Source organism: Lygodium microphyllum, chromosome 15 (assembly GCF_053477565.2).
Source record: "Lygodium microphyllum isolate KBCC chromosome 15, Lygodium_microphyllum_v1.1.10, whole genome shotgun sequence".
NCBI classification, from domain to species: domain Eukaryota; kingdom Viridiplantae; phylum Streptophyta; class Polypodiopsida; order Schizaeales; family Lygodiaceae; genus Lygodium; species Lygodium microphyllum.
The window spans coordinates 37,381,626-37,453,714 of record NC_141149.1 but is presented as its reverse complement, the minus strand read 5'-3'; the positions used below and the strand labels follow the sequence as shown (position 1 = coordinate 37,453,714).

The 72,089-nt window shown below is 41.3% G+C and overlaps 3 protein-coding genes and 1 pseudogene across 3 annotated transcripts; 2 read left to right on the top strand and 2 right to left on the bottom strand.

The window, feature by feature from the left end:
- Positions 1 to 20,843: 20,843 nt before the first annotated feature.
- On the bottom strand, positions 20,844 to 65,954 carry LOC148024438 (alpha-soluble NSF attachment protein 2-like). The gene is made up of 9 exons (XM_087694075.1): positions 65,642 to 65,954; positions 24,658 to 24,707; positions 24,449 to 24,521; positions 24,280 to 24,359; positions 22,821 to 22,972; positions 22,571 to 22,730; positions 22,292 to 22,339; positions 22,002 to 22,082; positions 20,844 to 21,232 (listed from the first exon to the last, which is right to left on the bottom strand). The coding sequence occupies exons 1-9, from the start codon at positions 65,784 to 65,786 to the stop codon at positions 21,152 to 21,154; spliced, it is 870 nt and encodes a 289-aa protein (XP_087550201.1). The 5' UTR covers positions 65,787 to 65,954; the 3' UTR covers positions 20,844 to 21,151.
- Positions 25,821 to 37,179, bottom strand: LOC148024441 (uncharacterized; annotated as a pseudogene).
- LOC148024439 (uncharacterized) lies at positions 49,013 to 55,896 on the top strand. The gene is made up of 3 exons (XM_087695043.1): positions 49,013 to 50,622; positions 54,327 to 55,561; positions 55,721 to 55,896. Exons 1-3 carry the CDS (start codon positions 49,013 to 49,015, stop codon positions 55,894 to 55,896), a joined length of 3,021 nt encoding a protein of 1,006 aa, XP_087551169.1.
- On the top strand, positions 51,028 to 53,585 carry LOC148024440 (uncharacterized). Its single transcript, XM_087695044.1, has one exon. It carries the CDS (start codon positions 51,645 to 51,647, stop codon positions 53,583 to 53,585), a length of 1,941 nt encoding a protein of 646 aa, XP_087551170.1. The 5' UTR covers positions 51,028 to 51,644.
- Positions 65,955 to 72,089: the final 6,135 nt, after the last annotated feature.

The following is a 72,089-nucleotide window of genomic DNA, read 5'->3' as shown; positions in this document are numbered from 1 at the left end:
TTCAGGGTAGGCATCTACTACTACACGTCTAGCACTTCTACCAAAGATCAATTGACTAGTGGGTATATCAACCTAATAGTCTGCTTGTAAGATCCATGGACTACCTAACAATACTTGATAGCTAGGCCACCTTGCAAATCTGATTACTCTAAATTTCAAAATGCATTCCATATTAGTGACGGTCACATGGACTTTAGTAATGCACCCTTTAGGTTTTGTTCACAAAGGACATCTCATGACATTTTTCAATATGACTCTGAAAGGTGAGCTGCAATGTGGTATCATGGATTGGAAGCCAAGACCATAACCACGATTGACTTATTTTTTGCAACCTTCTTACGAGAGTTTTCCCCTGAGAGAGGTGGTCAGTATTGGTTGTGTGACATATCAAGAGCCCCATGAGAATGCTTGAGCGTATGCCAAGAAATTGAAAGAGGTGTTTTTGAAATTGCAAATCCCTATTCCTATTCCACCTGTTGCCCAACTACAGTACTTTTTACATGGATTAGACTTCAATATCCAAGTGCAATCGAGTAGTGTTCCTCTTGCTATTACATGAGTAGAGGAGGTAGAGTTGTGCTTATAAGAGGCCTATGCATCTAGGGCTAACCTAAATTCAAGTCTAGGTCCTGGAAATAATGTGCATTAATTAGTGGAAGTCAAGGTGTGACTAGTATACCTATGACCAATTCAAATGGAAGAGGAAGCATAATGTAGAATGTGCCCATGCTATCGGATCCTCCTAATGTTGCTATGCCAATGACTAGCCAAATGGTTTCATTAATAATGGAAGCCAAATGTTGAACCCTAATGTCATACGAACTAATCAATGGGCCAATCAAGTGGTTAGGCTAATCGTAAGTGGATGATCATGACTATGAGTCTAATACATTAAATGTCCTTGGAGAAGTCAAGCACATGATGCAACATTATACTAACATGATAATGGAATACTATAGACAAATAGCTGTAGATGTTAATTTTCTAAAGAAGCATCAAAACTTGATAGAAAGTCAATGTCCTAAAGAGGGTGGCCCATCAAGATTTAGCTGTAAGGGGTGTGATGGCTAACACTTTTTGAAAAACTACCCTAATATCAAATGCGACATATGTGGGAAGTCCCATCATCTAGCTAGTACTTGTTGGAGTAAGATCAGCTCTCTTTAGCAAGGAAGTAAGCAGCAAGGTCTGATTAATCATTGAGCACAAGGGAATAATCTTCAACAAGATGAGGGACCAAAGAAAATATTATAGAGAGGAAAAGCTATCATAGAAGAGCTACCTAACAATAGTGGTGTCATCCTTATCAAAGCTATGCATGTCAATACCATAGAGGCTTCCAATTTACGAGCCATTACAAGAGGACAGAAGGTTAAATAATATGATAGGGATAATGTAAACCTATTGAGGCAAACCCTAAGTAGGATGATAAGGGGATGCGAGTCCTTAAACCTGATGTGGAAGTTGGTTCTCTAAAAGTTGCTGATGGCAAAGCTGAGTCCAATAAGGAGCTGCCAAAGAAGAAGGTAAAAGCCAAAAAAGAGGCAACTAAGCCTGTTCAATGACCAAGAGAAAGAATGGTCTAGCAGGAGAAGAGAACCATTGCTAATTATTATGAATTTGACTTAGCCAATTCTCTTTGTGAGGTAAACCCTATTGATGTGTGCCTCCTATAGCCGATCAAGTTATCTCCAAGAGTGCATAAAGATTCTAAGAAGACCCTTTGCATTGGGTATATTATCAAACCCTTTGGAATATCCCTTGTGGGAGATGACTGGTTTGAACATGCTAAAAAGCATTGCCCAAGGGTGGTAGCATATGTTGATGACATATTAGTGGATCATGCCATTGTGTGGATATGGAACCCTCTGTCTATATTATGAGTTCAAAATTGATGAAAATGCTGGAATTAGAAATCCAGAAGGATGCCTCCATAATTCTTCAAATGGCTAATGGCAGTTGGTAAAGGCAACTGAAAGGTTGCATTAGCAAAGTCCATGTGACTGTTGCTAATGTGAAATGCATTTTGGACTTTAGAGTTATTAGATTTGCAGGGAAACCAAGAAATCAAGTATTATTAGAAAGGCCATGGATCTTGCAATCTGATTGTCAAGTTGATATACCTACTGGTAATCTAATTTTTGATAGAGGCGCTAGATACGTAATAGTGGATGCATATCCTAAATCTCCTCAAAGTGAGAGAGTACCCTTATCTTTGACAAAATTAGATGCATTAGAGATTACTATCTGCTACCATTTCTCGATTAGATTCTAAATCAACAGGGGTAGGGATATCTATTCATTTATGGAATTCTTCGTTGGTTATAACCAAATGGCTATCATAGAGGAAGATAAGTTAAAAATGGCATTTATCACCATATTTGGTACCTTTGTGTATCATGTTATGGCTTTTGGATTATTCAATGCGCCAGGTTCTTGGCAAAACATACAACTTATAAGACTTTTGGTGATATTTTCCCAGAGGAGCTGAAAGTCTTTATTGATGACTTGGGGGCAGCCACCACATGGGAGAGATAGCTGATTATTTTGAGAAAGTGTTTCGAGCAGTGCATGTAGTTCTGCATTGCTCTCAATCCAAGAAAGTGCATCTTTGGAGTGCCCTATGGATTGTTCCTGGGTCATGTGGTTAGCTCAGTTGGGTATTGCGACCAATCCTAGAAAGATAAAGGTTATCATTGCTATGAGTCTGCCACGTACTCCTAAAGAAGTGCATAGCTTTATGTCGATAGTCAGATATCATCAATGATTTCTTAATGCACTAGCTGAGAGGACATTGCGATTGATGAATCTATTGTCCTTTAACTGTTTGTTTGTTTGGAGTGATCCGTGTCAAGTATCCTTTGAGGATGTGAAGCAAGAATTGGAAAAAGTGCCAGTCCTAAAATCAACTAAAAAGGGGTGAGATATTTTATATATTTTTAGTGGCTATGATGTATAGTATTAGCTCCTGTTTAGCCGAGATTGGGGAGGAGAAGTGGTACCATCGGATTGCATTTTCTAGTCGCAAATTGGAGGTGTCTAAGATTAATTTTACCTACATGGAGAAACTATGGCTTGGGATGGTCTTTGCAACAAAGAAATTCAAGCACTACATCTTGTATGAAAAGATAGGTTTTTATACAAAGATAGAGGAGATGAGACTATTGATGAATAAGTTGTAGCTACCTGTCTGGCTAGCGAAGTGGCTGATCACTTTGTAGGATTTTGACTATGAAATTAGAAGTAACCCACCAAAGTTGAAGGGCATCATTGAATGTCTTGTGGATTTCGAGGAGCAGAAGGAAGTCTTGCCTGAAGGTAGTGACTTGGAGGGTCTATTCAAAATCAATACAGCCTCCATTCCATCTTGATATGATGCCATAATGCACGATCTATCCATAGGAGAGGCTGGAGCCGCAATGTCAAAGGCTAAAAAGAGACAAATTATATAGCAAGCCTTGAAATTTGCCTTGATTGCAAGAGCACTATATCAGCAAAGGGATCGATGATATTTATTACCAATGTATCATGCCTGATGAGGTATAGTTTATCTTGGAAGAGTTTCATGACTCTGCTTGTGGAGAGCACTTTGGTGGATGGTTGACTACACACAAAAATTTGAGTGATGGATATTGGTGGCCATTCATTATCTAAGATGCATTTGCATATGTTAAGAGATGCAATACATATCAGAGAAATGACAATATGGAGAATACAAATTGCCCATTGATTGCTATCATGGCTATACTACCATTTGAGAAGTGGAGCATTGGTTTTGTTGGACCTATACATCTTTCATCAACTACAAGAAATCATTATATCATTGTGGCGATAGAGTATTTCAGGAAGTATTCTGAAGCCCCCACTACAATAAAGGATAATGCCAAGGAAATGGCTAGTTTTATTTTGGAATAGCTTGTTTGCCATTTTGGTCCACCTAAGGAGCTTGTGTTTGATTGTGGGACACATTTTTTTAATAAAGTGATTGAGGATTTGATGGAAGCTTTGAAGATTAAACATAATAAGAGCACGCCTTACAACTCCCAAGCTAATGGATAAGTAGAGAGTACTAATAAGTAGCTTGTGAGGATTTTATCCAAGATTTTGTACAAAGGTAAGAGTGATTGGGACAAGAAGTTGTATGTGTCAATTTGGGCTTATAATAGGCCATTCAAAAGAGTTACATGCCAAATTAGTACATGGGAAAAAGTGTGTTTTACCTTTGGAGATTGAGCTGTCTACAGTAAGGTTTTCTCTAAACCATTATTTGGGTGAAGAGGAAGCATTGCAAGAAAGGCTCGCTTCCCTTGCACATATTGATGAGATTTGTTGCAAGCCTTGTTACATCAAGAAGCAGGGAAGAAGTGAATGAAAGAGCTTCATGAGCTTTGGGCTAAGAAGTGTAAATTTCCTAAGGATCAATTGGTCCTACATTATGATGCCCATTGTGAGCTCTTCCTAGGCAAGTTTGAACATGAATGGGATGGTCCTTATAAGATTGTTCATATAGAAAAGAATGGCTCTATAGTCCTTTTAGTAGATTTGTAAGGGGTAGAGTTCAAAACTAAAGTAAAGTTTAATAAATTGAAGCCCTATTATGTGTAGGGACTAATGATAGACTTGGTGTCTTTGTAAGTCCTTCAGAATCTAGCTTAAACTTGTAGAGGGTGCCAAGATTATTGGATGGGGTTGGTGGAGTAAGAGTTTCATATTACTGAGTGGCAAGACATCTCTTTCACATGGGATATTCGGGTCTATTACCACCACTGTCATCAGATTCTTAGTAGCATCCCTATCGTGTTTAGTAAGAAAGAAGGAATTGTATCTGCCTTACACTTGCACAGCTATGTGAGAGCTAGCCATTGCCACTCGTTTGAAATACTTGACTTGATAAGCGGTTCGTAGGGTCTCGGCGGTTGCTAGTGATAGCGATGACAACTGACTGTTGATGTGTTTGGATCAATAGTATCATATTGTATATGGCCTCATAGCCTTTTTGATTAATCCCAGTTGTATTACATGCTATTTGAACTTCTTCCATAAATAAACTATTAAGATCATGTGTAAGAACCTTATTTAAAGCAATAAGTTGGAGGGCTCGATGTCGAGGGTCTCTTAAAATTCCAATTAAATGCTTGTGTTTTAAGAATGCATTTAGAAGCTCCATTTGCTGACCTCACTTTGGCCTCCAATATCATAAAAAAAGTTATTGAAAAAAAAAGATATTTTTAGAGAATAAAGTAGATTCAAATTGTCTTTCAATAGAAAATGATGAATCTTAATGCTTATACACATCATTTTTGCTCTCCACCATTCAAGAATAGTGATAGCATTGGAAGAAATCAATATTTTCTTTCCTTACAACTTGTGAGAGTTTGCTTGTTGTCATGAGGACATGTATTTTTGAAACTTCACTTAACATGTAGATTGATTTTTAATCACATGGTTAAGTAAATGTTGCACATATGAGGTGTAATTGGACAAGCTCAAGACCCGAGAAAATCATAGGATGTCAAAGGCAAAAGTTATTGTAAGTTATGGTGCACACGTACTTGGTGACATCTAGTGCTAGTTGTTGGCCTAGGTCATTGATTTGGCCATAAGTTTCAATTGGTTATACTAATGAAGTGGCATTTAATGGTACCTAACACCAATTTGATAGTCAAAGATAGCGTAGAGATACTCGAGAATGAAAGTTGCTTAGCCAATTTAATTATCGACAGTTACATTATTTTTTAGGACATTGAATAATTATTAGATTAATTTTTAGTATTTAAAGGATAAAAATTAATATTTAATTAAGAATAATTCTAAAAAAACCATTTGGAAAGGCTGACACTTGTCAAAAGTGCCCATGCAAGATTAAAAAACGTCTTTAGAGGCTGGAGAGAGGCAATTTAGTGTATTCAACCCCCTTATAGTAGCAACAAGAGAGATGGAGGAGATGTTGCTAGTCTAATTTGAAGCCATTGGAGGATCTTCTGAGGAAGCTAGAGGCATGAGAGCATAATTTTGGTACCGAGAAGTGCTTAAAAATGGCTAAAAATTATGAATATCAAGGGAAAAATATTCAACGTCGAAGGCGGCGGCTCAATCTAGGACGATTTTAAGCACCAAAGTGCTTTAAAGGCACCCGAGCGACACTTGTTGATTTTTCATAATTTTTCAGACAGTCGTGCGGGCTGACACAAGTTATCGACCAATGCGGGATGCCAAGCCGGACGCCTAGGATTTTTCAGAGCTCAATTCCGAGTCCGGACGGGGAAATGGCCAAGAAACCGGTCAAGATGCGAAGAGGTGGACAAAAGTTTGGCCAAATGAGTGGTGATCTTTGGGCATTGGACAACTTATGCCACATGAAATGTAGCATGCAAATCGTGGAGAGAGAGTGAATGAAGAAAACGTGATCAGAGGATATAAAGTGATTGAGCAAGAAGATGGAACCTTTGTGTGGGAGATTAAAGTCTCCTTCCATCACTATTTACGATTGTTGACGAGTATCCCTGTTGAGTTCAATGAAGAAGGTGGGATGGAGCCATCAGTTCATCCTCTCAACATGCTAAACTTTGATAGTTCGTGATGGCCGGCTGTGTAAACCCATTATGGACGTATACACTATATTTTGATGGAGCGTCCAGGGGCCCTAATAGAAAAGGAAGTGTGGGAGTAGTAATTCGAGATCCCTGACATAGAGTTACGATGAAGTTAGCTGCTTATCTCGGGGTAGGATTCACTAACAATATGGCGGAGTATAAAGCCTTGCTTATGGGACTGTATATTGCCAAGCAAGGTGGTATTCATCGATTGTTAGTAAAAGGGGATTCCCAGTTGATCCTGAATCAACTAGATGGGACATACACAATGCGGAATCCCATTCTTTGTATGTATCATCATACTGCTTTGACCCTACTAGAGGAGTTTGAGAGAGTGTCTTTTCAGCTGATTCCACGTTACTGGAATCAGTTTGTGGATTCATTAGCAAATCTTGCTTATGAGGAAGACCTCTTCTTTAATTGTGATCCTAGTTTGGATATTGTGATCAATGATGAAATAGGACCCAGTAGCTTGTGGGGTATGTTATCAGAACATGCAATATATGGCAGACGATGGTTGATATGGGTGATGCAGAGAGTAGCCAAGACCAATCTACCGTTATTATCTGGGACCCATAGGTTGATTAGACATCATATTATGCATATGCCTCTTGCTATCTATGCAGGAGGGATGGGTCATAACCTTATGCACTTAGTTTAGGGCTACGAGCCTGTTTTTCCTCCTTGGGAGGGAGCCTCTTATTGTATATCTGGATTTTTCTAGGGAAGGATGTGTAGGTGTTACTTTGTTTTATTTTGTTAGGCCAAGAGATCCAGTGTTGAGAGGTTTTGAATGCTTTATTTTACTACGAAACGTGATACAAATGCAAGATGTTTAGGAAGATGATGTATGTGTCATCCACGCTCCTGGCCGCGAGGCCGTGGGGTTATTGAGCGCATGATAGAGGTTCGGCTAGTGATGACCCAATGCCAGCCCGTTTTAGGTCCCATCAAGGCAATAGAAGACCAATCAATAGCAGAGGTGATAGCATCTATAGGCTGTTGAGACAAGGCAACAACAGTAAATGACTGATTTTCTTCAGTTCTTTGCATCTACAAGCTATTGAGATAGGGTAACAGCAATAAATGAGAGATTTTTATAAGTTCTTCGTGAGGAAAGTTGGGATTTTCTCTCTTCTCAAAATTCTCTCTCATCTCCCAATTTTTCTATAGCCTTGCTCTGAAGATTACAACATTAAGATCACAAGAGGCTGAGAAATTTCAGATTTCTCTATTGTTTATAAACCCTAATCTGCCAGCATAAATTAGGGTTTAGCAGTAACCTTGAGAAGTGTGCCAAAAATTGGAATCTCCAAGACTTGGATTCGATAGAGCTGAAGCATTTTCCATCTCCATCAAAGTGGATGAAGGTCAATTGACTGTTCGAATCAAGGAGCAAATCAGATTGAAGACTTGCTAGTCATTTTGATAGCAAGGGGAGTTGGAATATCGAAAGGGATTGGGAGAATCCCATCGTACATCAACTTCTTCTTCATTTAAGTTAAATAAATACCAAAAGGGGTGCCAATTTTGGGGCCAATAGGATGTCCATTGTCCAAGATTATAAGTTAATTTGCATTTCTCAACTTTGTAATAAATGTTAGTGCCATAACTAAGTTGTACTAAGAAAATTACCACCTGTCCACGAAAGGAGGGTTAGTTACATGGTTCCATCACTAGGATTACCACTCAATCCCTTGATTTACTGGGCTTGAGGCACCTGATTGCAAGCCAACACTTTGTGCTAGTGCTGAAAAAAGTCAATTTTTACTCTCAACTAAGAAATTAGAGCAATATGTCCTCATACAGTTAGATGGACTCAAGCAGTGATGATGCCTCTCAATATGAACATTCACATGGGAATGAAGAAAATGAAATGCAAGGCTTAGACCATGGATAGCAAGCTAAAAATGTTGTTGTTGGGCATAAGGAGGCTGATGAGTAGCAAATGAAGAGGAATTTGATGACTAGTTCAAGAATCGGATGAGGACAACAACAAATCTATTTGCTGAATTGGCAAAGGATCCTCAATATACCCACTTTGGATAGTAAAGGCAAGAAGAAGAATATGTCTTTTACACATTCAGGACAGCATGATGCACCAAAAATAATGCCAAATCCTTCATTTGAAACTCCCAAAGATGCTAATGAAATAAAATAGTTGATACCTACAGGGCAAGGAATGCAAATGCAAGGCCATCATGGAAGTGCCAATCCAAGGGATTTTGGATAGTTGGGCATGCATGCTATGATGGGGTAGTGACAAATGACTTTTTACACCAAGAAGTGCTTAAAAATAGCCGAAAATTTTGAATTTCGGGGAAAAATAGACTTCGTCGAAGGGGGCAGTTGCAATCAGTACGATTTTAAGTGGCAAGCCCTAAAAGTGCTTTAAAGACCCACTGAGCGGCAGTTGGGGAATTTTTATAATTTTTCTAACTGCCGTATGAGACTCTGGGAGATGTCTGGCAGTGGGAGACTTCGAGATGGATGCGTAGGATTTTTCAGACCTCGAATTGGAGGACAGACGCGAGATTGGGAGTGCCCAGAAGGCCAAGACCAAAGGAAGGCAAGTGTGAAGTGCCTTTTTGGGTGAAAGGGGGTGCCTTTTGGTAGCACCCCCACCAATTTTTTTTGTGGAGGAAAAGGAGGGCCATTTTTCATGACGAAAAACAAAGGGGATGAAGATGCCATGGCAAAGTGACGATTTCAAGAGGAAGAGGGAGAGGGGGTCATGGCACCTCAATGTAAGCATATAAACTGATCATGCCAGGCAGATGCTTGCTTCCTACACTTCCAATAGCCGGTCTTCGCTCCTCCAATGGCTGCCCGAATCAACAGATCAGAAACTAGTCTTTCTCTCTCCTCCCTCTCTCTCTTCCAAGTAGTGGTTCATATGGGAAGAATCAAGAAGAAGAGGGCCTGAAGGATGCTTGCCTGACATGAATCGGATTGCTCCAAGTTCAAGAGAAGGCTAAGAGGAAACATTCAGCATTGACGATTTGCTGCTAGTCGGTCCATTGGCAACCCGTAAAAATTAATTACAAAACCCGCAACACACAAATAAGTGGTATGCCTCATTTTTACAAAGGAAATTTGCTTCTTGTTGATGTTTGATGGTTGAAATGGAATTCATATGGAACAAAAAATTGTTTGGATATTGTTTTGATTATGATTGAGGATTTTGCATTAAAAAAATTCAGATCTGTAATAATAAATAGTCACAATATTTAAATTATGGCCCGAAAAGAGCCTTTTTATTGTAAAAATGAAGGTTTTATTGGTTTCGGGTGGGGAGAAGAGATGTGCATGGGATAAAATTCTGATACAAAACATCTTTCAATTCTCATAATCAGTCACTAATCATAAATCATAAAATAATCTATTTTTATGCACAAATAAATAGAGAAAAATAGCTAGAATGGAGAAAAATAGGATTTTCGCATTATAAAAATCTAGAAAAGTATGATTCATAGTTGTGGCTATATAACAAAGCTGAGGCATGAATTTTAGATTTATTTTGGATTTTTTTATGTGTCATAGTTTATGTTTTTTTCGTTTTATGCGAAAAATACATACAAAATAATACCCTACACCTATGCAACGCAGCATAACCTAAACGTTAGAGGGAAAGGGTGAGATTAAGAGATTAAGAGAGCTGAGAGGGTTTGAATTTTTGAAACATTTGATTGTGCATTCCATTTAGAATTGCGATAATTCAATTTAGGGGACTAGTAGCATGAGAAATCGGTGCTACTCTCCATACATCGAAGCATACGTTTAGTGAAAATCATGAAAGGACTATTTTTCCAAAATCACAAAATACTGATTGGATAAATATTATTTGTGCACTAGGAAAATATGCACTATGCATGACGCATGACATGGTATCAATCTTGGATTGCATAGCAATTGTCTTCCTAGCACATGACTCACACGCTGAGTCGAAAGGAGCCTTTGTTGTAGGTCAATTGTACGCTTTCCTTGGGACTGTTTGGTGAGGATTTATATATTCCTGGATCGTGCAAAACAAGAAAAGAGTGGAGTTTGTGCGTAATGTCTTATATGTTGGAGCGATGCATCTTGAGGCCAATCCGCGAGGTGTAGGAGAGTCACTGAGGAGCCACGGCAATCAGTCGAGGGGGGAGCTTCCTAATGTTTGTGTGACGATGCACTATGCCCACATGTTATGGGATCTCCCTATGAGGAGAAGGGAAGGTAAACATTGGACTACATATCAGCTACAAACACATAATTAAGTCTATTTAGTATACATCAATGTATTACAGACGCTCCTGGCCTGCGAGGCTGTGTAGTAGGGTTGTCTGTTTTGTGCATGAGGTCCAACTAGTGCCATAGCCAATGCCGGCCCATTTTAGGTCCCATCAGTGGTGTGTTCGCTAGGATCCGCCAACAAGTGGTGGTTCCAAATCTAGGGTTTCTAGGGACCAAATAGTTGGTTTATGTTCTCTGACAAGAACCATCAAGTTGAAATACAAAAAGCAGAACGTGCTGAGAGGGCTAGACGGTGGTTGGAGATTGTAAGGCCTTATTCCCCTCAAAGAAACAGCCCACTACGCATAAGCGGCAGTGGTTCTAATAACTTAAGTGTCATAAGTAGCCCTTTGAGTGCAAGTGGAAGTCTTAGCACTTTTCCTCTTCCAGACAATCAACCCATTTCAAGTGGAGGTGTAGTTTTACCTACGCAAACTCCTGTTGTCAATCCGATTGTAGCCATGGCGCAACCCATCGCAATTCTAGTAGGTATACCGGATTTACCAGCAAACTCATGTTGTCAATCCGATTGTAGCCATGGCACAACCCATCACAATTCTAGTAGGTATACCGGATTTACCGACATTAGGAGCACATTTGCCCATCTTACATGGGTTAGCAGAAAAAGATGGAGAACTCCATATTAAGGAGTTTCAAAGGCTCATGTTCAACTGTTGAATCCAAGACAAAGGACACCTAATGATGTTCTTCAATATGATGTTAAAAGGAAGGGCAGCAATATGGTATCACGGTCTAGAGGCCAGAACCATAACTAGCACCAACCAATTCTTCATGGCCTTCCGTAGAGAGTTTGCTCCTGAGAGAGGTAGACAGTATTGGTTTCGTGTCTTGAATGTAACACACCAAGAGCCAAATGAGAATATCCAGGCCTATGCTAAGAAGCTAAAGAAAGTTCTTCGCAAATTAAATACTTATATCCCCATTCCACCAACTGCACAGTTGCAATATTTCCTACATGGATTGGATTTCAATATCCAGGTGTAGCTCAGTAGTGTCTCTTTGGCCGACATTGACACTGCTATCACCCAAGCAGGAGTAGAGTCGCACTTGCAAGTGGCTTATGCAGCAAAAGGATAAATTGGAATGGTAATAATTTGGCATTGACCAATGGGAGTCAAGGGGACCCCATGTCAAATGTGAATGGCAGAGGGAGTATCATGCCGAATATGCCTATGTTACCAGCTCCTCCCAATAGTATGACTATGCCTATGGCTAGTCATACGGGCCCACTAAGTGGTGGAGACCAAACAATAAATCTGAATATTGTCCCAGTAGGTCAGTGACCGATTCCTAATCAAGTGGCTAGGCCGATGGGATGACAGACAGACGATCGTGGCTACGAGTGCCTCTAATGTCCTTGGCGAAGTTAAGGACATGATGAAGCACTACACCGATATGATTTCTGAACAATATAGACAAATAGCTATGGATGTCAATTTTCTTAAGAAGTAGTAGAATTTGATAGGGAGTCGACGCCCTGAAGAGGGTGCCCCCTCAAGATTCAGCTATAAGCGGTGTGGTGGCCAACATTTCCCTAGGAATTTTCCGAATGTCGAATGTGATATTTGTGGAAAGTCTGGCCACTTAGCTGCTACCTGTTGGAGTAAGATTAGTTCTCTCCAACAAGGGAGTAAACTACCAGGTCTAGTTAACCATCGTGCACAAGGAAATAATCTCCAACAAGATGAGGGACCAAGACAAATACTGCAATGAGGAAAGGCTATTGTAGAGGAGTTGCCTCATGGTAGTGGAGTCAGCCTTATTGAGGCTGTATGTGTCAATGACGCTAAAATTTCTAATCTACAAGCTGTAACAAGAGGTCAAAAGATTAAAGAGGGTGACAAAGGAACTGTAAAACTTGTCAAGGGAAACCCTAAGCAAGAGGCTAGGGGAAAGCAAGTTCTAAATCTTGATATGGAAGGTGAACCTTTAAGGCCTGTTGATAGTAAAGTTGATCCCGAGAAGGATAAGGGATTGCCAAGAAAGAAGGCAAAAGTTAAAAAAGAGACACTAAAGCCGATCCAAATACCAAAGGAGAGAATGGTTTGGCGCGAGAAGAGAACTTTGGGTAACTACCACAACTTTGATCTAGCAAGTTCTCTTTGCGAAGTTGAACCAGACATGAACCTCTTGCAATTGATTAAACTTTCTCTAGGAGTACGCAAGGAATTCAAGAAAATCCTGCGTATTGGGTATATTGTAGAACCTTTGGGCATCGCACGAGTGGGAGAAGATTGGTTTGATCATGCTGAAAAGCATTGCCCTAGGGTTCCAGCATACATGGATGGAATATTAGTAGGGCATACGATCGTGGACACTGGATCCTCTATCAATATCATGAGTTCAGACTTGATGGAGAGGCTAGGTCTCGAAATTCAAAAAGACAGCTCCACACTTCTTAGAATGGTGGATGACAAGTCTAAGACAACTAGAAGGTTGCATCACTAAAGTCCACATTACAATTGCGAGCATGGAATGCTATATGGACTTTAGGGTGATAAGGTTTGCAGGATGTCCTAGCTATCAAGTTTTGCTAGGTAGGCCATGGATCTTACGAACAGACTGCCAAGTTGATATACCCGTTGGTCGAGTGATTCTAGGTAGAGGTGCCAATCGTGTAATAGTGGATGCTTACGCTGAGTCTCCTCAGAGTGAGAGAGCTCCTTTATCCTCTACCGAACTAGAAATAGTAGAAGATCCATCTGGTAGTGAGACATCATCGAGTGATGGATCTAAAGAAGGGTCCAATACAGAGGACATTTATTAGATAACATTGAATGAGCTGATAGAGCCTCAAGATCGAATGAGAGATGCGGACATAATTGAGTTGGACCTTGGTATACCTAATGATTTGTGGCCAATCAAATTAGGTTCCATGCTCAGTTCAGAAGATAGAGAGGAGTATGTGTCCCTGATTCAAGAGTTTCGTGACATCTTTAGGGGCCTTCTCCCCAATCTGGCTATGCATACTATTCATGTAAAGGAAGGAACCCGCCCTGTACATCAAAAAGTAAGGCATATGCCTTTTTAACTAAGGGACAAGTTGTTTGAAGAGCTACAGAAGTTGCGAAAAGCGGGTTTGATCTTCCGTGCTCAACATACTGAATGGTGTTCACCAGTTGTGTTTAGAAAGAAGAAGAACAATCAAATTCGGCTTTGTGTAGATTTTAGAGAGCTAAATAAGCAAATAGTCAAGGACTACTACCCGTTGCTCTTTATTGACCAAAGTTTGGATCAATTAGTAGGTAGGGAAGTATATTCATTCATGGATTGCTGTGCGAGGTATAATCAAATGGCAATAGCTGAGCAAGACAAGCTTAAAACGACATTTATTATTGTCTTTGGTACCTTTGCGTACCATGTGATAGCATTTGGTTTATGTAATGCACCTGGTTTTGTGGCAAAGAACAGCCGACAAGACCTTTGGTGGCATCTCCCCAAAGGAGTTGAAAGTATTCACTGATGACTTGGGGGCAGCCACCACAAGAGAAAGGTAGTTGATCATTTTGCAGAAGTGTTTTGAGCGTTGCAGACAATTCTGCATACTCTTAACCCACGAAAGTGCGTCTTTGGAGTCCCTTATAGGTTATTGTTAGGCCATGTGGTCAATTCAGTAGGGATTGCGATTGACCCTGAAAAGATCAAGGTCATAGTTGCCATGAGTCCACCACGTACTCCAAAGGAAGTACATAGCTTTCTATCATCGGTAGGGTATTATCGGAGGTTTATCAATGCCTTGGCAGAAAGAGCGTTGCCACCGACGAACCTATTGTTCTTCAATTGTCAGTTTACATGGAGTGATGCTTGCAAAGTATCTTTTGATGATGTGAAGTAGGAGTTTGCCAAAGCACCTGTTTTAAAATCACCTAAAAGGAGTGAAATGTTGTATATATTTTCAGCAGCCACTACTGCTTATCCCAAATTTGGGAGGAAAAGTGGTATCATCCGATAGCCTTTGCTAGTCGGAAGTTGGGCATATCAGAAATTAACTATACCTATATGGAGAAGTTATGCCTTGCGATGGTATTTGCAACCAAAAAGTTTAGGCATTACATTCTTTATGAGAAGGTGGTTTTTTATACGAAGGTGGAAGGGCTTCGATTGTTGCTGAACAAGTTACAACCGTCAGATCATTTAGCAAAGTGGTTAATCACTTTGCATGAGTTTGATTACGAGATCAAGAGTAAGCCACCGAGGTACAGGTCATTGTAGAATGTCTTGTCGATTTTGAAGAGCCCAAAGAGGTCGTGGATGAAGGAAGTGACATGGAAACTTTGTTCATAATTGATACAGCGTCTATTTCCTCCTGGTATGCTGTTATAACACACTATTTATCTACGGGAGAGACTGGAGCTACTTTATCCAAATCCGAGAAGAGAAAAATTAAATAACAAGAATTAAAAATTTCCTAAATCACAGAAACACTATATCGACAGGTGTCAATGATATCTATTATCGCCAATGTGTGATGCCTGACGAGGTTACATTTATCTTGGAGGAGTGCCATGACTCCGCTTGTGGAGGGCACTTTGTTGGGTAGTTGACGGCACAAAAGGCTTTAAGAGCTGGATATTGGTGGCCGTCCATCTTCCAAGATTCATTTGAGTATGCTAAGAGATGCGATACATGTCAAAGACATGACAATTGAGAGAATAGGAAGTGACCACTTACGCCTATTATGGCTATCCTTCCCTTTGAGAAGTGAGGCATTGACTTTATGGGTCCTATTACCCCGTCGTATACTACTCAGAAGAGATACATTATAGTAGCCACTAATTACTTCACAAAGTGATCAGAAGCATGGGTGACGAGGTAAGACAATGCAAAAGAGATTACCAGTTTCCTACTTGAGCAAATCATTTGCCGTTTTGGTCTAATAAAGGAAATAGTATCGGACCGTGGAACTCACTTTTTGAATAAGGTGATTAAAAGCTTGATTGAAACTTGGAAAATTAAGCACAATAAGACAACTCCCTATAATCCGCAAGCCAATGGACAAGTTGAAAGTACCAACAAGCAGCTTGTGGGTATCCTATCCAAGATAGTCTCTGAAAAGAAACGTGATTGGGATACAAAATTATATGGGGCAGTTTGGGCGTATAACACAACGTTTAAACGAGCCATTGGCTACACCCCATTTAAATTAGTTTATGGGGAGGAGTGTGTCTTGCCCTTGGAAATTGAGTTGCCGACCATAAGATTCACAATCAATCATTCTTTGGGTGATGAAGATGCCTTATTCGAGCGGTGTACAACTATAGCCCACTTGGATGAGCTTAATTACAGAGTCTATTGCACCAAGAGGTAGCTAAGTGTCAGACGAAGCAGTTGCATGATCTAAAAGCGAAGCAATATACCTTTAAGAAAGGACAGTTAATTCTATATTACAATGCGCGTAGGGAGCTATTTCCAGGGAAGCTAGAACCTAGATGGGATGGCCCTTACAAAATAGTTAGGATAGGTAAAAATAAGTCCATGGCTTTATTAGCTGATCTACATGGAGTACAATTTAAAAATAAGGTTAATTATTATTTTTGAATATGCTAATATGCTAAATGCATTGCATGTCCATGCTAGGGTTGATTTGAGACCTACAAGACAGCTTAAATTGATTGATGGGGCGGTTATCCCTTATTTGGAGCATCCATATCTAGAACAAAGATATCATCAGGGGAAGCTTATTCTGGTGGAGAAAATTATATAAAGTGATTGAGCAAGAAGACGGTACCTTTGTATGGGAGATCAAAGTTTTTTGCCATCACTGTTTACAAATTTTGACAAGCATCCTTGTTGGTTTTAATGAAGAAGGTGGGATGGAGCCGTCAGTTCATCCTCTAAATATGTTGAATTTTGATTATCATGATTATGAATAGGAGAGTTCTTGATGGTTGGCTGTGTAAACCCATTATGGATGTACACGTTATACTTTGATGGAGTGTCCCGGGGCCCTCATAAAAAAGAGAGTGTTGGAGTAGTTATGTGAGATCCCCGATGTAGAGTTACAATGAAATTAGCTCCTTACCTTGGGGTAGGATTCACTAACAACATGGCAGAGTATAAGGCTTTGATTGTGGGACTAAATATTGCCAAGAAAGGTGATATTCGGTGGTTGTTAGTAAAAGGGGATTCCTAGTTGATCTTAAATCAACTAAATGAGACATATACAGTCCGGAATCCCATCCTTCGAATGTATCATCGAACTGTTATAACCCTACTTGATGAATTTGAGAGTGTCTCACTTCAGTTGATTCCACGTTATTGGAATCAGTTTGCGAATTCATTAGCCAATTTTTCTTATGAGGAGAACCTCTTCTTCAACTGTCGTCCTAGTCCGAATGTTGTCATTGATAATGAAATAGGACTTAGTCGCTTGTGTGGAGTTTTATTAGACCACACGTTATATGGCAGGCGATGGTTGATATGGGTAATGCGAAGAGTAGCCGAGACCCGTCTACTGCTACTATCTTGGACCCATAGGTTGGTCAGACGACATGTTATGCATACGCCTCTTGCTATATATAGCATAGATTAGGAATAGATCTTTAGCCTAGGTGGCTAGGATGGCAACTCTTAGATATATGATTGCTTTGGCAATACCCAAATGTTGGCCTTTACAATAGATGAATGTAAAGAATATCTTCTTGCATGGTGATTTTCAAGAAGAGGTATGTATGGAGTAGCCAGTAGGTTATGAGGATTTGGAGTATCCCACATATATGTGCAAGTTAAAGAAGGCACTCTACAAGCCAAAGCAAGCACCTAAAGTATAGTCTAACAAGATCGAAGAGTATCCTATCACTTTATTGGAGAAAGGATTATGCAAGTTTACTCATTATAGTCATCTATGTGGATGACCTAATTTTTACATTTGATAGTAACAATGAGATTGCTGATGTCAAGGGCTTTTTGAAATAGAAATTTAAGATGAAGGATCTTGGTGAATTGAGGTATTTTCTTAGCATTGAAGTGGTCAAGTATGCTTATGGTATTTAGCTATCCCAAAGACAATATGGCTTGGATATATTGTCCAAGTATGGTATAATTGTGCCATTGAAACATAATGTAAAGTTAAGTGCTGTTGCAGATGAGATAGAAGACCCCACTATATTAATTGCAAATAGCATGAAGTTTAATTTACATAACTATCATGAGATTAGTAGACTTGAGTTATGTCATTGGGCTTGTGAGTCAATTACTGCATGTACCTAGAAAGCCTCATTTGGATATAGTCAAACACATATTGAGATATGTGAGGTCCACTTTGCATTATGAACTTATTTATGAGGTAAGGATACATGAGTATTTGGATACATAGATGCAAATTAAGCCGGTAGTATATCTGATAGAAGATCTACCAACAGATTCATGTTTTCACATAGTAAGGCAGTAATAACTTGGACTAGTAGAAACCAAGGATATACATGTTTTTGGATACATAGATGCAAACTTGGCTAGCCATTTATTTGATTAAAAAATACAATAAATTTATGCTTTCACTTGATACTATAACAATCACTTGGAGTAGCAATAAGCAATCTACAATTGTTTTGATGCTGCTATGGTGATATGTGAGATGGAATAATGATATACCTTATAAGTTATTAGTTGATTTGGATGTGCATGTAGGTGATCCAATTGTCATTTATTATGGAAACATGAGCAACATGCCAGCATACTGTTGGCAAGGCACCTCGTGTTCCATGTCAGAACAAAACATATCAAGGTACACTACCATTTTGTAATAAAGAAGATACTTGGAGGTGAGATTGACTTGACGCATGTTAGCATACAAGACCAAGTAACTAACATTTTTACAAAGGTCTTGGCTACGAAGAAGCTTCAAAGATTTTGAGGCTTACTTGGAGTTACAAATATCCAATTGAGCTTGAAGGGGAGCATTAACATGGCAAGCTTAACACATGTAGACATTGATGATTGATTGCTTGGTTAGATGGTTTTGCACGTTTACACTTACTACATCGATGGTCGTCATGACCTTCACATGGCCGCTAACTCAAATATTTATTGTTACATCTACTCATAATTATAATTGGCATTGTTATAGCACTAGCCAATTAGTATAGTCAATCATACATTGTTTAACTTAGTAAGCCACTTTCCTTTATAATCTCTCTTGTCTATACTTAGTGTACATTGTATTGTGTGGACAAGAGTAAAAGAAATTGGCAAGAAAACATTCTACCTTCTATCTCACTTCTCATGTGAGCTTCTCCTTACATATGTATGGTGTATGTTTTCATGGAGAAGTATTTTAAAGCTTTTAAGGGCCATATTGAAAAGTACATAACTTTTTAGAAAATATTGGCTAAATTGGAGGTATATCTTGGAAATTTTGATTAGATGCATGGGATTTGGTAAATTTTGAAATTGGATGTATATTTTGAGAATTTTCCAAAAAATGAGGTGTTTTAGCAATGTTTCCTCCCATTATAGCCTACTCAAGCCCTTGAACCCCATCCAATAATTCATTATTTTATTGAAAATTAATGCATTTGCTATTAGAACCCATTATGCACACGCTCACGTTCATGCATTCACAAAATCAAATTTACTGTATCTAGATGTTACCTAAGAATCATGTGGCTCTCTGTTGGGTATTTCATAAATGAACACGACTCCCATGCCAAGGCAAGAAAACAATGAAAACGCTAAAGACTTCCATATTCGAATGAACACCCAAAGGCAAGTAATCACTAAACACCCAAAGGCATACACTATCTCAATAAGTAACAAGGCCAACATTAATATATTTTTCTATATGCAACCTACCAATTTAATGGGCCTTTCTGAGCAAGACCCTACCTTTCACTCTCCATTGGATATCTCACTATATGCAACTCATTGTAGAGTGGATAAATTTGTCCTATTCCACATTGGATTTGTTTGGAAGATTAAGTCCAATGCCAAACACGAGGCACTTGAAACTCGTTAAAAAGGTTCTAGGTCAACTTGCATGGAGGGAATGCATACATCCATACATGGAAAGAAGTCAAAGAGTGGATAAATAATAACATTGACTTGGAGAGACTTACACCACTTTTTTAAAAGGTCATTATGATATTCGCAATGTGAAAACTACCATGGCAATTTGAAAGTCAATTGAAAATTTTTGCATTGTTATGAAAAGGAGAGAAACTCACACAATTTGATACATACAAAATCTACAATGTACAGATTTTATTCCTCCAAGATGGGAGGCATCGATAGGCCTTCAAATAAAATATTATAATTTTTGCAACATCTAATTGGACTGCATGAAGATAGTGTTCTCTCTTTTAGCAATTATCATGAGATGTTTGCAAGATGTATGTACAATCATATACACAGATTTGCCACATGTATAAAAGTCTAGATGTATTTTCTGCACCAGATGCTGTGAAGCATCATTTCCAAGCAAGGGTTTCTTAATTGTGAGATATGTGACATGTTGAAAGCGAAGATGCAGCTATCATTTTAAAGCAAGCATGCCAATAGTTTAGTAGGGATCCTACAATGTCCAAGGATTTGAGACCAAGTATAAAATCTTGAACCAATGACAGCATTCACATGCGCAAAAGAAGAATAGCATTCAAACACTATAACAGCATTCTGTGTACAGGACACAAGCATTCTGCATTTATCAAAGATGGTGAAATCCCTACACAATAGACTCTAATATGGGGTAGTACTAATTTTGGATCCCAATATGACAAGAAAGTCTTATCTTCTTGGATACCTCTTGGGCAACACATCCTCTAAATTAACCTACTTGATTTATTTGTTCCCCCTAAATACCATTCCGAATATAGGAGCTTAATACTGCAAAGAGGTTTCGATACAAATTGAAAACTTGCCAAGCTCAACAGTACACGAGTTTTACAAGTCGTTAAACTACTGCCAATTTATCCCATCCAGAAAATACAACTCCAATTTAAATTATTGAAAGCCGAGGCAAATATACAAGGGCAAGATTAGTTAACTAAACTTGACAAACTAGCATGTAAGAATTCATGACCTAAGCACAAATTACAAGCATCGGCTAGCCCTCAGTTTCTTCTGTGCTTGTGCCAATATAAAGAGCAGCAAAAGCCACAGAATTTGAAATGATACAAAGGCCAAAAACCATCACAAGAAAGTTTTTTAAGTTCACAGAAGAGTAGAAATGGCTTTTAAAGCAATGTCAATGAGCAGCCCCATAAGAGCATGATAAAGCTAGAACTATCACACAGGTTACATCACAAAGTTTGTTTATATAAACCAAATTAGGTCAGGTCTTCCTCTTCAATTTCTCTATCTTTAAGAGCTTTCTTTGCCCGAAGTAAGAGAGTGGTCTTCCACTGGTCCTGCACAACAAAAACAAGTGTACATTAGCCATGCCTTCAGCATTACTCTATACATGAAGCCACAGTAAAGCACAATCAAGGTGTGAAGATGACAACAATGACCTAAGGATTAGTTACTCTAGACTTAGTTGAATTATGTTCGCAACTAAATGTCTCAATCTTTGGTAGTATTAGATCGAAAAAAAAGATCAAAAGGCAAAACTTAAAACACAATACCAATCTACTGAGGATAGTAAACAAGCATTCTTAGTGGTGGTGATCAACATGGAGCCAGTAACCTCCCTAGCACAATCAAACGTTCAGTGGTATCATTACATGACACACACAACAATATTCCCCCCCCCCCCCCCCTTCCCCCAAAAAAAAAAGGGAAAAAGAACTTTACGAAGTTTATTCCTGGAAGAAACATAATCATGGTACCTAAAAACATTGGATAAAGAATTGTGTGGGTGCAAATGCCATTATTCTACAGCATAAATGAGTATAGGTAGTGCACCTTTCACTTGCATACTCAAATGTAATAGCAAAATCATTACAAAAACAAGACTAACTGATATGCAACAGTTTCTTTGATCTGACCCTAGAATTAGAGCAGAAACGATTATAGAAGAGGTTTAAATAGCTACATTAAAAGAACAAAGGCATAAGACTCTGGGAATGGATAAGTAAAAATCTGCATATAAAGCCCACCATGCGATGAGAACATCGTACCGAAATAGCAACTTAAAACCAGCTGATTCTTATTTAATACCCAATTCACAATGCTTACCAGGCGTGTAATGCTATCAAACTCCTTTACTGCATCAGTGAACTGTTCAACATTTTCTTCCTCTATTGAAGCTGCCAAGTCCTGATCATTTTCAATTCAATCTTTGTTATGATAGATTGAAGCTTTTTCAATCAAACCCCATACATACAAACACTGCTACAGGAAGAGCATACTGTTGAAAAAGTAAACCTTAAATTAAAATCTGAACTATCATAACAACATAATTTTCCTGTCATACCCATCTAACAACTAGCTATTGAAATGACGTCATGACACGTCTCAGAACTTACTGTTAAAAGCTTGCATTCACGGCTGTTGGAGAAAGAAGGATCTAAATCCTGTTCATCCCAACAACACAGTCAAAACTTATAATGATTGCAATCTATCGATATTTGTTTCAGAATTATAATACAGCACAAACTTGTCTGATAACTATCAGTTTGTAATTAATTGTCAATTGTCTGACAACTAACAGGACAGAGAATACAAAAAAACGATCAGGTCAGATTAAATCTTTCTTTTAAGTGACATCACTTTAATTGGAGCCTTAGGTCCGCAAAGTTTATTACCTGGTACTTCTCAAGGGCGTTGTTGATCGCCACAACATCCCCCCCACAAATATGACATAACCCAGAATTCAATAAGTAGCCCTTCACACTGTATCTTAAGAGATTGTTATTCATAGAATGAGAAGCCACAGATTCAAAAATGTCTATGGCTTTTGAATATCTGCATACAAAATAGGAATACATCCTGTTTAGAATGTAAACTACAACCATAGCCAGGAAGACTAAATGATAACATAACAATTCCACCTACTGTTCAAGTACAGCTGCAAACTGAGCAACCTTCAGCCTACATTGATTGCCCTGGCTCGTGGCCTCCTCACCCTCATAGAGATCGGCAGCTTTCTCATAGTATCCCATGGCCCCTTCTAGTTCTTCCTCCTTTTCAAGCAGCTCTGCTATTTCCTGGATTCAAGAATCAATTCAAACGTGACCAAACAAACATCAACATGATTGTCATACAAGGTCCAATGCATCAAGAACTCAAAAAGTGTTGCAATTCACTTGGAATGTGCTCAGTTTACAAATCGCTTTATGTAGTGAAGCTGAGGACCATTACCAAGGGAAAAGTGAACAAGCCTACTATAACTTTTATGGTTTATCTGGACAATGAACTTTTAAAATTCAACCAATTCCATTGGAATAGTTGAAGAATGCTATCCTTAAACCGTTCTTGGTTGATATTTGGATGATTATCTTCGAAAATAGTCCAATCTCATTGATTCAAAGAAGTCGCTAATAAAGATAGCTTTTTCTAGAATGCCAGCATCTCTTATGAAGAAGAAAAGCACAAAAAGCTGACCAAGTTCAATGCTGTTGCTTTTGGGTTTGATATGTTTATTTTTACTGGGGCTAATCACTCACAGTCTACTAGTAAGTCTGATATGTTTATTTTTACTGGGTAATCACTCACATAGTCCACTGTAAGTCTGATTGCAAAAGTACAACACACTTATAAGCCAAAACTTAGATTTTATATGTTATGTTATGTGCTTCACAACAATGCCACCAAGTTTTGCCTCAATCCCCTTAATCTAATAGCCTAGATGCAAAAGAAAGTATATCAATACATCCTCAGGAAAAATGATCTAAGATACATATTAGAACTCAAAAGCAGCATCAGATTTTATATGCTACGTTACCTGCTTCACAACAATGTCAACCAGTTTTGCCTCAATCCCCTTAATCTAATAGCCTAGATGCAAAAGAAATAAAGGAATCGTAGTACATCGATGCATCCTCAGAAAAAATGATCTAAGATGCATATTAGAACTCGAAAGCAGTATCAGAATTAACTAAATGTTGGATCTAATCAATTTCGTCATTTCTTGAACACTGCAAACAACTTAGAAGTCACAAACTTGCAATGTTAAATTTTGGATCACAAAACAAGAGGTACTAAGCACTTAAAATCAACAAATTGTCATTCTTGCTATTTACAACATGTAGTTGAAAGCAACTTATAACTTGCCTTTTTTTCAAGCACTGCAATTCAAAGTATGAGCAAACTCAACCTAAACATACTTTAGCATAAATTCCAGAAAGATGATTCCCTACTATGAGCAAGCTCAACCTAAACATAACTGCCCGTGCAATAAGCCAACTCGCCCATAAAGAAGGTGACAATTTGAGAAACCATCATTATTCACTTATGCCGGGCTATTAACATGAAACTAACAACGCTGAACTGGAGCCAAGTATCTCAAACAGACCTTATAGTATTTTGCAGCCATAGATAATCTTCCTATCTCCATAAAAATTTGAACTGCCAGATTCAAATATCGCATAGCTTCTGTAAAGAAACAACAAGCTTTGCATTAGAGCCATAAATGCAGTTACATTCAGCCTTCTAAAGAGAGCCCAATGTATCAGATTGTTTACCTTTGATATTAACCTTCTTGTAACAATTTGCAGCATCAACATAAGCAGATGCAGCTTCATGCTTGCTTTCTAGCTGAATTACACATGCATGATATTAATTTACATGTTTGGCTAAAATACTAGAAACCAATAAATTTGCTTCCCAGCAGGAAAGATTCAGTTCTGAACATGCAGCACATATTCAATAACTACTGACAGCCTTGACTAACCTTTAAGTGGCAATCGGCAAGCTTGATATACACTCCTGCTGCCTTATCCCCTGCAAATAGCAGCGATTTTTTTTTGTTTCAGAGATGCACAGCCATGAATTTTTCAAGCATATATTTTTATCCTACTTCCCAAAACAAATTCCTTTCAACTAATCAAGTGGATTCTCAATCTTCACTAGCTAAATTACAATTAAATGCCACACAATCAAACAAGAACAATATGCAGCCATTCTAAGACATACAAACAGTTATTCTATAGCCTATACTTTATCAGGTTTAGTTGTGAGTTCAGTGCCAAATCGAACATATACTTTGAAAGAAGGTATACCTGTGAGACTCGATAACAGGCATCAAACATGATTTTCTAGCTTAAGTTCTATTAGGTATGGTTGTGATCTAATTGCCAAATTGAGCATATACCTTGAAAGAAATTATACTCTTCCAATATAACTCAATCCTAAGGTGCAAACTTTCAAGTTCATGAAATTTTCACATTGCACCTTGTTCCTTTTGCCCTCTTATACCACATAGCTTGTACACTTGTCCACTACATGCCCAATGTCAAATCCTTCACTGCTAGTGCCATAGTCACAATGCCAAGAGCTAGGTACCAACATTAGAGTTCATGGTTCATCATAACACCTCCAATTAATCATGATGCCTTACCAACAAGTGACTTCATTCTAGAGGTCTTCGTCACATCGCCATTAACTCTAGACACTCCAAATTGCTGCATTTTTAACTCCACACAGCTTGGCAAGTTGTTCTTCATCATTTCCATTGCTGCATTTGCTGACTTCACTCCTCCCTGGACTGGTACAACAGCTCATCTTCATCATAATTGTATGTTTCCAGCTCCTCTTGCCAACACAACACCCAAGCAACAGTTCTCGGCCATCAACCACTTTATGGAGGCTGTGTTTGCAACAAATTTATGCCATTTACAGCAAGTTACACGTTACACCCTCTTTATCAACCCTACATCAAACACCTGCGTTTTTATGTTTTCTTCACTTTTGAAGGGCTACCCAACAGATGCCTGTTGTCTGCAGCCACTTACATGCAAAGAACTTCACCAACATTCTTCTCCAGTTGGCTGCCCAGCAGACATCTTGATGTTAGAGATTTGGTCATCTCTCAAGCACAAGCATGTACAGGCCAGTTTAGGCAGTTTCACGATGTACAACAGGTAAAACAACAGTTTTGCAACCACCAGCAGTATAGGCAGGTTTCCAAGTTGGGCATGCTGGACAGGTCAGGAAGATGTGCCTCATGGCAGGCTGCGTTTTTTGCAGCAGATTTATGATTATTTTGTTGTTTATTGTTGTTGGCCAGTCATACAGCAGTCGGCCAGTTCTATTGGCCGATTTGGTCATTATTTATTATTTTAGTCATCCTATTTAAGCCCCATCACACACACACTTCAGTTTTCCAGCAGGTTGAGAGAGATCTCTGGCTGGTTATACTCACACAGCCCTTTGTACATATCTGCCTTTAGTATTCAGCATTCATTCTCTACAATCTTCAACATTCTCCCTCTCTCTCTCTCTCTCTCTCTCTCTCTCTCTCTCTCTCTCCATGTTCACTTCTTTTTTTCAATCCGATCATACGCTTCCACATTCACTGCACTCTGACATGGTATCTGAACCATGTTGAAGGGCAGATCTAACGAGCAGGTTTCAGCACAACACCATGGCTGCATTTTCAACATTTGAGGGCAAGCCGAGAGAGCTGCGCATGGACACAAAGCTGAAGCGATTGGAGACCCATGGAAAGGGAAGCGATTTTACTATTATAGATGCAAGTTTAGAATGCAAGCAAGGCAATCACATCTAAGGACATGGTGATTACTTTGTTGTAGCAATTGCCCCCTAGATTCAATGCATTATATTTTGCCTTGATTGCTTAAAGGCAAGGAGACCCTTAAGTAGGAGCTAGTTCCTATAGTCTTGGAACAAGAGGAACCAGGTGCAAATTCTCAAAAACCAAAGGCTCTTACAGGTCAAGCTTCTTTCTTTCTTACAATCCAATCATATGTTTTCAGCATTCGAGGGCAAGCAAGGAGGATTGCACGTCGACACAAAGCTGAAGCGACTAGAGACGTGTGGGAAAGGAAGTGATTTTACTGTTACATATGCAAGTCCAAAATGTAGGCAAGGCGATCACCTCTGAGGACATGGCGATTACTTTGTTGTAGCAATTGCCCCCTAGATTCAGTGCATTATAGTTTGCCTTAATTGCTTCAAGAAGGGGAGACCCTTAAGTAGGAGGAGCTAGTTCCTATGGTCTTGGACCAAGGGGAACAAGGTGCAAATTCTCAAAAATCTAAGGCTCTTAGATGTCAAACTTCCCAAAAGAAGGGGAAGTAAAAGCACAAGGAAGACGAGAACAAGAAGGATAAGAAGTCCACTTGCCACATCTATGGTACGGCACGTTGCTAGAAGAATGATTGCCCCAAAAAGGATAAGGACACCAAGAAAGCGGAGAAGAAGACTACGAAGGACTTTGGAAACCCTGCAAAAAATACTAGAATCTGTAAAAAACAAGAGCTTCATAGTGAGATGCTTCAAAGTAAAATGAAATAAAAAGTAAAGCTAAAATGAATAAAAGATATGTGAATGAATGAATGAATGAATGTAGCGCAAGAGAAATTAATGAAATTCTAAAGCCTAAGTAGCCTAAGGGTACCCACCATCATGCACAGCCATCAACAAGAAATGGTCCTACGTGAGGAAATGATCTTAGGTAGGGGTGCAAAAAGAGACCTTGGAATGGATGTATAAAGTGCGAATGGAGTGGTATTAGCAAACCAATCACCCAAACCTTCAAGAATACTGTAAGGCAAGGGCAGATGAGGCTGTGTCCATGTGCCACATGTCCAATGGCATGTGTGCCAAGAGTAGATGGGGCAACAGCAGAAGGCATAGCCCTAATTGGTTATCCAAGGGAACTAGAGCAGTCATGGCTTACTATGGTTTCCTAGCTAGGAGAACCTCGTCCTTAGTGCAACACTCCTTGTCTACATGGTCTGATTTCTAGCAATGTGTGCAAAACCTATTCTTAATTAGGGTCCTACTGCCAAGTGGATTTGGTTTCTCTGGTATCTTTGGTTCGGTATGAGGAAGGGATGTCGCCTCCTTTTCTTGAGTTGCCTTCCCAACTCAAGAATTATTATCACCTCCAGTGTTCCCCTTTGTAAAGTGGTTACCAAAGCCCCCTCTGAATAGAAAACCGAGGTCTCTTGTGGACTTGGTCATGCAACATCACAAAACACAAGAACTAGCATTTGAACTCATAGAAGATCAACAATCAAAGCACAAAATGAAAGTGAAAGTATTTAGAAGGCATCTTGTTCAAGGAAAATGTAACCTAATCGTCATTTGACTTTGGGGAGCCAATAGTGGCGAACTTGGTGAGTAACCACCTATATTCCACCAACTTGGCTTTCAAATCATCCCCTTTCTTAATAGAAAACTCATGCAGTTCATAATCGAGATTGATGTGTCAAGTTTGATCTCTCACCACATAGCGGTCAAGGAGATGACTTTGTTAGCTTGCTATTTTATTAGTCACTAGTCTTCTTATTGTGAGCTTCATCAGAGTCTAATGAAGACATTGGAGCTCTGACTATGCATTTCTTTTCCAAACGAGTGTCTATTGTGTTCACACTGTTCATGGAACCAATTATCCAACATTGTCAATGGCCAACACCTCACATTCATTTCAAATTCAACGTAGATTTATCTTCTCTTCCTGCTATCTCTCTCTTCTCTTTTCTCTCCATGTTCATGTTTCTCTTCCGTTGCACACTCTCACTATTAGTAGGATTGTCAACTTCTCTTCTTGCTATCTCTCTCTTCTCTTTTCTCTCCATGTTCGTGTTTCTCTTCCATTGCACACTCTCACTATTAGTAGGATTGTCAACTCATGTGTGAGCCTGTGCATGCCTGTCAGGGCTGGGCACACTTACCCTTATTTTAGGCAATATTGCAATGACTTATTTGTGGCATTTTATGCCAGGGATTTTATGCCAACCAGCCGGCATTTAATGTTGGCCAACCAAGTGCTATTTTAGGCCTATTTCATGCTTATTTATTGTGGGGCTTCTCCTCCTCTTCAATCATCATCGTTCATCAAGTGGACTTTTGGTTGGAGAGAGGAGCTGGTGCCACTACCCACGCAGCCAGTGACTCACCGTTGTATGCAACTATCTCATGTTTGGTATATGGATTCCATTTTCCGAGCACATCTATGAGTTCTCTTCTTTTGTAGTGTTCTTCTGTTTTCTCTCTCTTCCGTCTTGCATCCAGCAGTTTATTTCAGCACTTGTCTATGCTTCCATTGCTGCACCACTTTTGACATGGTATCAAATTGCAAGATCTAGGTTCTCTACTGATTTCAGGTCTTTCCCCTCATTTGCTGATCAAGTGACTATTTGCTGCTAACCATCATGCAGATTTCCCTCTGATTTTTCTGCATTTTTTGTATTCATTGCAGCATCAGCTGGCATCAACCCTCCTAAGATTTGTGTTTTCAGCCTGCACCCACCTGATTGCCTCTAGCAGCCCCTATACTGCCAGCGCCTGCTGTTTCTACTCAGATTTCTTGCATTTTCAGCATCTGATACTCCTCCACTACTCAGCAACATCTTCTACCTGTTTTCTTGTAAATTTTGGTACTTGTAGCATTGTATTCTTTTGTGATCAGCATGTGAATATTGCATGTGAACTCTCTTATTGTGCAGCCGTTGTTGTTTGGTTGGTTATCTTCTCTCTCTGTCTACCTTCTATCTTCTCTTCTTATCCTCTCTACATGGCTCCTCCGTGCACTTCTACAAATGATAGTTACATGGACCTAAGTATCTTACATGGAGTGTTGTGATGAAAGCCTGGTTTGTGCAAAAGCGGATTTGGTACATTGTTTGTGGAGCTATTCCCCGTCCTCAATATCCTTCTCTTCTTCCCGAAGATTTTTGGTGAGGGCAGCCATGAGGAAGCTGTAATTACATGGGATATGGATGATGCATATGCCTATTCTCTTCTTTTTTTATGTATTTCTAAAGAAGTCCTACCGAGGTTACCTCCTACAAGACATCTCCCAAAGTATGGCCAAAGCTTCAGATATTGTACGAGGCACCTTCCACGATGGGTGCAGTGACTCTTTATGGCTAGCTTCAGTAGATGAGGTTTGAGCCTTAGGATGCCATTCGGCCATTTCTACTCCGTGTTACAAAGGTACAAGACTAGCTTTGACACATGTAGTCTACCCTTCCAGAGGCACTAGTGGGAATGGTACTCTATAATCTCCCCCCAAAGTTTGATGGAGTGACAAATACTTTGTGGACCTAAGCATCATCTACACTTGTGAGCTTTACACATGTCCTTGATGCTACTTGCGCATGAGGTATCTTCGCATTTACACGAAGGCTTCCGTCTCATTATGGAGGTTCCAGTGACAGCTTCAGAGAGGGGCGACAAGAAGAAAGCTCAGTGTTATCACTGTGGTAAGAAGGGCCATTTACGAAAGGAGTGCAAGGAGTTAGCAACCTCACGAAAGGAGGAGAAGAAGAAGACGACGAAGCAGGATGCAAGCTCCTCTAATGACTCATCCTCTTCCTTAGCCTCTGACCTCGATACTCGAACCAAAGAGAAGTCCAAGCCGCAAAAGGGATCTACTTCTTTGGATCGAGGAAAGGGATTGGTGGCCCCTTTCTCTGTTGCTTTCTAGTCCATGTGATGCAGTTATCCCTCATGACTCTCTAGTACTAGAGAGAAAGTGTGAGCGGGTGGTAAGATGGAGCAATCGAGCCTCATCTACACAAGTATACAAGGTACACACATTCCAAAGCGAGACATCCCTGACGCATCGACCAAAGTCTGGCAAGTTCAAATCCTGGAGCTGGGATTGGCATCCGTGTTCATAAGGGGATGGTACTCGACAGAGAGCCACATTGGCTCCTAGTCTGGTGCTCACATGAGGAGTCACTTTGGCGATCTGGCCAAGGGTGGGGAATCCATAGTCACATATATTCATAGGCATTCTTGATAGGCTGGCATTGTATGCTACGAATACATAGACACGATATGGTTCTTCTCTATTTTTAAGAGTTGGTACAATCAACATCAGCGTCAAGTTCTCTCTAAGGCACCTTCAATCACCCACTGCTTGAGTATCCATGGTTCTACTTCGGTGGTTCTATATTATATAGACTGTGATGTGTAATTATCATTGTATCATTGTATTGTATTAGATCACCCATGATCTGAGAGAGTGTTAGAAAGATTATCAGCACATGTCAGTTTGTGCATGCCTATTAGGACTGAGCACACTTGTTCTTATTTTAGGCATTATTGTAGTGATTTATTTGTGGCATTTATGGCATTTTATGCCAATTGACCAACATTTAATGATGGCTGATCAACTACTATTTTACTCCTATTCCATGCCTATTTATTGTGGGGCTGCTGCTGCTGCTGCTCCTCCTCCTCCTCCTCCTCCTCCTCCTCCTCCTCCTCCTCCTCGGTCATCATCATTCATCAAGTAGAATTCTTGTTGAAAAGAGAAGATAGTGCCAATGTCCACACAACCAGTGACTCACCGTTGCACACAATTGTCACGTGTTTGGTACACGGATTCCATTTCCCGAGCACGTCTCTAAATTGCTCTTCTTTTGCAATGTTCTGTTGTTTTCTTTCTCTTCTGTCTTGTGTTCAACCATTTATTTCAGCACTTGTCTATGCTTCCATTGCTGCACCACTTCTAACACTCACATGGTATCACCACCTAGGTGAGGACATGGCTTCCAAAAGAGGAGAGCATATCTAGATTGTTGTTTGGAGAAGATTTGTCACAAAGAACGTGAGCTTGCTGTTGTTTTCAGATCTTCTACCAAGTATGCAAGACATCTATAACCTTTCTTTGCAAGGTATACCTAATTTTCCCTCTGTTCGGGCATCCCAATACCAAAACACAAGTTTTGTATGTTTGTAAGTCTATTCAAGAGATGGAGTACCACCAATTCAATGCATTTGATGACTCCAATGCAAAAACCGTATTTTCGTTTGAGGATCGGCATGCTTGTCACTCCGAACATTGCAAAGAGCGATGAAAGAATGGAGGTCAAAGCCTCGTTCCAATAGGAACATCATTCTAGCAAGTCTCAAAGGTCAAAGCAGCTTTTTCCTCCTCTCACTTCTTTACATGTCTCCAATAGGGGCCATCCTTTGGCCATTGTATTGCTATGATGGCACTCTCTGTAGAAGTGTTAGTTCTTCCTTCACTACCCAAAGATGATCAACTAGACGGGTCGAACTACTCCCTTTGGTCATGCAAAGTGGGGTACATCCTCGATACTTTTGACTTATGGGATTTCATCACTACTTCCATTTCTCACCCTATGGACGATCTCGCCATTCGTTCTAGTATGGACCAAGTAGCTCTATGGGATTGGCTCAGTTCTCGAGCTAGGTCCTTTCTTTTTATGAATCTATACAATGTTGTTCTTGTTCATGTACACAGGTTGCAAATGGCAATGGAGGTGTGGACAAAGCTCTCGTTACTCTATCATCAGAAGAGCTTTCCCTACCATATCGCCTTGGAGAAGAAGCTTGGGATGCTCTTTGCTAATGACTCTCCTTCTATGAAGGACCACATCAACAAAATGGTCCATAGATGATATATGGGATGAGCTTGTATCCCTTGGTTGGACTATACCCTCGGAGGATATGGTGATGATTCTCCTTAGCCAGCTGCCATCTCCTAAGTATGATGTTTTCTACACCAACCTTCTGTTAACAGTCATGTGTCTTGTGTGGTCATCTCTTGCCTGTGAGCCTCAATTTGAGTTAGACAAGGACATTAGGAGCTTTGACATTTTATGTGTTTTAGACACTTTAGATGGAGGGCACATTAGTACATTTCTTTTTGGGCACTTTTGGCCATTTTTAGGATTTTGACCCTATTTAGGATTTTGCCACTTTTTGCCTATATATAGGTGGCCTACCCTCCTACTATCATTATCCATCATTGATCCTTGGTGATCAGCAACCCTCCTCATTTTCTCATTGCCCTGCTACCATCTGACGCCCACACTGACACATAGAGCTGCATGTTGGAGCTAACTGTTGCAGCCTTGTACCTTCAACCATTACAGTCACATTGTTCCTTCTCTCTCCTGCATTCTCTCTGTCTCCTCCTCTCCATGTTCACTTTCCTCTTTCTGTTGCACACACTCACATGGTATCAAAGCCACGTGTGGGAGCCAAATATTTCAAAGAGGAGCACTCTGTTCGTGGTTCCGGCCATTTTGATAGCCAGTTTGGAGACTGCACACCTGCGTTTTGCATTAAATAGTGCAGGGTGGCCTGTTCCTTGCCTACGTTGTCAGTGTTTTCCCCAACAGTCTACGTGCTGCACCTTGGGGGCCATTATTCAGACTGGGTGTGGAACCGGCCTGTTCACTGGAAAGGGCGGTAGTGTACAACCAAAATATATAAATGCTTTCACCCAATTTAACAGTTGCCCACTTTACCTGAACTTAAAGACACAGAATCAAGAAGAAATACAGGAAGCTAGAATGCTCCTGTTGCCACACCGACACCTTGTTGGCCCCTAAGTTAGCCGCCCCTTGCGGTATTTCTTTATTTTTAAAAAGAGAAATTACAATGGGCTGTCTTTCACTTATTCTGGGTGAAATTTGGCAGCATAACAGTACAATTACTGACCCAAATCAAGTTGACCAGGAGGGGAAACTCTGCCCAAGTCTGAATCTTCTGGTTGGAGTGCGGAATTGACCATTTCAGCCTGCTGTATTTACTGGTTCAGACCTGTTCTGAGACCTGTTTACAACTCATATTGTTCCCTGTACTGTTCAATAGCTATGCTTTCCCATGGTTTATCCGGAATAGGCAATGGCTGTAAAAGCCCTGGTGCTTTTTGCCTGTCAAACTTGACCTTCTGGCAAATCAAACCATCCTTGGGAAAATAATGCTCATGATGTTGTCCATTGATAAGTTGATCAAAGATCCTTGCAAAATCTTCATCATCAGCATACTGTTCCTTCATATCATCAAGCTCATGATGATAAGGAATTGACACAGCTGAAATTTGTGGCTTCCTTGACAAAGCATCAGCCACAACATTCTTTTTGCCTTCCACATGCACAATCTGAAAATGGAACATTGACAAAAAGTTTGCCCAATGCATATGCTTTTCTGACAGCTTAGTCTGAGTTAAGAAATAACGCAATGTCTGATGATCTGTCTGGACAACAAAATCTGCCACAAGTAGGTAGTGTTTCCAGCAAGAAAGCGCATGAATCACAGCCAGCAATTCTTTCTCATAGACCTGCATAGTCTTCTCTGGCCCTCGCAAGATTCTGCTTTCATAAGCCACTACTCGGCCATCTTGCATTAACACTGCACCAATGCTATTGCCACAGGCATCACATTGAACAACAAATGACTTCCTAAGATCTGGCAGAATGATCACTGGACTAGAAGTCATCTTTTCTTTAAGAAGATTAAAAGCTGAAATCTCTTTCTGTGTCCACTGGAAAGAGACTCCTTTCTTCTGTAAAGCATGTAAAGGTGAAGCAATCTCTGCAAAATTGCGGATGAACCTCCTGTAGTAAGAACACAAACCCAAGAAGCTTCTAATATCATGGACAGTCTTCAAATCTGGCCATGTTCTAATTGCTTCAACCTTAGCACGATCCATTCGGACACCATCCTTTGACACTATGTGCCCCAGGAACTGGATTTCTTCCAAGAAGAACTCACTCTTCTTGCCATTGATAAGCAACCTATTACTGCAAAGCTCATCAAAGACTGCTTTCAAGTGTTCTCTATGCTCCTGTTCATTCTTTGAAAAGACAATCATGTCATCAAAGAATGTACCAACAAACTGCCTATATGGACAAAAAATCCTGTCCATCATTCGATTAAACGTAGCAGGAGCATTAGTAAGTCCAAATGGCATTACCAAGAACTCATAGAGACCAAACATGGTCCTAAATGCAGTCTTATGCACATCCTCTTGCTTAATCCTGATCTGATGGTATCCACTCTTCAAATCTATCCTGCTGAAAATTGACGCTCCTTGCAAACAGTCAAGGATGTCGTCAATTCTTAGAATGGGGAACCTGTTCTTGATGGTACTCTTGTTCTACGCACGATAATCTATGCACATGCGCCAAGAGCCATCCTTCTTCTGCACTAAGAGCACTGGTGAGCAAAAGGGAGATGAACTTGGCTGAATCAGCCCTTTTTCTAACAGCTTATTCACTTGGCTCAATATCTCTTTCTGTTGGGCTGCACTAACCCTATACGGAGGTCTATTTGGTGGACTACTGCCTGGCACCAAATCTATTGCATGATCCTCAGACCTCTCTAGTGGCAACTGTGATGGTAATGAGTCAGAAAAACAATCACTGAACTGAGACAAGAAAGCAGACCTGTCTCTATTTAACATAGAGAAATTTGACTCATCATTATCCTTGAAATCACGTGCAAAAATCAAGTACGCAGAAAGATATTTCTTTATTACAGATGTAATGGCAAAAGCCGATACAACAGGTACAGACTCTCCTTTAAGCTTCACATCAAGCACATGAGTCTTTCCCCTATGTTCCAAAGTCAGGGTCTTGTTAAAGGCATCCATCACACCATGCTTTCTGAACATCCATGGCATTCCCAATAAGACATCACAACCTTCAAGTGGCATGATATAAAATTCTTATGCATCAACATAAGACTGTACATGAAGACGCAACTTTCCAAGAATGGGTGTCACAGACTCTGAGTGACCAAGACATGCCAACCCTGCCTCTGCTGTGTAGCCCATCTCATCTGCTCTGATGCCCAAAGTAGAAGCCAACTCTGGTGAGATAAAGTTTGCCTTAGCTCCTGGATCAAAGAAAATAAGTCCATGTTGATCCCTAACTTTACCCCAAGCTCTGCAGAGCTCATTAGCATCCGAGTGTGGCTTGTCTCCCAACATATCTGGCACTAAACCTACTGAAGGTTTGGGCTTCTTTCCTTTCCTGTCCTCTTTATCATCATCAGCTGGTCTCTTATTCTTGTCCGGATAGTTAGACACAATATGACCAGTCTGCTCACAGATAAAGCACTTCCTCTCAGCCATTAAAGCCTTTCTCTCTTCAAGAGACTTGCGCACAAAAGGTTTCTTCTAGTCCTTTGGCTGCTGTCCAAAGAACTTGGATGGCTTCTTCTTGAACTGCCAAGGTTTACCTGCGCTTTGAGAATTCTGATAAACCTGTTTACCAAATGGCTTCTTTGCTGAAAATTTTTCAGATTTATCCTGTTTAATGCTGCCGCCAAAACCACTTGATTGTCCCAACAATAATGCATTTCCTGTGGTAGCATTCTCAATTAACTGAGTCAAAGTGGTGACCTTTGTCTTTGTACAATAATTCCGGAGTTCCTTGGGCAGCCCACAGCAATATTTCTCTATCTGCTCAGTCAATGGCACAACCCTGTAAGAAGTGACTGGAAGCAAGGCCTCCCAAAACTTCTTGTTATAGTCTTCCAAATCCTTGCATTTAGATGCATCCAAATTGTGCCAAGCCGACATAACATCGATCTCAAATTCATTGGTCAACCAAGCAGAAGCAAATACTTGCTTAAAATAAGTCCAAGTGGCAGGAGCCTGTCCTTGCATCAACAATGTACTCCACCACTGACTAGCATTGTCTTTAAGAAAAGTGGCAGCTTTCCGGACCTTAGAAGGCTCTGTAAAGTTCCCTCCTGCAAATGCGGCATCAAACTGCTGTAAGAAAGAGAGAGCCTTAGTCCTATCTTCAAATCCTCGAAAGATGTCAAACTGTACGGCTGCACCACCTTCCTTGTATGGCTTTGGCTTCTCATGAGCCATCAAAGGATCCGTAGGATATGCCTGTAACATAGGAACACTAACAGATGGCATAGGAGTTGCCGGACCACTGACTACAGGGCTTATAGACACAATACTTGCTTGCTGGTTTTGATAACCAGCCATACCAAAAGTGGCCTGTGGCATGCCAAAACTACCCTGAACTCCCTGAAATCCAGGTTGCATGCCTATATTGCCATACATGGGGTTTGGTATAAAACCCTGTGTACCCCCAAACACTGTTCCTGGTACATAAATCTGGTTTCCAGGTGCATAACCAGCCATACTCTGAAATACAGATCCACCTCCAAAGTACCCAAGATGTACAGAGGTCGGTGGGAAAACCTGTGGTAAAGCCTCAAAACTGTTTCCCTATCCATTTAGGCCAGCATTTGGCTGTTGTAAAGTGGCAGGCTGAACTGGCAATGCCTGTGTAACTAGTGTTTCCGCCACCTGTTCCTGGACAGTCGGAACCAATCTTGGAGTCTCCATTGACTCCGCAAGCTGCCTTGGTGTTTCCATTGAATCTGCAGCATGCTTACCCTTATCCTAGACCTCTACTGGATCCAAAATCTTTGCAAATGGCTGCAAAAATGCCAAAAACCTTGGATTCTGCATCACTTGAGTAAACATACTCACAGCAGCAACTAACTGAGTCTTGAAAGTGTCTTCATCCATAGAAGAAGCCGTAAGAACTTGTGGCTCAACCATAACAGGAGAAGTAACAAACTGTGGAGGTCTAGAAGACTCTCCCACCTCATGAACAACAGAGATCTCCTGTGATGAAGACGCTTCCTCTCTGGTGTCTTTCTTTCTATCAGCCATAATGCACAATCATGTGTCTTACACCCAAACAGACCCTGGCTCACTCTTTAGGGAAAAAGTGATTCGATCCCGGCAATGGAAACCATGTAACCGGCCTGTTCACTGGGAAGAGCGGTAGTGTACAACCAAAATATATAAATGCTTTCACCCAATTTAACAGTCGCCCACTTTACCTGAACTTAAAGACACAGAATCAAGAAGAAATACAAGAAGCTAGAATGCTCTTGTTGCCACACCAACACCCTATTGGCCCCTAAGTTAGGCGCCCCTTGTGGTATTTCTTTATTTTTAAAAAGAGAAATTACAATGGGCTGTCTTTCACTTATTCTGGGTGAAATTTGGCAGCATAACAGTACAATTACTGACCCAAATCAAGTTGACCAGGAGGGGAAACTCTGCCCAAGTCTGAATCTTCTGGTTGGAGTGCGGAATTGACCATTTCAGCCTGCTGTATTTACTGGTTCAGACATGTTCTGAGACCTATTTACAACTCATACTGTTCAGCCCACTGTAATTACTGGTTCAGACCTGTTCTGAAACCTGTTTTCAGCTCATATTGATCCCTGCACTGTCTTGCATCATCTGTGCCAAGTGCCCCTTGATTTTGACATCAATTGGGCTCTGAAATACCCTCTGAACAGTCCAGAATCAGTTCTGGTTTAGTGCTGTTTCAGGCACTTGCTTGGTGAGGTTACCACCCTCACCTATTCCTGCTTGTGGGCAGCAAACAACTGCTCCTGTTCCTGAAGAAAGAAGGCTCTTGCCTCATGCAAAAACAGCATATTCCACACAGTTGTACCTGAATCAGAAGAAAGGCCCTTGATTCTGCAGCATAACCATATTGTCAGGGAGAGAGAGAGAGAGAGAGAGAGAGAGAGAGAGAGAGTAGGAAGCAAGCTCAGCCCTCTGTGCATCATAGACAAGGTAGACCAGCTCTCAAGAGCTCTCCATCTGCAGCAATCCATCTCCCTTTTACCAAAATGAGCCCCCCATGTATTGAAACTCGTTTTTGTGCTACCCTCTCTCTCTCTTTTGGGAATTTATGCCCAAATTGTGACACATGGCATACATGTAACAATTTTCCTGTTTAAACCTTTCGGTCTAAAATTCTCCATCCTCGGTTCAAATTTTGACCTCGGCACAGACCAGAGAATTAATCCTCGTACAAAAACGAAGATAATGACGCGAACAGATTCTGAGGTCCAAAAATAGTAACTCCCTAAATTTTAGGAGTTGCTTCCATTGCATCCCACTAGACTTCTGACCATCTTTGCAGACTATGGCTACATCCAAATTTGCAATGTAGCTCAACTGAAAGTGAATTTCCACTGATGACCCCACATGGACTAATCTCTTGAAGATTTGTCAATCTTCACTTTGAACTAGTCTCTTCCATGCTAGTTCTTCAACACACTTGTCCATATACACTTTCACGAGTCTCTTCCAGGCTTGTCAATCTACAGTGCTATCAGTCTCTTCCAGACTTGTACTAGACCTTAACTGTCCAGTCTTGACTCACTAGACATTCCTATCTGTTTCACATACTGGCCATGCAACTCAAGCGTTTAGATTTCAAGAGGGATCCTTCCAAAAAGAAAAACCAAATAAAATATGTAATAAAGAAATCAACAAAAAGGTAATAGTTGTCACAGTCTTGTGACAGGGTGACTTGTCCAGTAGGTGATTGAGCCCTCCTCCTTGCTGCATTTCATGTGCAAGAGGTTGTTGAGAAACCCTTCACCCGCAGTTTGCGTTTTTGCGTTTCTGTGCTTTAAGTTTAGGGTTTGCAGCCCCAAAAAGGGGCGCCATCCTAGACTGACTGTGCCTATTTATAGGCCACTCTCATTCATTCCTTACGACTGATTCATTCAGTCTGTCACCTCTTCTCTCCAGCCTCTCCACTATCCTCACACCCCTTCAGGAGGACATTGCAGTTCGTGGTTCATGGTTCGTGGCTATCATCATCATCTTCCTTGTGCTACGGCACCCTTGTTCCCTTATATCACATTCACTTCATGATTCGGAACTTCATCATTCCATTCATCAGAGTTTCTTCTCTCTTCTCTTCTCTTCTCCATGTTTGCCGAGTTCACTCCGTGTTCCTCTCCGCAAACCCTACTGTCTCGTTGGTACGTCATCTTTTAACATGGTATCAGAGTTGGATCTGCTCAAACAGCGGTAAAGATCCTCCACTCCAGTGAAGGCAAAGACCGGTGGCGCGTTCGGCATCCACTTCTCTTTTTCTTCCGCTGCATCAAAATCTCGTTTTTTGGAGATTTCAGGTTTTTCAGCTTGCTGCCCACACCCCTTTCACCGAGGACATCGCAGTCTCAACTGCCCCTTGCTGTTATCTATAGTCTAGCGCCTGTTTCCAACCTTCCACCCGCAGTTTGCAGCTGTTTACAGCAGAATGACTATTGCTGATCACTCTCCATTCAGAAAACAATCTCGTTTTTGCAGATTTCAGGTATTCAGCTTGCTGCCCATACCCCAAACGCAGAGGACATCGCGGTCCAAGCTGGCCATTGCTGTCTACAATAGTCTGGCACCTATTTCCAGCCTATCACACACTGTTCAGAGCTGATTTCAGCATATTGACTGCTGCTGCTTTTTTTTCCTGCGTTTTTAGTCTTTCTCTCTCCTGCAGGCTGTCCTGCCTGCGTTTTTAGTCTTTCTCTCTCCTGCTGCCTGCGTTTTTAGTCTTTCTCTCTCCTGCTGCTTGCATTTTTAGTCTCTCTTTCTTACAGGCTGTCCTGCCTGCGTTTTTAGTCTTTCTCTCTCCTCACCTGCGTTTTTCTACTGGTTACAACCTCTTATTGCTGGTCGCATCCTCCTCCCACTGGCAGCGCACATCCAGCCCTTCCACTACCCTCCCACCCCTTGAGCCGGACATTGCGGTTCGTGCTTCACACTGCCCTCACACCCCTTTAGGCAGACATTGCGGTTCATGGTTCATGGTGACTGACCTCTTCTTTCTTCAACAAGGCACACTACTATCCATGGCTTCTTTACCAACAGATGACCAGACTACTGGGTGCTCCTACTATAGCATCACCGGACACACCACCGATGATTGCCGACTTCAACCTTTGCTCCCCACCCCCCCGGAGTATATGCGTCTTCCATCAAACACTCCTTGTGCCACCTCTCCTTTCTGGGCCACAAAGATTATTATGCATCGGCTATCAGAGTACTATGCTCAAGGCAATAAGACACATCCGATGCGCACTAAGTCCTTTCGAGCACATGGAGGATCAATTGGCACTATGACCTCTTAGAGATCGTCACAATGCCAGCGGCATTCTCCCTCCACTTATTTTCAGGTACAGTGGCTTCCATGACCTACAACTCTGCAGTCCGCTCCATCGAGAGACAGAGATTGTTTGATACCGTCTCCTCGTCAGTCTGCTTCTTCGAGAGATAGTGGTTGCTCGACTCCTTCCTCTTCTTCGGCTACCCAATCTGCTCCACTAAGAGACAGCAACTGTTGCCCACCTCTTGCTCATTTTGAGCCCCACCCTTCCCCACCCTCGACTACTCAGGTTCGAGAGGCTACCTTTGGGTCTTCGGCACAACCAACGGTACTTCCTTGGTCATCAAACGTTTTGGAGTCCATGATCCATGAGTTTTTGGATTCCCTATCTACTTCAGAAGGGGATTCAAAGGGGGATGTTATTTCTTTTCCCTCAGAGGGGGCATCTACTTCTTCTTCGACTTCAGCGAGGGCCCCTCCACCTCCCACCTCAGAGGGGGAACCTACTCCACATGAAGTTCTTCACCCATCCTCTACTTTCTTGGGGTGGCTGTCTTCGACCAATCATCTCTTCTACTGATACCCATGATCTTCGGATACCACCTAGATTGGGACCTCGGAGGTTCAGCCGCGACTTGGTGATGAGGCCTTCATATTCCTTCCAGCATGGATGCACGGAGCTAGTGGCTTCTCTCCCAAGGTTGTATTTCGGGTTCTCCAGTTCACTCTGTCTACTGGTCTTTACTGCAGGTTCCTTTTCCGGTGAAAATCTTGGATCGTAGGGATCCTCTACATCTTCTTCCTCCTCTTCATCTTCTTGCCTTGGAATCAAGTACGAGCATATCCTTATGGTTTTCGGCACCACACAAAGTCCGACATTCCTCCTATGCATTGCATGTTTTCATTATCTCTATACTAGGGCGCTTGGGCAAGTGAACAATTTCCCCACGAGGGACACTGTCCAAGTGGCACCTGCTGCATGTGCATTCTTCAGTACGTGGCATTGCATCTCCACCTCACTCTTCTCTTGTTTCCCCTTTTTGGGCCTGAGAGGGGGTGTTGAGAAACCCTTCACCCGCAGTTTGCGTTTTTGCGTTTCTACGTTTTGCGTTTAGGGTTTGCAGCCCCAAAAAGGGGCGCCATCCTAGACTGACTGTGCCTATTTATAGACCACTCTCTCATTCATTCCTTACGGCTGATTCATTCAGTCCGTCACCTCTTCTCTCAAGCCTCTCCGCTACCCTCACACCCCTTCAGGAGGACATTGCGGTTCGTCGTTCGTGGCTGTCATCATCATCTTCCTTGTGCTACGACATGATTTGGAACTTCATCATTCCATTCATCAGAGTTTCTTCTCTCTTCTCTTCTCCATGTTTGCCGAGTTCACTCCATGTTCCTCCCCGCAAACCCTACTGTCTCGCTGGTACGTCATCTTTTGACAGAGGTTTCTACAGGTTACTGATGGCTGTTTTCTCCTACAGCAGCCCTGTGTTTCAGGCACGCAACCCCCCCATTTGGCTGGGCGGCAGGCTGGGTGGCACCATTGCAACCTGGGCAGCAGATTTTCTCTGTGGGCAGCACAATTTCAGGAGGACCAAACTTGTGTTTTCATGCAGGCAGCCTGTTTGCTTTTGTGTTTTTTATTCCAGGTTGATGTCAGCCATTCTCCTGCTATGTGTTGACCAGGGGAGGCTGTGTATCACTCCCAAGACCTGTTTTCTGTGCTGTGCTTCCCAAGATCATGAGGAGTTTTTTCAAGGTTTCCTGTCTACTTTGAGTCTTTCCTTTATGCACAATCTCTTTTCTTCATCATCGATCCACCATCCCCTGCGGCTTGGTCCTTGGTTCCTATTGCTTCTATGCAGCTTATGAAATATCGATACTTCCTCGCTATCGTCTCAAAGTTGGATTAGAGGCTTGGCTCCCCCATTCTTGACTAGAGTTTTCAGGAGTGATCCGTTTGAGGCCTCTCTGTTTCCCTTGCCCTTTGGTGGCCTTTCATTTGCTCAGATTTTTATATGGAGAGGGGATCTTGTTCCTTGGCTAGCATTCTTTATCGACAGACTTCATCGGCATTGGCACTCTTCCTGCCACTCTCAAATCGCATCTTCTTTGGCCTTCTACCACATCCAAGATTTGAGAGGGGGTATTAGCGGTCATGTGTGTCTTGTGTGGTCATCTCCTAGCTATGAGTCTCAGTCCGAGTCACATGAGGACATTAGGAGCTCTGACATTGTATTTTTCTATCATTTTATGTGTTTTAGACACTTTATGTTATAAGATCCGAGATACACACTCGACCTTCTTATATACTTAAAAGATATATGGTGAATATTATGCTGGTGCAAAGAGAGAACAAATGAGAGAAAAGAAAGATGTAGAGAGAAAGAGAGAGAGATAAAGAGATTGGCAACACACTAGGGACTGGAAGATGGGCCACCCCCCCCCCTTATGGAGTTATATTATTGACAAGGAGCAAGCTCCTCCATTACACATAAACCAGTTCTTAACTTGTAGATCTTGGGAACAAAATCACGGTTCCTTGCACAGTATACAACCGGCTAACACTTGCATAGCTTGGAAGTTGGCACCTTTTGATCCTTCTTGAGTCTCTCCTTCTCTCCTACATGATATATGTAGGGATCTCCTCTTGAAGCTTGATTTCGGCAGAGCTTCCGCAGCACTTACACAACTTGAGGGTTGGCAAGCTTGAGCTTACACAGATCCTTGTACAGTATACAACCGGCGAGCCATTGCACAACTCGGAAGTTGACTCCTTTGATCTTCTTGATTTCTCTTCTTCTCTCCTACACAATATGTGTAGGGCTCTCTTCTTAGTGCTTGATTTCAGCAGAGCTTCCCCAGCACTTTGTAAGACTCGAACAGCCTTCTCTCCTCCTCTTGCATGTATGCAAAGTGATGCTTCCTTCTCCTCCTCCACACCCAAGGAGGGCCTCCCTTTTATAGACTCCAAGAGCCTCTCTTCTTAGAGAGAGCCTTGAGTGGCAAGATTGTAAAGGTTGATCTTCATGCAAGACGTGGTTGTTTCAGGACTACTCTGCAGCACCAATTTTGGAATCTCTCTCTGTGCGTTGCTCGGATGGAAAAACGCCCAACACAAAAGTTGTAGATCTCGCCATTTCTGATAACATTCGCAAGCCGTTTTTAGAGATCGGCTTTCTATCGCAAGATATTTTAAAAATGGATTCACCATGTAACTTTTTAAACTCTATTCTTAGCTTATGGTCCATGCAACCACCTTGAGCCATAGATAAGGAGAGTTCATTAGATTGCCTTGGGCCTCAACCTTAAGATTGACTTCCACACAAAAGCTTGTGTCATCTTAGACCTTAGAAAGAAAAAATCACTTTTCTCCTCACTTCCAGAGGATCACGTCTCTCGTCTTTCTTAGTGAGAGAATTACCTCTCTCGTTTTTTCTTAGTGAGAGAATTACATCTCTCCTTAATTTATTAAGAGAAAAAAGACCTTAAACCTTGACTTGTAAGGGAGAGGATGACCCTAAATGAATGCAATGCTCATTATACACAAATAAACGTTCCTAGGCGTCCCTGGATGCACACATAAATACATATGCACAATACTAATGCACTTCCTCTTCTTAGAACTCAATCCATTTTCATTTATGTGCAACTCCTTGGTTCTTGTGTACAATTTTACACTTGGCAGACACTTCCTTCCCTCTTCATAACTTGTACTGCCTGTACCAGATATCCCCGTCACGGTGCTCTGATCACCCCATTAAGTGATGCACTTGGAATACTGGTCTCTAAATGGTCTCATGGCCATGCTAGATCATCATCAACACTTAAAGAAAAGTGAATCATTAATTTATTGACATAAATTACTAAATAGAGAATGTGTAATAAGCAATCAATTTAGTGACACTTTAGATGGAGGGCACATCACTACGTTTTTTTTTGGCACTTTTGGCCATTTTTAGGGTTTTGATCCTACTTAGGGTTTTGCCACTTTTTGACTATATATAGGCAACCTATCCTCCCACTATCATTATCCATCATTGATCCTTTGTGATCAACCAGCTCTCATTCCCCTGCTATCATCTGATGCCCATACTAACGCGTAGAGCTGCATGTTGGGACTGATCACTGCAGCCTTGTACCTTCAACCATTGCAATCACATTGTTTCTTCTCTCTCCTTCTCTTCTATTCACTTTCCTCTTTTCGTTGCCCACTCTCACACCTTCTTACATCGAGAGTACATGAGACTCTTCTTTGGAAAGAGTTAGCTTCACTTATCTGTGACAAGCAACCCTAGGAGATAGGAGCCAATGGATCCGGCTCTACCAAGGCATTTACTATAGGTGCAAGAGGGAAAACAAGAAGGGAAACAATAAGAGAAATAACAACAAGAAATAGAATAAGAAGTCAAAGCGTAAGTGCCCACATTGTGGAAAGGGCTCTCATCCAAAGGATAAGTCTTGGCAAGAGTACCCTCGTTTAAAGCCAAAGGAAGGTTTGAAGGATTCAAAGGCTACCCCTACTACTACTGAGTCTATCTTTGTTCATTTGTTTGAGGTTGAAGCTATAGCACTTGCTTCTTCCACTGAGGAGAAGCCATGGCTCATAGTAGGGCCTCTTTACATATAACCTACCGACAACATTGCCTGCATGATCTTCGTTCCAAAGGAGATTACAACACCATTGGTGGCAACTCTTCTGTGCTAGTTTGTGAAGTGGGGATTATTCCACTTTTGCCAAGTAGACAGGCTTCATCCGTTGAAGTTCTTTATGCACTAGATCTAAGTTTTAACCTCTTTCTATCAAAACACAGCTAGGTATATGTGTGTGTTGAGCTAAAAAATGCATTAGCTTTACTTAAACAACCCCAAAACTTATTTAATTAATGAAGAAACCTTGTTTATTTAAAAGAAACACGATCCTAGAGAGCTTCTGTGTCCCATAAGCACAAACCCACTTGGGAGGGCCCAAACATTCTATAAATACGTATGCTGCCCTCCATTCAGCCCTCAATCTTGTATTTGCAAATTTCAAGTGTTTCAGCTTGTTGCCCACACCCTGTTCGCGGAGGACATCTCAACCAAAACTGTCCCTTGCTATCTACATCAGTTGGAGCCTAATTTCCAGCCCTCTTCTCGCAGTTTGAAGCTGATCCCAACCAAACGACTACTGTTCCTGCACAGACCTGCTACCGTATTGAATGCACCATAAGCAAAAGATGGAAATCCCTGCATCTAAGAGATCAAGATGTGTATGTAGCTAGGGATAGTAAGGGGGATGCCCATCATAGCCATCCCAATGGGAAAAGATGTATCTACATGAGAAAAGGTAGAGGGAACTATGTTAGAGAGTGGCATTGCCTGTAACGAAGCCCCATAGTGAAGAGTGGCTTGTGGAAAAGGGTAGGTGACAGTGTTAAGAGGTGGGATGGCCCCTAATGAGACATCGCAATGTGAAGTGGTAGGAAAGTATGAGTATGGAATAGAGTCTTTGTGGCCCAAAAAAGAGAGGTGGCATAAGGAGTGCCTGGTGGAAGACGCATATACTCCGAGGGGGTGGGAAGCAAAGGTCGAAGTCGGCAAGCATTGGTGGTGTGTCCGGTGATGCCACAGTAGGAGCATCCAATAGTCTGGACATCTGTTGGTAAAGAAGCCATGGATACCAATGTGCCTTGCTGAAGAAGGAAGAGGTCAACCACCATGAACCACGAACCGCAATGTCCGCCTCAAGGGGTATGAGGCCAGTGTGAAGCACGAACCGCAATGTCCGCCTCAAAGGGTGGGAGGACAATGGAAGGGTTTGAAGTGAGCTGCCAGTGGGAGGAGAATGTGACCAGCAGTAAGAGACTGAAATCTGCAAAAACGAGATTGTTTTCTAAATGGAGAGTGATCAACAACAATCGTTCTGCTGTAAACAGCTGCAAACTGCGGGTGAAAGGCTGGAAACAGGCACCAGACTATTGTAGACAGCAATGGCTAGCTTGGACCGCGATGTCCTCCGTGTTTGGGGTGTGGGCAGCAAGCCGAAAACACCTGAAAACTGCAAAAACGAGATGATGATGCAACGGAAGAAGAAGAGAAGTGGATGCGGAACCCGCCACCGATCGTTGCCTTCACTGGAGTGGAGGATCTTCACTACTAGGTGCGTAGATCCAACTCTGATACCATGTCAAAAGATGACGTAATATTGAGACAGTGGGGTTGGCGAGGAGGAACACGGAGTGAACTCGGCAAACATGGAGACGAGAAGAGAAGAGAGAAGAAACTCTGATGAATGGAATGATGAAGTTCCGAATCATGGAGTGAATGTGATACAAGGGAACAAGGGTGCTGTAGCACAAGGAAGATAATGAAGACAGCCATGAACCATGAACTGCAATGTCCTCCTAAAGAGGGTAGTGGAGAGGTTGGAGAGAAGAGGTGACGGACTAAATGAATCAGCCATAAGGAATGAATGAGAGAGTGGCCTATAAATAGGCACAGTCAATCTAGGATGGCGCCCCTTTTTGGGGCTGCAAACCCTAAACGCAAATCCTAAACGCAAAACGCAAAAACGCAAAAACGCAAAAAACGCAAACTGTGGGTGAAGGGTTTCTCAACAAGCATGACGCTAAATATCCTGTGCAAAAGCCTTGTCAACTGTGGTAGGCTCACGAGCCTAAAGAATCTATGACATGGCTATGACATAAGGGCGTAGTTTACAGAGAGTGAACTATCCCGTTGGACCTATAATCTAGTTCATCTGTCACAAGACTGTGACAACTAGTACCTTCTTGTTGATTTCTTTATTACATATTTTATTTGGTTTGTCTTTTTAGAAAGATCCCTCTTGAAATCTTAATGCCTGAGTTGCATGGCCAGTATGTGAAACAGACAGGAATGTCTAGTGAGTCAAGACTGGACATTTAAGGTCCAGTACAAGTCTGGAAGAGACTGATGGCACTGTAGATTGACAAGCCTGGAAGAGACTTGTGAAAGTGTATATGGACAAGTGTGTTGAAGAACTAGTCTGGAAGAGACTAGTTCAAAGTGAAGATGGACAAATCTGCAAGAGATTAGTCCATGTGGGGTCATCAGTGGAAATTCACTTTCAGTTGAGCTACATTACAAATTTGGATGTAGCCATAGTCTGCAAAGATGGTCAGAAGACTAGTGGGATGCAATGGAAGCAACTCCTAAAATTTAGGGAGTTACTATTTTTGGACCCCAGAATCTGTTCGCATCATTATCTTCGTTTTTGTATGAGGATTAATCCTCTAGTCTGTGCCGAGGTCAAATTTTGAACCGAGGATGGAGAATTTTAGACCGAAAGGTTTAAACAGGAAAATTGTTACATGTATGCCATGTGTCACAATTTGGGCATAAATTCCCAAAAGAGAGAGAGAGGGTAGCATAAAAACGAGTTTCAATGCATGGGGGGCTCATTTTGTGAAAGGGAGATGGATTGCTACAGATGGAGAGCTCTTGAGAGCTGGTCTACCTTGTCTATGATGCACAAAGGGCTGAGCTTGCTTCCTACTCTCTCTCTCTCCCTGACAGTATGGTTATGCTGCAGAATCAAGGGCCTTTCTTCTGATTCAGGTACAGCTGTGTGGAATATGCTGTTTTTGCATGAGGCAAGAGCCTCCTTTCTCCAGGAACAGGAGCAGTTGTATGCTGTCCCAGCAGGGACAGGTGAGGGTGGTAACCTCACCAAGTAAGTGTCTAAAACAGCACTGAATTAGTACTGTTTTTGGACTGTTCAGAGGTTAATTCAGAGCCCAATTGATGTCAGAGTCAAGGGGCACTTGGCCCAGCTGATGCAGTACAGTGCAGGGAGCAGTATGAACTGAAAACAGGTTTCAGAACAGGTCTGAACCAGTAGTTACTGTGGGCTGAACAGTACAGGGAACAGTATGAGTTGAAAACAGGTCTCAGAACAGGTCTGAACCAGTAATTACAGCAGTCTGAGATGGTCAGTTCTGCACTCCAATCAGAAGTTTCAATCTTGGGTAGAGTTTCCCCTCCTGGCCAACTTGTTTTGGGTCAGTAATTGTACTGTTATGCTGCCAAATTTCACCCAGAATAGGTGAAAGACAGCCCATTGTAATTTCTCTCTTTCTAAAAATAAAGAAATACCGCAAGGGGCGCCTAACTTAGGGGCCAACAGGGTGTCTGTGTTGCAACAGGAGCATTCTAGCTTCCTATATTTCTTTTTGATTCTGTCTTTAAGTTCAGATGAAGTGGGCGACTGTGAATTGGGTGAAAGCATTTGTATATTTTGGTTGTACACTACTGCCCTTCCCAATGAACAGGCCGGTTACATGGTTCCGTTGCCGGGACCGAATCACTTTTTCCCTAAAGAGTGAGCCAGGGTCTGCTTGGGTGTAAGACACAGAATTGTGCATTATGGCTGATAGAAAGGAAGACACCAAAGAGGAAGTGTCTTCATTACAGGAGATCCCTGTTGTTCATGAGGTGGGAGAGTCTTCTAGACCTCCACAGTTTGTTACTCCTCCTGTTATGGTTGAGCCACAAGTTCATACGGCTTCTTCTATGGATGAAGACATTTTCAAGACTCAGTTAGTTGCTGCTGTGAGTATGTTTACTCAAGTGATGCAGAATCCAAGGTTTTTGGCATTTTTGCAGCCCTCTCTTCCTTCACAGCAAGTTGGGCAATCTGCAAAGATTTCAGATCCAGTAGAGGTCCAGGATAAGGGTAAGCATGCTGCAGATTCAGTGGAAACACCAAGGCAGCTTGCGGAGTCAATGGAGACTCCAAGATTGGTTCCGATTGTCCAGGAACAGGTGGCGGAAACGCTAGTTACACAGGCATTGCCAATTCAGCTCGCCACTTTACAGCAGCCAAATGTTGGCCTAAATGGACAGGGAAACAGTTTTGAGGCTTTACCACAGGTTTTCCCACCGACCTCTGTACATCCTGGGTACTTTGGAGGTGGATATGTATTTCAGAGTATGGCTGGTTATGCGCCTGGAAACCAGATTTATGTACCAAGAACAGTGTTTGGGGGTACACAGGGTTTTATACCAAACCCCATGTATGGCAATATAGGCATGCAGCCTAGATTTCAGGGTGTTCAGGGCAGTTTTGGCATGCCACAGGGCACTTTTGGTATGGCTGGTTATCAAAACCAGCAAGCAAGTATTGTGTCTACAAGCCTTGTAGTCAATGGTCCGGCAACTCCTATCCCACTTGTTAGTGTTCCTATGCTACAGGCATATCCTACCGATCCTTTGATGGCTCATGAGAAGCCAAAGCCATACAAGGAAGGTGGTGCAGCTGTACAGTTTGACATCTTTCGAGGATTTGAAGATAGGACTAAGGCTCTTTCTTTCCTACAGCAGTTTGATGCCGCATTTGCAGGAGGGAACTTTACAGAGCCTTCTAAGGTCCGGAAAGCTGCCACTTTTCTTAAGGACAATGCTAGTCAGTGGTGGAGTACACTGTTGATGCAAGGACAGGCTCCTGCCACTTGGACTTACTTTAAGCAAGTATTTGCTTCTGCTTGGTTGACCAATGAATTTGAGATCGATGTTATGTCAGCTTGGCACAATTTGGATGCATCTAAATGCAAGGATCTGGAAGACTATAACAAGAAGTTTTGGGAGGCTTTACTTCCGGTCACTTCTTACAGGGTTGTGCCATTGACTGAGCAGATAGAGAAATATTGCTGTGGGCTGCCCAAGGAACTCCGGAATTATTGTACAAAGACAAAGATCACTACTTTGACTCAGTTAATTGAGAATGCCACCACAGGAAATGCACTATTGTTGGGACAGTCAAGTGGTTTTGGGGGCAGCATTAAACAGGACAAACCTGAGAAATTTTCAGCAAAGAAGCCATTTGGTAAACAGGTTTCTCAGATTTCTCAAAGCACAGGTAAATCTTCGCAGTTCAAGAAGAAGCCAGCCAAGTTCTTTGGACAGCAGCCAAAGGACCAGAAGAAACCTTTTGTGCGCAAGTCTCTTGAAGAGAGAAAGGCTTTAATGGCTGAGAGGCATAGTGACAGGAAACGACCGGAACGGCCCCCCGGCACGCAGAATCGCCGTCCCCGGCATGTTTCCGGCTCGGACCGCGTTTCCCAAAAACGGAACGTTCCCTGTCACGTTTCAGACAGGGAACGCAGCGCGTTCCCTGCTGCGTTCCCTGTCTGAAACGTGACAGGGAACGCCACGTGGCAAGTGCCTGCGCCTAGTTTTTGCCCGCGCCCTGTATTATTCTTCGCGCTGTTCCGTCTGCTCCCGCCTGCATTCCGTCTGCTCCCGCCTGCGTCCCGCCTGCTCCTGCCTGCACCCGCCTGGCCCATTTCTCCTGCAGCCTGCTCCCGCCTCAGCCTGGCCCAGTTCTCCTGCCCTAGGCCCAGCCACCTTCTTCCCTCTCTTCCTTCTTCTTCTTTCTCTTCTTTCTCCTCCCACCTCCAACCTCTTCCTTCTCTTCCTTCTTTTTCTTTCTCTTCTTATTCTTTCTTCTCTTCCTTCTCTTCTTCCTTCTACCTTCTCTTCTTCCTTCTAACTTCTCTTCACTTCTCCCTTCTCTTCTTCCTTCTTCCATGAACCTTCTTCTTCTTCTCCCTTCTCTCCCTTTCCCTTCTCTCTCGACTCTTGAGTGAGTCTTGACTCTTGAGCCTTCTCCCTTATCTCGAGCCTTCAATAATCCATTTTCAGCCTTCAAATTTTCCTTCTCTCGACTCTTTAACCTAAGGCCTTCAATTTTCAGCCTGAAATCATAAATGGCTTCATCTTCCCGCCCCGCTCGTCGGGTTGGTGGTCGAGGAAGAAGGTCTGATGATTGGTCATGGTGGGAAGAAGTAAATGCTGACCGCCCTTTGAGTGGTGGAGGATCTCGACCATGGACTTGCAAGCTTTGCCCATACAAGCGAACTAGTGGAGCAAACAAGGTAATCCATTGAGCCGAGCATTTGTATTTCAAATTTTTATTGATTTTAATTTTTCAAAGTTACTTAAATATTAGAATATGGACTACCAATTGCCACTTGTTCCATTTTAAATTTTAATATTTATGCATAATCAGGTCCGAGCTCATCTCCTACATGAGCCAAATTCAGAGGTGCAGTTTTGTCCAAATGTGACCTTGGAGAAGCAAAGGGAGCTTCGTGACCGTGTAGCAGGTCAACAAGCTTATCTTGCATCTAGACCACGACGTGTTGCAGTTGACCCTGCAACTTTTGTGACACCATCCCCATCAGATGCATCTAGAGCAGGGTCAGTATCAGGAAGTGCTACCTCCACACCTACTACAGGCATTGCATCGGCCATGGCATCAACAATGCCACATGTTGCACGTAGACAAAGCACACTTGATGCTAGTTGGGATCCCAAGAAGAAGGAAGAGGTGGATACATCAGTGGCACGCTTTTTTTATCATGACCACATTCAGTTTCGTGCAGCCAGGTCAGAGTATTTTAAATTGATGTGCAAGAAGATTGGTGAGTATGGCCCTTCGTATGTACCTCCATCATCAGAGACCTTACGCACCACTTTGCTCGACAAGGAAAAGCGCCTTGTTGAGCAAGCAGCAGTGACTAGAAAGAGCATGTGGGCTAAAAATGGAGTTTCCTTGATTGCTGATGGTTGGAGTGATACACGCAAGCGATCCATTCATGGTATGGTTGCTTATTCTCGTGGGGAAATGTATTTTATATCTTCACATGATGCATCGGGGACAGGAAAGTCAGCAGATGTACTTGCAGCAGAGTGGGTTACAGGTGTTGAGCTTATTGGCCCAGAGCATGTTGTGGGATTTGTTGCAGATGGAGAGCCTGCAAATAGGGCAGCAGGTGCTATTATTCAGGGATATTATCCACATATCACAGTTTCATATTGTATGGCTCATTGCTTGAACAACCTACTAAAGGATATTGGTAACCTGTCATGGATTGCACCTGTCATAGAGCAAGGAGCTCAAATGGTTAGCTTTGTTTTGAACCACCAATTTCTTCGCCATCACTTTTCTTTGCGGTCGAAGAAGACACTTTTAAAATACTCTGATACCAGATTTGCCTTTAACTTCTTGATGCTAGGCAGGTTAAGAGAATGCAGTGGTGCCTTGAGGCAGTTATTTCTTAGTGATGAGTTTACCTCATCAACATTGGCAGATACTCCTACAGGTATCTTATGCTTGGAGAAAGCAAATAACTCCACTTTTTGGGATGATGTAAAGCTGATAGATGCTATGGTATCACCCATTGTACATTTATTGAGGGTTATGGATGCTATGCAACCTTGCATTGGCAAGGTATATGAGGCTATGGACAGGTTGAATGAAAAGTTGCAGGAGTTGGCACCAAATGATGAGGCGTATGAGGAAATACACCATTTAGTTGTGACGAGGTGGAACTCCTATAGCTCACCCATGCATGCAGCTGCATTTGTTGTGGATCCTGAGTTCCAGGGCAAGGGTCAAGAGAATGACAGTGAGGTTATGGATGCATGGAGACTTATATTGTCTCGTCTAGTGCCTGATCATGGCACTAGACGAAAGATCAGAGATCAGCTTTCATGTTATAGGACCTTTCGGGGTTCTTTTGGTTGTGGGGATGCACAGGAGGATCGCTGTAAGATTGGGGCAGCTTTGTGGTGGGAGGACTATGGTTCGGATGGTCCTGAGTTGCAGCAACTAGCCATCCGTATTTTGAGTCAGTCAGTTAGCTCCTCTTGTTTGGAGCAATTGTGGAGTACCTACGCTCACATTGCTTCAAAGAAGAGGAACCGTCTTGGTGTGGAGAGGGCAAACGATCTAGTATTCGTTAGTGCTAATTTGAGGATGTTATGTAACAGTATGACAACAAAGCCTGATCCATTCACAGAGTGGGAGATGCAGCAAGAAGAGGAGACACATGCTGATGTTGAGGAAGATGCAGCAATTCATGGTACACATGATGATGAGGCTGGCACTTCAGGAGTGGCTAGAGCAGCCTCAGAGCCCCATCATGATCTTTGATTTAGCTTACTTATCACGAGTCTCATGATACATGACACATTTACATTATATATGATATTATGATCATTGATGACACTGTGACACTTGGGTTGTTGACAATTATGCCATGTCGATATTATACTTGTACTTGAGTCTTGCAGTCTTGCAGTTGCCCTTTGGGCTATTTTGGCATGCGGCATGCCGCATTTTGCTTTAGTCTAGAGATTAGACTTTATATTTGCAGTCTTTTTTGGGGCAATGAGCATGTTCTTTCAAAGATTAGACTTCAATTTCATATTTGTAATCTTTTAAGTTTTTTGGCAATGGTACCATAGGCATGTTCTTTTAGCTAAGACTTTTAAGTTTAGTTCATTGTTCATTGTTTTATCATTTATGATTTTTGGCATATGTATTATGGATTTTATTATTTATAATTGAATAGCTTACCTCTTGAGCCTTGTAAGTTGCAATTCAATTTCTAATGAGTAGTTTTAGAATAATGCATGATATCTTAAAGTTAAAACTTAAAACTTAAAATGATTTGTCCTTGTGGATTATATACCTTGGTTTTAAGTTTTAACACTCCAGACTCCCAGAGTCCACATGGATTATCAGTGAAATATTAATTTTTTTTCATGAATTTTGATTTTTTAAATGCCGTTCCCGTTCCCACGTCCCCGTTCCCTAGGTTTGGCGTTCCCATCTCCGTCCCCGTTCCCGTTCCCCGTTCCCGTTCCCCGTTTCATGTTTCTATGCTGAGAGGAAGTGCTTTATCTGTGAGCAGACTGGTCATATTGCGTCTAACTGTCCGGACAAGAATAAGAGACCAGCTGATGATGATAAAGAGGACAGAAAAGGAAAGAAGCCCAAACCTTCAGTAGGTTTAGTGCCAGATATGCTGGGAGACAAGCCACACTCAGATGCTAATGAGCTTTGCAGAGCTTGGGGTAAAGTTAGGGATCAACATGTACTCCTTTTCTTTTATCCTGGAGCTAAGGCAAACTTTATCTCACCAGAGTTGGCTTCTACTTTGGGCATCAGAGCAGATGAGATGGGCTACACAGTAGAGGCAGGGTTGGCATGTCCTGGCCACTCAGAGTCTGTGACACCCATTCTTGGAAAGCTGCGTCTTCATGTACAGTCTTATGTTGATGCAGAAGAATTTTATATCATGCCACTTAAAGGCTGTGATGTCTTGTTGGGAATGCCATGGATGTTCAGAAAGCATGGTGTGTTGGATGCCTTCAACAAGACACTGACTTTGGAACATAGGGGAAAGACTCATGTGCTTGATGTGAAGCTTAAAGGAGAGTCTGTACATGTTGTATCAGCTTCTGCCATTACATCTGTAATAAAGAATCATCTTTCTGCGTACTTGATTTTTGCACGTGATGTCAAGGACAATGATGAGTCAAATTTTTCTATGTTAGATAGAGACAGGTCTGCTTTCTTGTCTCAGTTCAGTGATTGTTTTTCTGACTCATTACCATCACAGTTGCCACCAAAGAGGTCTGAGGATCATGCAATAGATTTGGTGCTAGGCAGTAGCCCACCAAATAGACCTCCGTATAGGGTCAATGCAGCCCAACAGAAAGAGATATTGAGCCAGGTGAATGAGCTGTTAGAGAAAGGGCTGATTCAGCCAAGTTCATCTCCCTTTTGCTCACCAATGCTCTTAATGCAGAAGAAGGATGGCTCTTGGCGCATGTGCATAGATTATCATGCGTTGAACAAGAGTACCATCAAGAACACGTTCCCCATTCCAAGAATTGACGACATCCTTGACCATTTGGAAGGAGCGTCAATTTTCAGTAGGATAGATTTGAAGAGTGGATACCATCAGATCAGGATTAAGCAAGAGGATGTGCATAAGACTGCATTTAGGACCACGTTTGGTCTCTATGAGTTCTTGGTAATGCCATTTGGACTTACTAATGCTCCTGCTACGTTTAATCGAATGATGGACAGGATTTTTCATCCATACAGCCAGTTTGTTGGTACATTCTTTGATGACATGATTGTCTTTTCAAAGAATGAACACGAGCATAGAGAACACTTGAAAGCAGTCTTTGATGAGCTTTGCAGTAATAGGTTGCTTATTAATGGCAAGAAGAGTGAGTTCTTCTTGGAAGAAATCCAGTTTCTGGGGCACATAGTGTCAAAGGATGGTGTCCGAATGGATCTTGCTAAGGTTGAAGCAATTAGAACATGGCCAGATTTGAAGACTGTCCATGATGTTAGAAGCTTCTTGGGTTTGTGTTCTTACTACAGGAGGTTCATTCGCAATTTTGCAGAGATTGCTTCATCTTTACATGCTTTACAGAAGAAATGAGTCTCTTTCCAGTAGACACAGAAAGAGATTTCAGCTTTTAATCTTCTTAAAGAAAAGATGACTTCTAGTCCAGTGATCATTCTGCCAGATCTTAGGAAGTCATTTGTTGTCCAGTGTGATGCCTGTGGCAATAGCATTGGTGCAGTGCTAATGCAAGATGGCCGGGTAGTGGCTTATGAAAGCAGAATCTTGCGAGGGCCAGAAAAGACTATGCAGGTCTATGAGAAAGAATTGCTGGCTGTGATTCATGCGCTTTCTTGCTGGAAACACTACCTACTTGGGGCAGATTTTGTTGTCCAGACAGATCATCAGACATTGCGTTATTTCTTAACTCAGACTAAGCTGTCAAAAAAGCATATGCGTTGAGCAAACTTTTTGTCAATGTTCCATTTTCAGATTGTGCATGTGGAAGGCAAAAAGAATGTTGTGGCTGATGCTTTGTCAAGGAAGCCACAAATTTCAGCTGTGTCAAATCCTTATCATCATGAGCTTGATGATATGAAGGAACAGTATGCTGATGATGAAGATTTTGCAAGGATCTTTGATCAGCTTGTTAATGGACAACATCATGAGCATTATCTTCTCAAGGATGGTTTCATGTTGATGCATGGTAGACTATGTGTGACTATGCCATTGAGACGGAAAGTTATGATAGAGAGTCATTCTCCACCGTATGCACGGCATCGTGGTATTGATGCAATAGTCAAAGCAGTAGAGACATTCTTTTATTGGCCTACTTTGAGAAGAGACGTGGATGCTTTTGTGCGGCAGTGTTTGATTTGCCAGAAGGTCAAGTTTAACAGGCAAAAAGCACCAGGGCTTTTACAGCCATTGCCTATTCCGGATAAACCATGGGAAAGCATAGCTATGGATTTTATCTTTGATCTTCCAAGGACACAGACAGGAAATGATGGGATATGGACTATTATTTGCAGGTTTAGCAAACAGGCTCATTTCATTCCTGTCAGGAAGAAGATAAAACCAGATCAGATGGCACGTTTGTTTATGTGCAATGTCTTCAAGTATCATGGTATGCCACAGTCTATTGTCAGTGACCGTGATCCACGGATGACAAGTCTATTCTGGAGAGGCATATTTGAGAACATGGGCACAACGCTTAAGTTCTCATCGTCATTTCATCCACAGACTGATGGACAGTCAGAAGAGGCAAATTCTACTGTCTTGGATCTGCTTACGTGCTATGTATCAGAGCACAAGTCAAAGTGGGAGCAGTATTTGCCTTTGATCGAGTATGCATACAATAATACTGTGCATTCGTCAACAGGCAAAGCCCCTTTTGAAATTGTTGAAGGTGGTAAAAAGATTCCTCCCATTTTGCATACAAAGGATAAGATCTTTCAGGCAGATCAGTATGTGCAGAGTATGGGTGAAATGTATCAGAAAGTTAAGCATGCCCTTGAAAGGACTCAGGCAAAGCAAAAGAAAGCTGCTGATCATCATCGTCGTGAATTGATATTTTCACTTGGTGATTGGGTACTGTTGCGGTTTGAAAAGGCACACTTGAAGAAGCGGAATGCCTGATAATTGGAAGATTCATAATGCTTTCCATGTAAGTCTTCTTAGACCTTATGTGGGTGATGTGCCAGAAGATATGCCAGCCGAGGAACAGCCCAAAATTGAGGAACTTGATGAAATTCTTGTTCCAAAACAGATACTGGCACACAAGGAAAGGAAAGTGAAAGGCAAGGTTGCTAGAAGGTATTTGGTTAAGTTCAAGAACTATCCAGCTATAGATGCTAAGCGGATGGACGAAGATGAACTTGCAGAGTCACCTAATGTGTTGGAACTTTACCTTGAAGCATTTTGCTTGCAACCTACCTTGACCCCTTGTATCTCTAAGCTGAAATAGATTGTCAAAGTGACAATTGCTTAAGAAAGAAATTATGTACAGAAACAGATTTTATACAGGTTAACACTTATTGTGTCCATATGGTTTTCTCAGTGCTAAAGAAGTAAGTATTGCTTGCAAGAATACAGTTTTTACTTCTATTGAAATGAATACATGTTGTAACAATGGTTACTCGATCGGGCATGTATTTTGTGAATTGACTCAGTGGGGATATCATTTTGATGTACCGGCCACTAGATCTCTAGTCAGGGTGATGTGGAGTCATCAAATGAGAATCTGTCACTATGGGAATATCATTGTGGTGTACCGGCCACTATATCTGGAAACAGTGATGTGGAGTCACATGATGATAGTCTCCCATGTTTCACAGTTAGAATATACATGTGTTAACAGTGTGTTCAGTTCACAATGTTGACTGATAGCATGTATGTGTTGTACATGTGCTGCCAAGTGTAAGTTCACTGGGTTAGCTGGAAGCATGTATAACATTCATGCAAACGAGGACGTTTGCGATTTCGAGAGGGAGGTATGTCACAAGACTGTGACAACCAGTACCTTCTTGTTGATTTCTTTATTACATATTTTATTTGGTTTGTCTTTTTGGAAAGATCCCTCTTGAAATCTAAATGCCTGAGTTGCATGGCCAGTATGTAAAACAGACAGGAATGTCTAGTGAGTCAAGACTGGACATTTAAGGTCTAGTACAAGTCTGGAAGAGACTGATGGCACTGTAGATTGACAAGCCTGGAAGAGACTTGTGAAAGTGTATATGAACAAGTGTGTTGAAGAACTAGCCTGGAAGAGACTAGTTCAAAGTGAAGATGGACAAATCTACAAGAGATTAGTCCATGCGGGGTCATCAGTGGAAATTCACTTTCAGTTGAGCTACATTACAAATTTGGATGTAGCCATAGTCTGCAAAGATGGTCAGAAGTCTAGTGGGATGCAATGGAAGCAACTCCTAAAATTTAGGGAGTTACTATTTTTGGACCCCAGAATCTATTCGCGTCATTATCTTCGTTTTTGTACGAGGATTAATCCTCTAGTCTGTGCCAAGGTCAAATTTTGAACCAAGGATGGAGAATTTTAGACCGAAAGGTTTAAACAAAAAAATTGTTACATGTATGCCATGTGTCACAATTTGGGCATAAATTCCCAAAAGAGAGAGAGAGGGTAGCACAAAAACGAGTTTCAATGCATGGGGGGCTCATTTTGTGAAAGGGAGATGGATTGCTACAGATGGAGAGCTCTTGAGAGCTGGTCTACCTTATCTATGATGCACAGAGGGCTGAGCTTGCTTCCTACTCTCTCTCTCTCTCCCTGACAGTATGGTTATGCTGCAGAATCAAGGGCCTTTCTTCTGATTCAGGTACAGCTGTGTGGAATATGCTGTTTTTGCATGAGGCAAGAGCCTCCTTTCTCCAGGAATAGGAGCAGTTGTATGCTGTCCCAGCAGGGACAGGTGAGGGTGGTAACCTCACCAAGTAAGTGTCTGAAACAGCACTGAATTAGTACTGTTTTTGGACTGTTCAGAGGTTAATTCAGAGCCCAATTGATGTCAGAGTCAAGGGGCACTTGGCCCAGATGATGCAGGACAGTGCAGGGAGCAGTATGAACTGAAAACAGGTTTCAGAACAGGTCTGAACCAGTAGTTACTGTGGGCTGAACAGTACAGGGAACAGTATGAGTTGAAAACAGGTCTCAGAACAGGTCTGAACCAGTAATTACAGCAGTCTGAGATGGTCAATTCTGCACTCCAATCAGAAGTTTCAATCTTGGGTAGAGTTTCCCCTCCTGGCCAACTTGTTTTGGGTCAGTAATTGTACTGTTATGCTGCCAAATTTCACCCAAAATAGGTGAAAGACAGCCCATTGTAATTTCTCTCTTTCTAAAAATAAAGAAATACCGCAAGGGGCGCCTAACTTAGGGGCCAACAGGGTGTCTATGTTGCAACAGGAGCATTCTAGCTTCCTGTATTTCTTTTTGATTCTGTGTCTTTAAGTTCAGGTGAAGTGGGCGACTGTGAATTGGGTGAAAGCATTTGTATATTTTGGTTGTACACTACCGCCCTTTCCAGTGAACAGGCCGGTCACATGATCTACGAGAGCCTATAGGGATAGGAAGAAAATGAGAAACACCAAAGTCATGCATGCCAATACCACTATGGAATGGTGATAGAATCATCATGCTGCAAAGGAGATTGAATAGCCTCAGATAATACCTATAAAGCACATGTCTAAGATAGGGACTCCCCCTCACACGTGCCCCCTCATCCGAAGAGGAAGGCCCCCCTTCTTATGGCTCAACGCCCCTAGAAGAAACTTGAGGGGATAGGGAGGAAGTAGAAATACTTGAAGACGAAGTAGTAGAAAAAGAAGCCATCCAAGGAGAAAGGGAAGCGAGTGGAGAGGGAGAAGAAAGGGGAGAAGTCACAGACAAAGAAGAAATGTGAATGGGTAACCTGAAAGAAAGAGGAGGTTTTGATGGTGTAGGGAAAAAAGAAAGAGGAAGGTTGGGGGTGGGGGTGGGGGTGGGGGGGTCAGTCAAAGATGAAGAATCGCCTATGGTAAAACCATCAACAGGATCATCAAAGGCCAAAGCCTCATCAAAGATCACATCCCTACTCAGCTCGATCTTTAGTTTCTTTGGGTTGTAGAGCCGATAGCCCTTCCTAGTCGTGTTATAGCCCACAAAGATAAGTTTCTTCGACTCGGAGTCAAGTTTGCTCGCTCTCTTCTTCTTGTCCACATGGACAAAAGCATCACACCCAAAGATGCAAAAGTGGAAAATGAAAGGGCTTTTTCCAAAGAAAGCCTCATAGGGAGTCACATCCTATAATGTGGAGGTAGGAGACCAGTTGCAGATGTGAACCACAGTAGCCACCCCCTCATATCCCACTCCACCACACCATTTTTGGATGGTATGTACTATGTTAGAATGGGAGAGCTCTATCTGATTGCCATTATCCCTACAAAACTTAGAAAAAAGTTAGAACAAAATCCGCCCCCATGGTCTATGTTGGCTGAAGCATGGAGCAATTGTGTGATTAATTTAATGAAAAATGAATAAGAATGAAAGAGTTAATCGATGCTCGATCACGAATGAGAGACTATGTATTGATGAGTGAGAGAGAGTACAACGCTCGAGGTGATCCACATTGAATAATGCCACACTTATGCAAATCAAGCACGAAGTGTCTTTAAATAATAAAAAATGAAACCCTAATGGCTTACCCGTCGTAGAAAACCCTAAAATAAACCCTAACCCTAGTATCCTAGGTGTCACTTAGTGCCTAGGACCTAGGGACAACAATTACATTTAATGACAGTTTAAATGCCTAGGAAGCCCAAATCATGGATCAAAGGGCATCAATGCGTAGCCCACGGGATGATCTACAAACCCCACTCCATGAAGAAATGGACAGAACGATCTAGGAAAAATGACAAAATTCTAGAAGATAAAAATATATATATAGTCATGGTTGCACAAGTTCATTCAAGTGGATATAGCAACCATGATAGTATAGAGTATGACAGATCATGAAACCACTACCTCAATGTTGCAAATCATATACCCAAATAAACCTTATGAGGTTCCTTGGATGAGACACTAGGATGCACACAACATGCCCTTTTATAGGGGATTTTTAGGCATTTGTCCTATTGTGCACAAATTAAACCCTTTTAACATGAATAAAGCTTTCTAGGGCGGTTTTAAGGATCGAAATTAGGTATCAATGCAAGATAATAAAATGTTAATGCAAGCCTTGATTTTGGTGGCTGAGCTCAACATGGTCTACTTAGAAATGTAAAACCTTTGACAACCTTACATATCCATACATGTCCATGTGACCAAAGGCCAGAACTGCATGTGACATGTATGAAGCTCAGCAAGAGCAAACTCAAATAACGTAATACTCCAAAGATCAAAAAGCACACCAACCATGTGCAGAAACTAGATTGCTCCTCCACAAACACACCAAGGAGACACCACCACCAAAACCAAAATTATTTTGCTGCAAAGATGACAGATAGCTATCCCAATCTGAGAACTTTGCACCACAAGACTGCTTTCATTTATTGAAAGAACTTTGTTGCAATAGGTGACAGCTAGCTATCCCAAATTTGAGAACTTTGCACCACAAGACAAGAGTCACTTCTAACCTACACTAAGAGTGGTTGTCCACTCCCCCAAGAGATTCAGAGAACCTATGCTACAACTCACTGCCTAGAATTTCCAGCCAAGAACTCTCTAAATACTTTTTCTCTATCTTCATCATCTAACTAGCAGTCCTTATCTCACCAAGGATTCAAGTCAAAATGCACACGATAGCATGAACAACAAAAAAAAAGAACTCCACACAACACATACCAGCCATGTGATTAGCGCATAGTCATGATGCCAATACAACAGCCCTAAAACATTCCCTGTCTTGCAAAAACCCATGTTAAATTTTGCCATGTCACCTAGACCATGTCGTGTAACCACTATCATATCAACATGTCACATCACTACCACATCATTGTGTCACAAGATGGTCACGTTTAAAGTCAAAATAAGCATCTCGGAATGCTCTTTCCAATCATGAGATTTTATCCCCAAATTTCTTCTTTCCAAGATTCATCAATGTCTTCCACATCGTTTTGCGATTTAAACAAACTTGGTTTTTGTGCCTGTTCTGTAACTTATTTCAATTAAGTGATCTGCAGTCGCTAGCTCACGCACTTACTCTATACCCTACAATACTAATATAGGAGAGCTAGGGTTTACACACAAAATCAATGTCCCATTTTCATGAAAACATGGGGATGGCAACTCGCTAGGAGGCCAACCTTGCCAACCTACCCATGCAAGGCTTGCATCATAAGGGCAATAGGATTCTTTGAGAAGAATAGACCACAGAGTTACAGCTCTTTAGTTCACCCATGACTTAAAATCAGTAAGCCCAATCTAAACTTCTTTCAAAATCATAATGAGCATACATCTATTTCTCTTTTGCAAAACATTCTTCTTCAACATAGAATGTTTCATTTGTGTACCTGAATGGATACAAGGGCAACATAAGCTCTTCCTCCAACATTTATGGCAAAGGAAGAGACCAAATGCTTGCCATACCTTCAAAGCCATCATTAGAACGATTGTTACTAGAACTCAAATGGAGATGTCAAACTAACACTAGAGCTAGAGGAGAGGATCATGTTAAACTTTAGAAAGAGTTTGCGACTTGGGATAGTTATGGTCATATTGCTACGAGAAAGCTAAGGAGCAGAAGTGCATTCTCATAGAGATGAAGGCTGAGCTAGAGTTCATGAGGCTCAGGCAAAAGCAAGCTCAACCAAGAGCTCCAAGTTGAACATGTTTGGAGGTAACAACTCGTCAAGGAGCAAGCCTTCCCTCGCACCCAAAGGTCCCAAGTTAACAATTAACGCATGCTTCTTGAAGTACGTATAATGTGGTACATCTCTCTTACTTTTTTACATCAATTTTCTTACTTTCTTGCAAACCCTTACAAAGAAAAAGGCAAGGTTTGAAGTATGTTGAGATCTCCTGAATTGAGCTTGGCCGCACAACTAAGCATGATGTCTATGACTAGATCTATAGCTATATAATACCCTAGCTTTAGTGGATTTCAACCAATACAATGGTTCATCTCTCTCACTTCCCTAGACTCACTTTCATGTCAATTTTGCTATGGGCTAGAGCACTAACATCATGTTAATACAAAGCTAGAGCAAAGGAACTTGTTCTAGGTTGCCCAAAGCATGACACAAGGGAACTCTGTTAAGAGAGCTCATCCTGGGTTAGCTAGAGCATGATGTTTGGGATAGGATTGTTAAGGAGAGCAAAGGAGAGCACTTTTGCTTAGACATTAAGGCTAAGCAAAAGCAAGCCCGACAAGTAGTAATACAAATGTGTGTGAAGGTGGCATGTCATAGGGAGCCACCTTGAGGCTTGCAAGCATTGGAAGTTGGCAACCTACATCTCAAAGCTTCTTTTAGTATGCATGAAGGTAGGGTAGATCCCTCTAATCCTATTCTTCGTCAATCTTTTGCTTATTATCCATGCATACACTAATAAAGACATAAAGATAAGGTCTCACTACATTTGGTCTATGCAATGTCCTCTTTCTTTTGCCTACACTCTCTTTCATTTCAATTTTGTAGTTACAATAGGCTACTTTGCAAATGTGTGTGAAGGTAGCATGTCATAGGGAGCCACCTTGAGGCTTGCAAGCATTGGAAGTTGGCAACCTACATCTCAAAGCTTTTTTTAGTATGCATGAAGGTAGGGTAGATCCCTCTAATCCTATTCTTCGTCAATCTTTTGCCTATTATCCATGCATACACTAATAAAGTCTCAAGGCAAGGTAGATTCTTTTATTTACATCAAAGGATACAACTTATGTGTGATGGCAACTCTATCTAGCTAGTCAAAACTAACTCCCTTTAGCTCTATATTTGCTCTACCAAATGCTTAACTCGACTAAAAGACGAGTATAATATGCATGAAGTCTCATATCATGTTCCAAGCCTACTAATAGAGGTTGATGCAACCCCAAGGCACAAGTGTTCCAAGCCCACTAATAGAGGTTGATGCAACCCCAAGGCACAAGTGTTCAACAAGGGCTCCATTAATCACACTAAGGCTACATGGACAGCCAACCTCCTTGTTGGATTATCAAGCTACCTCTATAACTATAAAAGCTCATAATCATGATTACACTTCTACATTGCTTAAGTCGTAGGAGGCATTGAGAGGTCATTACCCTCAAGTCATGGGTGAAGTCTTCACCAAATTGTAGCTAGTGCTAAGCAGAGAGTTGAGAACCCCACAAACAATTGTGGATACAATGGTAAGAGGTAGGGAGAAGTAGTGTTGAGATGTTGAATTATAAAGCACAAAGAGCACCCTTAATGCGGCAACGTCGGAAGCACAAGGGTCAATCTTGATGTGGCTTCATGTGTTGTCCATTATAGAGTTGTGAATCCCACGATCAAATGTGGATACAATGGTAAAAGGTGGGGAGATGTAGTGTTGAGATGTTGACTTCCAAAGCACAAAGAGCACTCTTGACGTGGTGATGTCCAAAGCACAAGGGTCAATCTTGATGTGGCTTCATGAGTTGTCCATCCTAGAGTTGCAAGCAAATATACAAAACTAGGGTCTTAGAGGCATCTCCACGTGAGCCAACCCAAAGCCTCGACAGACATCAAAGTGTCGTAGCCTTTCTTCTTCAAGCATGGGAACCTTGCATCATTCACATGTCAATGTTCACCTGACCTGGCATTCTAAGGTTTTCTCAAATGCATCCATGAAAAGATGCCCCTCATGTAATCTTCACTTCAGCTGACTGCAGCCTCCTTAATCGCTCATTTGTGATGTGCAAGTGTGCCTAGGATTCTTCTGTAGTACATTGCCATGGTTTAGATTTGGTATGCAAACTGGCAATCCGTAGCCACCCAATAACCTGGATAGATTGGCCCATTATCCAGTTACAATAAGATCAGAAAACTAATTCAATCTTCATTGTCAAATACATGTATACATACATGTACGCATGGGTGCAAGTAATTAACAATTAAAACTTCAAAATACTTAATGATCTTCGCTCTATACAGGATTGACCCCCATGACGCACAATTATCCCTGTCAGACACAGCATGATGAAACGTACAGACGCAAATGCAATGCAGTTCAGTAAAACTCGACCATAATAGACTAAAAACCCTACTATCAGAGGCAAATGGCTGAAAGAGATGAACATTAACCCGTGGATTGCAGAGGGAAACACACATGAATGACGTGGAAAAAAAACTCCATTGCAAATCCATGAGAAAAATAACGACAGAGATACTGTGATCAAGGAATCCGTACATTCTTTGGCAAGCTTGTAGGAGTTCCCTGCCTTTTCGAAGAGCTCTGCGGCGTCGTCGTACTTGGATCCGAAAATCCCCCATCCCTTGAGCTTCTTCTCCGCCTTCTTTTCCAGATCCTCCCCCTGCGATCTGTGATCGGCCATCGCCACAGAGCACACAGAGCTTGTTTGCGCTACCAGCAGTGCAGAAAATTGGAGAAGGAACGCAAATTTCTTTGAAGATTCTGTGCAGGAAGAGCAAGCCGATTGTGTGCCGTGCGCGTATGTATGTATGGGCGCTTCTGTGAGGGATGTGCCTTAAAAAAGAAAGGCATACACAGGATAGTTTAGGTGAAAGGACCAAATTTTCCAATTAGAAAATTGGGAATATTCATGAAGCATTTTACAAAAGACCATGATGCATATTACCCTAAGGAGAGCATAAGAGGGGCTTCCCACTCTTGTGAGTAAAACTTCGCCTCTGACATTTATTGCTGGTGTAGCTGCACAAATTCGCAAACGAAAACTTCTTCTTCTAACTTTTGCATTTTTGGCATAGTTGCAATCTCCATGATGGCTTCTAATATACCCTATAGAAAATCCAAAAGTGCAATGGAAATATTAATAGTAAGCTCATTAAATGGGCCTTAACCTCTTTAACTTAGCCATATGATCAAGCTTTGATTTGGCCCTAGCATGGAATATCCCCTCTGAAAATTACTATTGTTTGCTAAGGTGCCATAAGACTAACTCCTAGAATTCAATAGTCTTGCTGTGTTGTACTGGTTGTTGATGAATACATCATGGTCATTGACTTATCAATAGGCATGATGATTTACCACATATAAATACTTGTTTCTCAAACTCTCAGAATTACAACATGATAAGCTCCTACAAGGGAGTCATCCCATACCTAGCTTGTAGTAATCCACAGCCTTGTGATGTTGACAATAGTATGGATAACATGGGTTTTTCCACAATTGAAAATGGCAGACACCTCGTCCACTTTAACCAATTGGCTAGCGAGTGTTGCCTATGGTTGTCATGTTTAATGGAAATCATTTTTTTAGCATGCATGCCTTGCTTTATTAAGATAGATAGGAAGAGGGAGAGAGAGAGAGAGAGAGAGAGAGAGAGAGAGAGAGAGAGAGAGAGAGAGAGAGAGACCGCTCTTTATGATTCCTAGCTACATGGAGAAAGAGGCATTGCAATGTGCAACAAATAAATGTGGCCAAGTTATTTCCATAAGCCACTCATTTGGAAGAAGGTGCTTTTGCTTGGATTTAGCACAAATGAAGGTGACCTAATAGCATGAATGCTTTCACAATACAAGGATTTACACTTGTCCAAAAGCATGGACTTGGGCCTTGAGAGTGCCTTTTGGATGAGGGGTTAGGATGCATGTAGTTGAACTATAGTTGTCAATTGATCCAATTTGGAAGACTACACCAGGTAAACTTTGCCCTTTGCAAATGTACCTAAATAACACGTAGGGTGTCTCCTCAATCAAGCTTTACCCTATTGGAATATAGTTGTGCCATTTTGACAAACACCACCATCTAAAAAGGTGTCTAATGCTACCATAATTGCCTCAAACACTTTTATGCCCCTTGATATTTTCCACCTCAAAATGGTGAGTTTGCATGCCTTTGGTAGGGTCTACTTCATTTTTTGCTTGAAGATTTTTTTCACTAAGTTAAGTATAAAATACTTGAAAGGGAATTCAACATGGCTTGCTAATTTTGATTGCTTTGAAAAATGTAATGCTCTTAATAAGTTATGTGAAGTTAATGTCACATGATTGTAGCATTTTTGGATATGTATGACTCAAGAGAGTAGTTTATGTTTTTTGGTTGTTTGTTTAGGGTGTAAAAGCATGTCTCAAAAGTTGCCCCTCAAATGCACTTGTCATCGAAATTGAATCTTAATAAATATGTGTGTATATGTCTACATATAGAAATGTTAATATATATGCATGTATATGTCTAAAGATAGAAAAGTTAATATATGTATGTATATGTCTAGAGATAGAAAAGGTAATATATGTATGTGTGAATATGTAAGTCTGTCCACACACTTGCGCATGCATATGTGCGCACATGAATGCTTCATGCCAAAAATGCAAATATATCAAAACAAAAAAACACATTCCTAAGGTAAAGCAAATGTAGTCACTCAAGTTCTCCCTCAAAAAATGTGTCACCGTGAAGTATAAATAGAAAAAAGAGAATATCTAGGTTATTTGAATTAAACTTAGCCACTCAAAGAAACTAGGCCATGGACCATAGATCAACTCCTCACCTTCGTGCAATTCGCTAAAAGAAAGTTGAATTAGCCTAGATTAAAGCTACCATGAAGCATATCAATGTGAGAGGACAAAGCAATTAATGGGGAGTTTGATAAAGCATATCTCAATGATTGTGCCTAGTAGCAAACATCATCTTATATGACCGACTTTCATTGTTTTTGCTCTCTATTTTTTGATGCAACCAAATCGGGATGATGTATGGTGCTTTTGTCTTATAACCTTGAGGCATCTCAAAGATAGTTATAGAGTTCTCTCTCTCTCTCTCTCTCTCTCTCTCTCTCTCTCTCTCTCTCTCTCTCTCTCTCTCTCTCTCTCTCTCTCTCTCTCTCTCTCTCTCTCTCTCTCTCTCTCTCTATGTGTGTGTGTGTGTGTGTGTGTGTGTGTGTGTGTGTGTGTGTGCGTGCGCGCGTGCACGTGCATGCGTGTGTGTGTGTGCAATCCAAGGAAAGATTAGGTGGCTCAAAAGTGCATATGAACTCAATTATTGGAGTGTTTGAGTATGTGAGGCTCTATGAGAAACATGGAGAGAGGGGGGAGGAGAAGGAGAAGGCTACTCCGAATGATGAGACTATATAAAAGGGCTCGGTGACCTCTGATAATCATGCTACCATTCAAAGGAGTGAAGAGAAATCTCCTTATTCAAATCATCAAAGCATGTAAACCGGGGATCAGACATCTTCATATAACCTACAAAAACATAAAATTTGTTGCATTTTGTTGTAGGAGAGCTTGAACAAAGGGAAAATCAACAACACCTACAAGAATAGAGTTGCTGTTGTCTCACTTATGTCAAATGTCACCTCAAAAATGCAAAAAATTTGTGTTTACAATAGCAAATAGTAGGCTAAATTTTGAGTTTTCAACAATAGTGTGGTCTCTTCTTTGGTGGCTGGAAACTTTGTGTCCTCATGTAGGCTCTAATACCATGTTAGAGTGTGCAACAGAAGAGGATCACGAATAGGAGAGAAAAGGAGAATGATATACACTAAACAAAGAAGTCCGAATACGATGAGGATTGATCAGTCCCTACATGCAGCCCCAAGGCATTAGTGAGGGCACTGGATCAAGCTAAACAATTATGACAACACCTTCGATGGTGACAAAGACAATGATGGTGACACAAATAGTTTTAGTGATGGAGACAGAGATAGAGAGTGTGCAATCTCTGTTGTCCATGATAAAGACAGGAAAGACTATAGCCACTTGATAGAGTACCTATGGGGCAAGAAAGTGAATGATTGCCCCAATTAAGTGACCAACTCTATATAGCTAAAAAGCATCAAAACTAGCCGACCTAATGCTAATTGATTGCATTCAATGTAGTAAGCAATAATAAAATTGTGTGCAAATTGTTGATGTAGCATTGGGGTGGTCGAGCATAAAATGTAGACACCCTACGGAGCTAGAAATCATCCAACAGGGTAGCATAATTGATAAACACATCAAGACTAGGAAGAAATACACAATCATAGCTCCAAAATGTCCATATCAAACTCTGGCTAGGCTCACAACCAAGAGATGACAATTTGGCAACATAAGGTAGGCTAACACATCCATCCAATTTCTATCCTTTCCTTTTTTTTGGGTGGGTGAGTTGATGTTAAAAGAAAAGTGGTTTTTTACTATAATATTTTCCTATTTATCCTCATTGACCTCCACATGTAGCTTACGTACCACCTCCTCTTCTTCCACCTCTCTCTTATAAGCTCCTCTCTCCTCCATCCACCACTATCTTCCTCTACATTCTCTCTTTTGCTTGTGTCTCATCCCCTATGTGTAGCTCTATTTCTATTTCATCTTCCTTTACCTCCTCTTCTTTCCCTTCCACTATCTCTACTTGTATCTCTATATTCTTTACCCCTATCACAATGCCTAAGCCTTCACATTACACATAGCTCACCTTCTTTTTGTATCTACTACTTTTTTTTACTTGCCACTTGGCACTTTGTGACTTGCCATACCATGATCCATCATTGTAGCTAGCTCCTTTTTTCAATCCATTGTACATGTCTTCAATCTTATAAATGAATTTGAATCTTGGAAATTCCTTGGGGCTAGAGTCTTGGATTTACATTTTGTCTCAACACCTCGTTATGATCGTGACTCATTGCTGGAAATTGAAGCAAATACATTTGTGGTTTGTAAAGTGTAGTAATATTGAATGGATAATTCCTTGTGACACTCTATCTCATGGATAGCCACTCTCATGTTAAAATAAGTAGTATTTACTAGCCTTGCCTATGTACTTTTTAATGACTATATGAAACATCAAAATTTATCTGACAATTTTTATTGTACTAAGTCTATGGACTAGAAGGATTGAACGAATCATACCTACTTGGATGGTGGCTATCGAATAGCCTCCACTCCTTGAGTGACCTCAATTGTAGCTCATACTTTCATCATTCATTCATTTAACACATTCATTTCTTGATTTTTTTTTTCCTTTTATGTTCTCATCTACATTCATGGTCTACTAATCATTTTCATACACTAGGTCTCTATCAAAAGCTTGATTTGCATAAGTGGCACACAATTGACTCATAATATCTTAGACTTTATCATATTGGAATCCTACAATGTCTAATCAAGCTACTTCTTATTTAAAGGCCCTGATCTAGCATTATTGTCTTGATGCGGAGGACAACACTTCTTCTCCTCCAAATAGATGAGGTTTTGGGAAATTCACAAACAAGGAGTATATTGAACTTTTAGAATGAAGGTATTTTGAGTTCTATCCAGGTTCTATCCTCCACATATTCCTCCATCTTCCCTCTACTTTCTTAAAGGCACATTGCATATCAGTTGGGCCATTCACTAGTAAGGTTGGCAACCTCTTAGTTGGGGGAGGACAAACCACTTTTGATATAACTAGTAGTTCATCTTATTCATCATAGCTAGGCCCAATGGTAAGCTAATCCATTTGATTTGTATGAACCAAAACCACTCTATGTTGCTCCTCCTATTGTGCAAGAACCATACATAAGTTACTAGGAAACCTAGTTTAGTTTCAATATGTGAACAGAAATAGAGGAGCCTCTAAACATAAGAATGCACACATATAACACTCCTACTTTATTTGGGCATGTTCTTGGTGCTACTCATTCACACATCCTCATGTCCTCCCTTGCAAATTTGTATTTAGGTTATCCTCCTCGCGTCTATAGTAGCTTTGACTTAGATTCCACATTAGCAACTTTAACTCTAGGTCATTTTTATTTCCTCAAGCTAGCTTAGCTACCTCCTTTGTAGGTAATAGGCCCTCTTTAGGTTTTATGTTTTCCCATGAGATGGATTCCGTTTAGCATCTTGGGGCTCCATTGGCAAGAATGCCACCTACATACCATGCACTTCCAATCTACCCATAAGTGAGCACACATGTTTATTCCGATGTGGCTATGTTAGGTGTCCCACTCGCATCTCCTAGACCTCTACCTTGAGATGAATGCCATTTAACATACTGGGGCCCCATTAGCAAGAAATCCACCTACATAACATGCACCTTCAATCTACCCACAAGTGAGCACACATGCTTATTCTGATGTGGCTATGTTAGGTGTCCCCTTCACGTATCCTAGACCTCTACCCTCAACGACTCAAATACAAGATATACATCCCATGTATGCACCTATCCACACTGCTTGGAGCACTCACACACATAGATATCCATTCCCTACTTATAGTGCACCTATCTCCCCTCCTTATGGTACTAAGGTCTATGCCTAGTTAGTCCATTATCACAATTGGATCCATTGTGCATATTTCATTGGTGCATGGTGGGCACTTTGGGGCACATGGCACATTCCCAAGTGTGGTCCATTGCTCCTCCTTATTCTTTACTTATCATTTATACTCTAATTACTATGCTCAAGACTGCTTGTAGTGACAAGACTTATTTCATGGGGTCACTTCACAATTCAGACAAACGTTATGTAATAAGTGTCTGAGTCCGAAGGTCTTTAGGGCCTAGGCATTGGTCTTAAAGATACACTTGATCCTTGACTTTCTTACCCTAATTTATTCATCAATGGAAGCTGTGTAATTCCACAACAAATGTCAAGTCAATGCAAGTTTTACTACCCGAGTTTCACTCCCAATAATAGCACTTTCCCTAGCATTTGATCATTGAAATCATCTTGTCAACAAATTTCTAGTGAGAG

Excerpts from the sequence above, each read along its gene's own strand:
- LOC148024439 (XM_087695043.1), top strand. The coding sequence starts at position 49,013 with ATGGCTGATAGAAAGGAAGACACCAAAGAGGAAGTGTCTTCATTACAG. Across the intron at positions 50,623-54,326 it reads AAGGCTTTAATGGCTGAGAG|GAAGTGCTTTATCTGTGAGC; the intron begins GCATAGTGACAG and ends CTATGCTGAGAG. Across the intron at positions 55,562-55,720 it reads TCCATACAGCCAGTTTGTTG|TGTCAAAGGATGGTGTCCGA; the intron begins GTACATTCTTTG and ends TGGGGCACATAG.
- LOC148024440 (XM_087695044.1), top strand. The coding sequence starts at position 51,645 with ATGCATAATCAGGTCCGAGCTCATCTCCTACATGAGCCAAATTCAGAG.
- LOC148024438 (XM_087694075.1), bottom strand. The coding sequence starts at position 65,786 with ATGGCCGATCACAGATCGCAGGGGGAGGATCTGGAAAAGAAGGCGGAG. Across the intron at positions 24,522-24,657 it reads TTGCCGATTGCCACTTAAAG|CTAGAAAGCAAGCATGAAGC; the intron begins GTTAGTCAAGGC and ends TGTGTAATTCAG. Across the intron at positions 22,731-22,820 it reads TTTGCAGCTGTACTTGAACA|ATATTCAAAAGCCATAGACA; the intron begins GTAGGTGGAATT and ends TTTTGTATGCAG.